Source organism: Nuphar pumila, chromosome 8 (assembly GCF_984573655.1).
Source record: "Nuphar pumila chromosome 8, dmNupPumi1.hap1.1, whole genome shotgun sequence".
In the NCBI taxonomy this organism is placed as follows: Eukaryota; Viridiplantae; Streptophyta; class Magnoliopsida; order Nymphaeales; family Nymphaeaceae; genus Nuphar; species Nuphar pumila.
In genome coordinates, this window is record NC_143256.1 from 18,994,733 (window position 1) to 19,066,821 (window position 72,089).

The following is a 72,089-nucleotide window of genomic DNA, read 5'->3' on the forward strand; positions in this document are numbered from 1 at the left end:
ACAATAGAATGAATGTCTACTACATTTTTCATAACAGGGATATTGCGCCGAATCAATTCATTCTAGGTCTTGATTGCTTTGTCACCTTCTCATGAAAATCCAGAACATGCAATTAATAGCAAAGTACACCATTATTATCAAAACTGGTATTTGTCTTATGCACCACAATTTGCTTTGTAATCCCATTGTTGCTTAAAGCTAAACTTATGGTCCCCAATAGTAATATTCCTGCTTATTGCTGATCTCCAATCTTTACTGGGCTCCTCCTTTTCCCAGTTCCTTCAACTTGCTTCATGTCAAATTTTTTGTGTTCTGTAATTTCAGACAGCTTGTAACATGCCCATTCTATCCCTGACAATGCTCATCTTTCTGTTTAATTAACTCTTAAGGACAAGATGTAAGGATACGTGGCATTTCTTCAATATGTGTTTTTATTTTTGCTTTACGTAACATGCATTAGTATTGTATCATTGTCATCAATGGCTCGGGTAATTGATTTGTAGTACCAGTTGGAGTCACACTATCTCAACCGGGCCATATTCAGGCAAACCTAGCTTGACTAATAAAAAAAAATTAACTCAATCCTAGTGAGGATTAATCTATTATGAGAGATCATCCCATGTGATTAATGAGTTGGGACATCAACCTGTTGTAGTTGGAATATTCATTTTCTCTTTCCTATTTCATTGAGTCAAATTGAAATGACAAAAATTGACACAGAATTAGAGCAGCCATGACGAAGTGATCTATTAATCTCATCTTCATGCTTTTTCCTCTAATCTTCTAACCGCTTTCTTCTCTATGGATTTAATATTTTTCAGAAGATTTCTTTGTTTTGAATGTTAAATTTTAAAACACTTACTGGAATCATAGGCAGATCTGACTGTTAGCTTTGAACAAATCTGGAATCTAACTTGTTTTTTGGTCCCATAGGCTTGGGTGAAGGGGATAAATGGATTGGTACGTGGAAATGGTAGCTCTATCTCAGCTGGTGGTGTGGTTGGCTGGAACCAAATAATCAAATTTTCAAGGGAGTACGACCTTGCAAAGGGGGGTGATTGAATTGGTAATTAAGTTTATGGTTCAAATCAAGCTTGCAAAGGGGTCAAGCTGAGGTTCCAGACTGACTTATGGTCCAGGGATGTAACTCTTGCTGAAAGATATCCACCGTTTTTTCACATAAACAGAGATAACAGCATACTCGTAAGTGAATGTTGGAAAGGAAGAGCTAGTTAGTTCACTGAATTCAGAAGGAATTTCAAGGAGCAAGAGGTAGAAGATTGGTTTTGGTTATGGCTATTGGATTTTTAGGCCCATGGAAAATTTCTGACAGCGAGAATTTCTTATATGGAAATGTGACAGATGTGTTATGTTCTCTATAGCTTCATTTAGCCATGCTTTTGGCTGTAAAGATGTAGACCACTTTCCAAATGACACCGTCCAGGGTTTCCATCCCTCTCCTACAGCCAAGATATTTGTGTGGCTCTTAGCACTTGATAAGGTTAATAACCAGTGCAAATTGAAAGACAAAAGTTTCCAGCTTGCAAGTACTTGCTACTTCTGTTTCGATGAGAACGAAACAATTGAGCATTTGTTTTGGTTTTATCCAGCATTTCAGTGGTTGTTCAAACAAGCTTTGGATTGTGCCAATAAAATGGCCAGATGGGGATTTAGCTTGGATTGGTCGGAATAGGACTGGTGGTTAAGAATCTTAATTTGATCTATTCTGTAAGCTTGTTGAAAGATTTCTTATCCCCTGGCTTAAATTATTTCTCTTAGACAAAAAAAAAGGATTTACATGGTTTGCAAAGTGTTATAATGTGCATCTCCCTCGCATACTGTCTGTAGACTCTGTACATACACCAATTCTTGTTTTCTTTTTGTTATGTGTGTGTGCTTGTGTTCAAGGATTGATACACACACACACACACACACACACATATATATATATATATAGAGAGAGAGAGAGAGAGAGAGAGAGAGAGATGGTACCTCTCGAGTGACATGGTCCCATACAACAGCTTCTCGATTGAGATCACCAGAAATAAACATAGAGGCATCTGGGGAGAAACGAATGACGTTAATAGCACCACGATGCTTCTCAAGGACTGACTCTTCAGTGAGAGTGTCCCCATTGACAGAATAGACGTGGAGTTTCCCATCTTGGCCACCAACAATGGCCTCACTTCCATCAGGTGAAATTGCAGATGCCGTCATAGCAAACCCAAGATTCAGAGTTGACAACACTTTGGATCCACGAAGCATGATTACTCCTGAATCAGTTGAAAGCAATGCCAGCTCGGGCTTATCAAGTGCAATATTTAAGTCCTTTGGTTGTGCACCAATATCAATTTGTTCTTCATCACCACACTGATCAGCATGCAGCGGAATTCTCCTTACCTGTAAAATTTTGGGAAAAGGATCATCTCTTGTAGCAAAAGCAAGTTGAACATATTGTACATAGCTACAGTTGTTGTATAGTCAGCAAAATATAAGCCCCACAGCAGGATATCATCAATTGGAATTTGGCAGGTAGATTAAGAAATTGTTCCTTATTAAAGGAATATGCTATTCATCAGACTTGGTGAGCAATACTACCGTGTATTGAACTTTTATAATTGGCTGCAAAGCTTTCCAGACAAGAATATATGGACTATCCCTGATATTTACTATCCGAACATCAAAGAAGAGGACCAAATATTTGGAGAACACCTGATAAAATCATCAAATTGGACTAGGACAATATAACTTAAAAACGAGGAGAAAATCTCCAACCGAATAGCCTTTGGAAATCTTTCACATGTTATTGCCATTAGACATACTAGCGAGCACAGACATGCTCCCAGTCTATGTCACAGGGACTCACCAAAGAGGCCTCTGCACCCACGTCGACGCGACGCGGGTGTGGCACCCAATTCGGTCAACCCGCACCCAAGGTTATCATTGTCCAAAATGGACTTGGTTAACTTTGTCCATTAAAAAAAGGGACAGGGCTCGATAATGGGTAAGGGTACCTCGAGCACCCCCCTCCCCCCCCAATTAAAAAAATAAGGGGGTACCTCGAGAAGGGGTAAAGAGGGATGGGGCTTGAGAATGGGGTACCACGAGAAAGGGTAAAGGGGTGGTGTTAAAATATATATATATATATATATATATATATATATATATATATATATATATATATATATATACCCTCCCGCACCCCCACACCCAAGTTCTTTTAAAGTGCCGCATCGCCGCCCCCGCATCTGCACCCGTACCTATGTGACATAGCTCCCAGTTTATCCAATACATATATGCACATGTATGAATACAAATTGTAGTTAGTTGCCTGTTTATAGAGAGCGTGAGAGAGGTTGACTATACCATGCACGTGCGAAAATCAAATTCCACTTGTACAACTTACATAATGAATAACAAATAGTGTCAACTGTCACATACAAATCAATTCCTTATGCTGTGAACATTGGATCAAGAGAATTTCCGCTCATGACATTTTATATGTCAAAATTACAACTGGCACGGTAACAATGTCAGAACAAAACAATATCCATAGTGCTATGATTAGGCCAATGAAGCACTGCTCGTCATATTATATCATTACATGGCAAGGTGTACCTTTCAAAAGGTATATGTGTAATTAGGTTAACCTAAAGTTAGACATAACATACAAGAGAGTTGACTGCGACATCACCCACCATATGAGGCACTTTACAGCCCTGTGGTACCTCCTGTTATCTCTTCTCTATTCTTCGTCTTCACCACATGAACATAAAGTTGAATTACTTGCTTAAAAGATGTAGTACTGCTCATTTCAAGCATGGGCGTGAACAAATCTCAATTCATTTTTTATTTCTTCTCAAGGAGTATTGAAAATGATATTACTTGCATATTTTGGTCAAACTATTTCAATGGAATATTATATAGAATTTCAAAGGCTATTTAAGTTTCTAATTCAAGAATTTGACATCAAGAAATTGGTCTCATTTACGTACCTCTTAGAGATTGAAGTTACAAGAACAACAAAGAGTATATTTATCTTTTAGAGAGAATATGTTGGAAGATACTGTTATTAGTCAGTTTGGAGCCTTGTGAATTAACTAACATATCTGTTATCCGATTAGCCTGATTAATCAATTCATACACAATGAAATGATACTGAGATGGGCCATGAATATTCAAAAAATTGAAGGCTACTCATCAAAAAGGAATCTTCTATGCCAATTCCTTTGAAGTACAAAATAGATGACCTGCATGTATGTGCATAAAAGAACCGCCTCTGGTTTTATTTTCTTTGAGAGTGAATTCCGTACCATTGAATAGAAAAGAGACAAATGATCATAAGCTTAAATGTTGAAGCCAAATTATAAAGCCATGTCTTTTGGGCCATTTGAAAAGAATTCATGTAAAAGCAATATTACAAAAGGCAGAGATTCAGGTGAAACTTCTAGGAAGCTTTATGGTGATAAATAATATCTATGAAAAGAAGCAACCATATATTGGTGACTTGCCACTTTAATAAGAAAGAGTTGCATTCAAGATGTTTAGCACTTCAAATTTTCTGAACAGAATTGCAAATTCTCCAAGAGAGTTCAAGGCTTGACTTCATAAATCAATTCGATAGATATCTTTGCAACACCTCAAGATGGAGCATTGTTGCCTATCTCAATTAGGGGTGGCAATCAGGTCGGGTTGGCAGGTCGACCCGACGGGTTGGCTGGTCAGCATACCTCAACCCGACCCGTTTATTAAACGGGTCGGCTGTGGCAAACACGAACCCGACCCGTTTATTAAACGGGTCGGCTGTGGCAAACACGAACCCGACCCGTTTATTAAACGGGTAACCCGACACGACCCGCCAACCCGTTTATAAACGGGTTGGGTCGGTTAAACGGATTGGCAGGTTGACCCGCCCGCCTAACACGTTTATTAAACGGGTCAGCTGGGTTGGCATACCCCTAACACGAACCCGACCCGTTTAATAAACGGGTTAGGCGTGAAAAGATACTGTCATTTAGTATAAAGTCTGGATCTCAGGATCCAGACCCAATTCCTTTCATTTTAAACACGCTCATTAATGTTTCATTAATGACATGCTATAATTTTATCATAACATGTAATGGGTATTTTCGTACCCTAGCTATTGTATCTGTGTGTATTTAATCAGAGAAGCAAAAATGAATACCCTGATTAGGGATTTTTGTTGCAGCCTCGTTCTCTCTCCCCATGCTGTGTTGTTGCTTGTAGATGAAGAAAGGAACCCATGATTTCTATCATGGTATCAGAGCAGCAGGTTCAATATTGAAGATCGGTTCCTTCTATGACTGATTTGTCTCCTTCTAAGGTACCTGTTTTCTCATTTTTCCTATTGATTTCTCTTGTATTTAAATCTGCAGTCCGGACTGAAATCTCTTCTTCGTACTCTCCTCTTTCTTTTTGCTCTTTTGAAATACATCATTAATCTGCTTATTGTCTTCTTCAAGTACCTCCTTTTGATTCCCCTTTTTTATTTAAGCCAACGTGTTTCTCTTATTTCCAAAATCCAAAACTGAAATTTGGTCACGTTGGCATATTTCCTCCTTCTTTCATTCCCTGTTGTTCTTCTGTCATATCTACTACTTCTTTCACATTGCTGCACGTGATCTTACCCATCCATAAGCAAAATAATCAAGCAAGATCATTTTCTTTTATCTATGTGTGATTACAAGAGTTGAAAAGGATCACTCCAAACTCATTTGCATATTGACGTCAGATCAGATTGTGATCTGCACGCCCAGATCTATCTTGATTAAAATAATTTCATCTTCGAATTCATTTTCATCTCTGTTTTGCCTGTTTTCTCATTATTCTAAAAGGAAAACACATTATTTTCAAAATAACGTACCTATTACTGATTGAATTTTATTCAGAACAGATTCTTTATTGTGCAGTCCTGTTTTTTTGCCTCGTGTTCATCAGTTAAAAAAAAAAAACTAGTCTGGTCTTTAGACTTCTCTGATATTAAAATTTATGTTCTGAATTATACTAGAATTCAATTGTGGTTGGGTCTTTGTCGTAAGGCCATTTCTTGTTTTTTATTCCTTCTCTTGGTTGGATCTTATTCCTTCTTGTTTTTGGCTTCAAAAGAATATGGACTCATTCCCTCATTCTCAGTCTGGTCTTTCCTCAAACTTTCTCAGCCAACTCGTGTCTGAGAAACTGAACAATTCCAATTTCCTAACTTGGAAGCAACAAATCATACCATTCATAAGAAGTCAGGACCTTTCTGGACATCTGGATGGTTCTGTTCCTGTTCCTCCAGAATTCATACCACAAGAAGAAAAGAATGGTGAGAAAGATCTTTCTATTACCTATGTTAGAAATCCTGAGTATGTATCCTGGATGAAGTGAGATCAGGCGTTGGTTGCCTATATCACTTCTACATTGTCACAAGAAGTGCTTGTGGCAATTCCAGATGACTGCTCTTTTAAAATGTAAAACTGTGCAAATGTTTCATATTTACTGACAAAAATGATAAACTTTCTCCTCGTGTGATTCCCTGTGCCTTTTTAGGATATGCTGAAAACCAGAAAGGTTATAGATGTTTTGACTTCAAAAATAATAAACTATATGTGTCTAGAAATGTTTCCTTTCTTGAAAAGGAGAGCTTCTTTGATTTTAGAAAATTAAAAGACGTCACTGAGTACTCCTTTTTGCTAGATCTAATATCAACATCTGATGAATATGACCTTGATTGTAACTTTGATGATGATCAAAGAATTATTGATCTTAATGTTGAAAATGAAGAAGTTCATAGAGATACTAGTATTCAATATTCCAGGCGACAAGAGTCTAATCCTCCATGTGCACTTGAAAAATATTCTAACATTCCAACTAGACAATCATCCCGAATCTCGAGGCCTCCAGGAAAGTTTATATCAGTGGCGGAGCCAGGGGTGGGCATGGGTGGGCGGCCGCCCACCCTAAATATTGAAACCGAGTCGACTCATGACTCGGAAAACCGAGTCGAATCGGGACTCGTGAAACCGAGTCGATCGAGACCCGGGCTCTCGATGAGTCTAGAGCCTGCCAAAAGAGGCGAGGGGTAAAACCCTAGCCAGTTTTCTAAAGCTCTGCCCCTCCGTTCCAGCGTTCCCCTTCAGTCACAGGCAAGACGGCAACCCCATTCGCCGGCAACCCTTGTGCTCTGTTGTGCCGCCGGCCTCCCTTCGGTGAACCCGCGGTGGCGGTGCCCCCCTCCGAGCTTCTCCCTATCGGCTGCAATCTCCGGCGACGCCAGGCACCGGTGTCGCAGTCAGTTGGACCTTTGCAAATCTCCGGCAACCATCGCTAGCAGTTTGAAGAAGACCCTCTTATCTCCTAAATTTGAGGGTGGGTTTTGTTCATGTTCAGTGGCTCTGGTGATACAGTATCCAGTTATCCATTCTACAGGAGCAATACAGGCCAATCCTTCAATTTGGTTCTTGATCCTTTCTTTTTGGGGCACAACTGAACGTGGGTCTAGTTTCTTTCCTCCTTTTTGGGCGCAACCTCATTGGAAGAGTCAATCTTGCTATCCTTTCTTGGTCATCGTGCGTGCATAGGACTCTCCTTTTGTGCCTGCTGCTAAAACAAGGTATGGATGTCTATCAATGTAACGAAGGCAACGGATAGCGTATCTTTATCTACCAGATAGTTGGTGAGTGAATTGCTTGTTCTCGATTGTCTAGGATTCTTGTAGTGAGTAACTGTGGCCATTGGCAGATTTTAATAATTGGGCGTCTGTATTTTTTGTCTAACAGGCATTTTTATACTCTTTTTGCTTGAATTCTGCATATGGTGCATGTTGGTCATCATCGGTGTCATAAAAAATGTATTCATTTTTTAGCTTAAAGCTTTTTCGGGGTTCTACGACCAATCTTGGTGGTCAGAGGCGGAGCTGGGGGGGGCGGGGGCAGGAATGGGCTGTAGCCCAGTCCTGCCTCTCGAAACAGTTAAATTTTTTTTTTTTTAAAAGCCCAGTCCTAGCCCAGCTCAGCCCTGACTGCAGCAAATAGTTTGATTTGTCCATATAAAATAGATTTTTATTAATAATTGTAGCCATTTTTTATTTTATCTCAATTTTTTTTTTCGGGGGCGCTGCCCCCGAGCCCCCGACTATCACGCCATTTTTTTGTTTGCTACACCCCTATTTGCCCATCCCCCACGTCAATCCTAGCTACGCCACTGGTTTGTATCATACGAGTCTTTCTCACCCACATATAGGGCAGTTATTGCATTAATTCACTCATATGAAGAACCATCCACATATTTTCAAGCAAAAACTGATATCAAATGGATAGAAGCCATGAAAACTGAATTAGATGCACTTGAAAAGGCTTCTACATGGAATATTCAAGATCTTCCTTCAGGGAAGAAAACTATAGGATGTCGATGGGTTTATAAAATTAAAACCAAGAGTGATGGTACTCTTGAAAGATATAAAGCCCGTTTAGTAGCCAAAGGTTATGCCCAAGAATATGGGATTGATTATGAAGAAACCTTTGCTCCGATGGCTCGTATGACTATTGTCCGAACCTTAATTGCCTTAGCTTCTATCAAAAAATGGTCTATTTTGCAAATGGATGTCAAAAATGTTTTTTTAAATGGAAAGCTAGTTGAAGAAGTATACATGGAACCCCCTCCTGGTCTAAGTATTCCTAAGGGTAAAGTCCTTCGCTTAGAAAAAACTCTTTACGGACTTAAACAAGCACCAAAAGCTTGGTATGATAGGTTTAGTCGTGTTATGATTGATATTGGTTTTCAATTCTGTTTAACTGACACTGCTTTGTTTATTAAGAATTCTGATGCAGGGATCATTGTGCTTCTTCTCTATGTGGATGATATGATCATCACCGGAAGCGATAAACAGGGAGTTGAAACAATCAAAACACTTCTTAAATCTCATTTTGAAATGACTGATTTGGGCTTGTTGAGATACTTTTTAGGCATTGAAGTTGCTTATTCTCCTAGAGGATATTTATTATCTCAGACTAAATTTGCTTTTGATATTGTTTTCAGGTCTGGTATTACTGATGATAAGAAAGTTGACACTCCAGAAGTTGTTAATGTTAAAATGAAGATTGATGATGGAGAACTTCTTGCAGACCCTACTCCTTATAGACAGCTTGTCGGGGCACTTTCCTATCTATCCATTACCAGACCAGATATAGCACATGTTGTTCATACAGCAAGTCAATTTCAACATGCTCCTACTTCTGTTCATATGGGAGCAGTCATGCGTATTATCATATACATCAAGTCCTCTCTTTCACAAGGACTTTTCTTATCTTCCTCCTCTTCTCTTGATTTAATTGCATATACTGATGCTGATTGGGGAGGTGATCCCAATAACAGACACTCAACCACTGGCTTTTGTGTCTTTTTAGGGGAATCATTGATCTCGTGGAGGTGTAAAAAGCAGCAGAAGGTATCTCTCTCATCCACCGAAGCTGAATACAGAGCCATGGCAACCACGACCATGGAAGTAGTTTGGCTCCGACGACTGCTTGCTGACATGGGAGCTGAAGCAACAAAGGCTTCACAAATGTGTTGTGACAACAAAAGTGCGATCTACATTGCCAGTAACAGAACATTCCACGAACGCACCAAACACATCGAAATGGATTGTCACTACGTCAGAGAGGAATATCTACACGGGATAATTGATCTGCCATATGTCACTCCAGAATATCAGTTAGCAGACTTCTTTACAAAGCCTCTCGCTGCTCCCCGATTTCACTTTCTCTTAGACAAACTTTCGCTCATTGTACCGTAAGTTTGAGGGGGAGTGTTAAAATGTAAAACTGTACACATATGTATATATAATAATATTATGTTATTATTATATATATATATAAATACATTTTTCATTTCTTTCTTTTCTGTATTTTTTTTCCTTTATTTTTATTTTTTGTCTTTATGTCATCTAGTTCAGTTTGAACTAGAATGACTGTTGCTAGTCAAGTCCTGTCCAGACTTGACTAGCAATAGAGCTGTTGGACTGACACATTCCAACAGCTCTTAATAGAGTTGTTGGACTATGTCCAACAGCTCTATTGAGTCCTCTTTCAGCTGTGTATATAAAGGGGTGCAGCCCCTCTTGTATTTCATTCCAATGCTTCTTAAGCAATTGGTTTTTCATATCAATAAATAATACATTTTTGTTTTTATTTTGTTTCCGGTTATACCCTTTTTAAGGGTTATGCTTTAGTGTCATTCTTGACACTTGCCCTTGTTAATCTAAGCTCGTGTTTCGAAGATCCCCATTTCATTTCATGCTCAACAATGCAATTATGGCATCGACTGGTTCAGACATATTCTCAAGTTTCTCAGGCCAGAGTATTATTTTTAAAGAAAGAGTTTCAAATGCTAAGAAAGGACTCCATGACTATTATGGAGTATTTGAACAAAATGAAGACTATTACAGATCAATTGGCCATTGTGGGATGCCCTGTTAGTGACAAAGATATGGTGCGACAAACTTTGAGTAGGCTGGGGTCGGACTATCATATGATGGTTACTTCCTTATTGTGTTTGCCAGATTTACCTACATTTGAAGATCTTCGTGTCAAGCTTTTACAGTATGAGATGACGTTGAAAGGATTTTCTGAAGATACTCATGCTCATGTTGGAGCACACAATGTTCTTGCCACAGGAGTTGCCTATGGGCGAGGACGTGGTAGGTATGATTTTCGAGACAAATGGGGTCAAGAAAGAAATGGACAAGGAAGTCGTGGAATACTACCTACACCCAATGTTCCTCCCAATGGGCAAAGGCAAAGGACAATACCTACCTGCTTTCTCTGGAACAAAAAGGGACACATAAAGGCAAATTGCTGGTTTAACCCGCAAAATAGAGGAAAGCAATTGGAGACAAGAAAGGGAACAGATACATTGAAAAATAGTGGAGAAGTCAAAGAGTTACTATTATTTGCCTTGGCTGAATTGAATATCAAACAGAATAATCAAGGTACTTGGTATGTTGATTCGGGTGCAGCCACTCATGTCACTGGTGATGCTGGTAAGCTCCTAAATCTTGTTTCTTATGTTGGTAGAAATAGTATAGTCACTGGAGATGGGTCTCACCACCATATTTCGCACATTGAAAATTTTGTAATCCCCATGTCCAACTATTCTCTTGCACTTTCAAATGTCATTCATGCTCCTAATATCAAGAAAAATATTGTTTCGGTCTCTAAACTTGTAGATGGCATTAATGCTTCAGTTGAGTTTACTCCTTTTTCTGTTTGTGTTAAGGACCTTCAAACGAGAGAAACATTCACTGAAGGAAAACGTCAAGGAAATATGTACGTGTTCCAAGAGAATCCTTCCTCTCGTGTTCAACCTATTGATTCCATCTTGAAGCTCACATCATCATCTTCAGTTTCTACTGAGAGTGTTTTTAATCTTTCTGAATGTATTGAGTCGAATCTTTGGCATGGTCGTCTGGGTCATTGTAGTAGTCGCTTTATTGATAAGCTTGTTTCAAGTAGTCTTATTCCCAAGTCAAGTCTAGACTTAAGTGTCGATAATAAAAAGTGTTCTAGTTGTCTTCAGTGTAAGAGTCATGTTCTTCATTTTCATTCCATTAATAAAAGAGCTTCAAGACCATTTGAAATTATATGTTCTGATGTTTGGGGCCCGGCTCCAGTTCCTTCCATGTATGGCACTAGATATTATCTCATATTTGTTGACAGTTATTCTCGATACACATGGATCTTCTTTATGAAAAGTAAATCTAAAACCTTCAAGTTATTTCAGAATTTTCATTCTTTTGTTCAAAACCAATTCTCTCAGAATATTATTTGTTTCCAATGTGATGGAGGGGGTGAATTCTCTTCAAATGACTTCATAAATTTCCTCCAAACAAATGGAATAAGTAGATATGTGTCTTACCCTCACACACCTCAACAGAATGGGATTACTCAACGGAAGCATTGTCATATTGTCAAGAGTGCAATGAGCATGATGCATGATAGTAACCTTCCAGTTACCTTCTGGGCAGAGGCTTTTCACACAACTGTCTATGTCATAAATTGATTGCCTATGAACATCTTAGAGAACAAATCACCCTATTTCTCTTTGCATGGTGTGCATCCAAATTATCATGATTTGCGTGTATTCGGGTGTATGTTATGTTCATGTTGACAGTTCAATGCGGCACAAGTTTCAGGATAAGGCCTTAAAGTGCAGATTTGTGGGGTATGCTGATGATTACAAAGGCTACAAATGCTATGATCCCGTGAGCAAGCGCATAAAAATATCCAGAAATGTTGTGTTTGACGAATCAAATTTTGGTCATAATGCTAGCACTCCTCCTGAAATTGAAGTTTATCACCCTTGGTTGAACTCAGATCTCTTTTCTAGTATTGATAATGTATGTTCTTCTTAATGTAATCAAAGAGACTAGGGAAACGTATCTACTGTTGCGCAAAGAACTCAAGAAAGTGTAACGTCTGAATCACTATTGGCCCCCGAAAGGTATAAAGGCATTGGTTATTCTCGACGTGAGAAGGAGATACCTCCCAGCTTTAATCAGGAGCATAATTCTCCTTATGTTTCCACTCAATCACTTGCTCACAGAAGGTCTACCCGACCTCGGCATCCTATTGATAGGTGGGTCAGTTATGAGAACTTCACGATGGATTTTCAACTTTTCTTAACCTCTTTGGGCAAGGAAGATCAACCGACAACATTTTATCAAGCAATAAATTCTAAGAGATGAATTGAAGCTATGAACAACGAAATGGCGGCTCTTCATGAGTCTGGCACTTGGGATATTGTTCCCAGACCACATAATCGGAATGTGGTTGGGTCAAAATGGGTCTATAAGATAAAGTATAAGCTAGATGGTGCTATCGAGCGATATAAGGCAAGGCTGGTTGCCAAAGGATTCACACAGGAGCAAGGACAAGACTATGATGAGACCTTTATTCTAGTTGTGAAAATGGGAACTATCCGCATCATAGTATCATTGGCTGTTGAGCACCAGTGGACTCTCAACCAATTGGATGTGAAGAATGTGTTTCTACATGGAACTCAGAAGGAAGAAGTATACATGGAGCAACCCACTGGGTATGCAAAAGGGAACTCTAAAGAATACGTGTGCAGGTTAAAGATAGCTATATATGGTCTAAAGCAGGCATCTCGATCTTGGTTTGAGAGTTTCGCTCTTGAAGTAGAAAAATATGGGTTTAGTCGGTCTCTTCTTGACCATTCTCTTTTCATATTTAAATGCAAAGATATAATTACCCTGTTATTGATATATGTTGATGACATTATCATTACAGGTAACTCTAATGAACATATTGAACAGGTTAAAGAACTTTTGAATCATAAATTCAAGATGAAGGATCTTGGTAAACTGCGATACTTTCTTGGAGTAGAAGTTGACAGGACTCCTTAAGGCATGACGCTTACTCAGCATAAGTATACCATTGATGTTCTTAGCAAGGCAGGTATGACAGATTGTAAGCCCCTCAGCACACCCAATGTACTTCATCAGAAACTCAGTTGCTAAGATGGAGATTTGTACGAGGATCCTACAGGATATCGCAGGATAGTAGGAATGCTTCAATATCTTACCTTCACTCGGCCTGACATTGTCTATTCTGTCAATCAGGTATCTCAGTTCATGCATGAACCACATATTGGGCATATGAAAACAGTTAAACGCATTCTTCGATATTTGAAGGGTACTATTGGAGATGGTCTTCTGTACAGAAAGAGTATGCCTGGTCATCACATGCATGAACTCCTTACTTACACAGATGTAGATTGGGCAGGAGATCCAGATGAACGTAGGTCTGTCTCAGGATACTGCGTTTTCATTGGGCTAAATCTTGTCTCCTGGAGCAGTAGAAAACAAAAAGCCATAGCCAGGTCGAGCACAGAAGATGAATATAGATCAATGTCAGCTACTACAGCCGAAGTAACATGGATCAGACACCTGTTGACAGAAGAGAATCGATTTCTAAAAGTATTCTCTTGTGTGACAATCAAAGTGTTATCAACATGTCATTCAATCCTATCTACCACAGTCGTGCCAAACATATTGAAATTGATCAACATTTTGTAAGACAAAAGGTTGAAGAGAAGGAAATTGAACCAGAATACGTGCGGACTGCTGATCAAGTTGTTGACTTGTTTACAAAAGGACTTATCAAGGACAGATTTTGGATGTTCATGGTCCAAAACCATGTACAACTGGAGGGGGGGTGAAAAGATACTGTCATTTAGTATAAGGTCTGGAACTCAGAATCCAGACCCAATTCCTTTCATTTTAAACACATGCTCATTAATGTTTCATTAATGGCATGTTGTAATTTTATCATAACATGTAATGGGCATACCCTAGCTATTGTATTTGTGTGTATTTAATCAGAGAAGCAAAAATGAATACCCTGATTAGGGATTTTTGCTGCAGCCACGTTCTCTCTCCCCATGTTGTGATGTTGCTTGTAGATGAAGAAAGGAACCCATGATTTCTATCAAGGCGGGTCGACCCGTTTATTAAACGGGTTAGTTTAAGCCCAACCTGAACCCGCCTAAAAGGCGGGTTGGCGGGTCGGGTTGGGAGGTCGTGTCAGGTTTTGCCACCCCTAATCTCAATATTTGTCATATTTTATGACAAAATCTTTGCAGTTTGTAGTTCTACTTTTAAAGGCAGTGACATTTTTTATTGATAAAAATATAATTTACAATCAAGCTCCTTTACCACCGGAGAAAATTATTAACACTATCACAGTTCACTATACATGGAGTTCACAAAACTATACTAGTCATCAATAACTTCACTTTTCATATTCTTTATATATTTTATATTTTTCACTCCATTGTTCTCTAAAATGCCAAAATTACTTCTGTAATATCACATAAGGGCATTTTGTGAAGCACATTCTTGTACCATTTCTATATTGAGGGATCTAACATTTCTCCATCAATGCAAGATTTCATTTTCTTGTTATTCAATTGCAATGAACATCTAGTCAGTCTTTTCCCTCAAGACATGTTTTATTTAGAACACAAGATCTTGTTGGCTTACTATGCCTGACTCAACATTGAGTAGTAATTTTAGCTAGTGTGTAAATTGCCTACCCCATCAAGGTGCAAGATTGAATTGAAATATATTCATTTCAGTGATCATATTGGATAATAGAAAGACACATCATCATGTTCTCCAGCCTAGTTGCAATCATAAGTCATCAAGAAAATCAGCTTCAAAAAGATGGTGCAAGCACACAAACCACAAGATATAAAAATAAAGGCAACTACTACATGTACATGAAGAAATGGTGCTACCTTGTTATCAAAGGCAAATGTGGTGAGCTCTCCTTCCACCACTGCAAAACATTTAATTTGAGAGTTCTCCCTTCTCTGTAACCTTCCTGCACATCCAACTTCTTGCATCCATCGGACAATCACCCCATCATAACTGCTAGATAGAATAATATTTTGGCTGCCTTCAGAGGTGACTGCCAAACCAGTGACGCTCTTCATGTGCCCAGAAAATGATACTGGCATCTTTTCTAGGTCATTGGCTGAATATATACTAATAGTGCCACCAAGGGAAACAGTGACAAGATGATTATTCTGCCACAGGCAACCAACTAGCATTCCATCCAGTCCAGAATCAGATGAAGTAAGTGTCTTCTTCACCTTACCGTTTTCATTTTCATCAATCTCCCACACTTTTGCAGTTTTATCTGCAGACACTGTTAGCACCTGAAACAGCAGGATAAGCTTTCGCAGTAAGATATGAGAGTTGGCTACTAGAGAAATAAATATATAAAACAAAGAATGAATAGGTATCTTTCTGTTGAGTCACACCAAAAGAAAAAATCATAATCAGCAAGTGCATTCTCTTTGAAGACCTAAAAATAAGAAAAAACAATGTATCAAATATTGCATTAACACTTTCCTTTAATCCACCTGTAAAATTGCAACAGGCAATTCAGTCAAAACCAGAAATCCAGCAGTAGCCGATGTGATTCGAAGCTAACAAGGAAAATGAAGGGCTTTTCACCATCTCTATTTCTCATAGTGACATAATCACTTCAACAGATTAAGTTTGCAAACTAAAGGCTATTAAGATACAGCATACAATGCAAACTACTTGTCTTAGATGTTCAAATGATATAACCCAAATATTGTTAAGATATATATATATACATATATATATATATACTTGTATATATATTATATACTTTAAAGTTAAGTCAACTGTGGTTGACTTAGACTAGTTGTTGGACTGCTGGTCCAACGGCTAGAAATCTAGCCATTGGACTAGGTCCAACAGCTAGTCAAACTAATGTGGACTCCCTTTTTCTCTCCTTTAATCTCTTTTCTTCCTTCGTTTCTCTGTAAATATGGGTTCCTTTGTAAGGTAAGAGAGTGATGGGTAGTTTTAAGCTTCTTGTGTGTTTTTGAGTGTATTGTAATGATGATTAAAATGTATTTTTCTTTGTATTTTTAATGTTCTTTATTAATGAAGTTATTCATTCACATTCTATTGTGTTTTATTTTAGTTATTATGTTTTTATCCAAATGCATTGTGTTTTTATTCTTGGAGTTCATTATAGAGTGCATTGAGGTCCATGCCATTTTGTGACATGGTATCAGAGCAAGGCATCATGGTCTTGAAAAAGATTCGTATTAATGAATAGCATGGATTCAAGGATTTTGCATTCCGGTATGTATCTTTAGCTTTTCTATCTTCATATGTATGGTAGGTGTTTTGAAAGGGTTATATTAAAAATGAATGTCTTCTTTTGAAATTAGAATATGTAGAAATTGTTAGAAGTCAAGCACCTTCGACCAGATCTTCATCCACAGCAGAAGAGAAAGGGATTTGCAAGAAGGAGAGGCGGCAATGACTGACACGATTCTCAATGAGAGGTTGTGCCCTATATTCAATGTTATATATATGATACAAGTTGGATTGGGTCTGTCAACCCAGACCCGATAATACCAACCATGTAAATACAATACAAAAGAATCATTTTGGGTCTAGAACTAGACCTGTACACTACATTCTCAATACCCTCCTTCAAGTTGTGCATGGTTTTGCAACATGGACAACTTGTTCTTCAAGAACCAAAAACGCATATTGGTACGGCCCTTAGTGAACAAATCTGCCACTTGGTCAGCCGTAGGAACATAAGTAGGTGCAACTTCTCTATCTTCAATCTTTTGCCGAATGAAGTATTGATCAATCTCTATATGCTTTGTGCGACTATGGTGAATAGGATTAAAAGCAATTTGTATGACACCTTGATTATCGCGCAAGAGAGTGGTGGGTAGCATAGATTCTCCAACTTCAGTCAAAAGATGTCTCAGCCATGTGGCCTTTATTGTAGCAGCCACCATAGATCGATACTCAGCTTCAATACTAGATTGTGCAAATGCACGTTGTTTCTTGTTACTCTACGCCATCAAGTTCCCATCAAGAAAAGCACAATATCCAGAAACCGACTGCCTGTCATCTGGAACTCCAGCCCAATCTGCATTTGTGTATACATCCAGTCGATGTTGCTCCCCTTTAGTCTTGGATTGATGATAAACTAGACCATCTCCAAGAGTTCTTTTTAAATATCGAAGGATTCTCTTGACAACATTCATATGCTTTGTTCGTGGGTCATGCATGAATTGTGAAACTTGATTCACTGCATACACAATGTCTGGTCTAGTGAAGGTGAGATATTGGAACATACCCACAAGACTCCGATATTTCTTGGAATCTTCATATGCTTCCCCATCCCGGGATCCGAGTTTATGATTAAGGACACTAGGGCCAATAGAGGTTTATAATCCTTCATGCCTGCCTTATCCAACAAATCCAAAGTATATTTGTGTTGGGTTAGTGAAGTGTTTCATCCTGTCGATCCACCTCAACCCCTAAGAAATAACGCAAAACCCCCAAATCTTTCATCTTAAACTGTCGACTCAATAAGATCTTGGTAGCTTCTATGTGTTCATCGGAGTTCCCAGTAATAATAATATCATCCACATATATAAGAATTAAGGTGCGTACCTGACAATCTCGAAAAATAAAAAGCGAATGATCAAGATGAGATCGAACCCATGTCTCTGAACTTCAATAGAGAAACTATCAAACCATGAGCGGGAGGCCTGCTTTAGCCCATAGATGGCTCTTTGTAGCTTGCAAACATGTGTGTTGGGGCTATGTTTGGTATAACTAGAGGGTTGCTCCATATACACCTCTTCCTTGAGAGTGCCATGCAAAAAATACATTTTTGACATCAAGTTGACTTAGAGTCCATCCATACTGAACTGACAAGGACAGAACTAATCGAATAGTTTCCATCTTGATCACAGAACTAAATGTTTCGGCATAATCTTGCCCGTATTCTTGAGTGAACCCTTTCGCTACTAGCCTCACCTTATAGCGTTCAATGGATTCATCGAGTTTATACTTGATTTTATAGACCTATTTAGATCCTACAACATTCTTGTTCGATGGTCTAGGAACAATCTTTCAAGTCCCACACTCATGTAAAGCTTTCATTTCCTCATTCATGACCTCAACCCATTTGATTGACATAGATGCTTGTGAGAAACTGATAGGTTCATCATGCTTTTCAATCTGAGAGATGAACAGTTGTAAGTCTGTAGAGAAGTTGTCATAACTTACCCATCTTTCAATAGGATGGTGAATCCTCTCAAGCCTCCTGGGTTGCACAATAGGTCGTTGAACTTTGTCTTTGTTTCACTGCACATAGGTAATCCCTTAAAACTTTGTAACATCTGAAATGACAGGCATAGTAATATCTTGTGTGTTTGTCGACATTTCCTTTTCTGGGTGTACAACTGTACTATTTTGTTCTGCAGATAGTGTATGACATGAGGGTACGTCATGCATCACCATTTGATCAAGCACCTCAGCAACAAGCCATGGCTGATAACTTTTAGCATCCTTACAGTGTCCCTCTGTACTTCCTGAATCATCAGTATGAGTCTCGTCAAACACGACATTCCATGAAACTCTGATGCGACTGGTAGTGGAGTCATAGCAGTGATATCCTCTATATTGATCAACATATCCAACAAACCTACACCTGCATGCCTTTTTCTGAAACTTATCACGTTAAGAACTGTCAATATGAACATAGCATATGCAGCCAAACACTCGCAACTCATTATAGTCAGGATGAACCCCAAATAGTGTAAATAGCGTAAAATAAGGGGATTGATCGGCTAACAATTTCATTGGCAGTCGATTTATGACATAGACAGCTGAATGAAAAACTTTCATCCACAAGTTTAAAGGAATGTGAGTGTTATGCAACATACTCAGCGCACTCTCTACAATGTGCCAGTATTTTCTTTCAGCCGCACCATTTTGTTGTGGTGTGTGTGGACAAGATATTCGATGACCTATTCCATTATCTTAGAGAAATTCAGTAAATTCCTTTGATAAGTACTCTCATCCACCGTCACAATGAAAATATTGAATTTTAGTTGAAAATTGATTACAAACTAAAGCACAGAATGAGCAAAAAAGCTTGAAAACTTCAGATTTATATTTGATAAAATAAATACAGGTGTATCTAGAGTAACTATCAATGAAAGTAATGTAATAATGATTGCCCAATAAAGAAGACTGCGGGGCATGTCTCCAGACATCAGAATAGACAATTTCAAAAAGCACAAAATCTCTTTGATTTATTGAATGAAATGGAAGAACATGACTTTTACATAATTGACAACGGAAACAAAGAAGAAAATCAGCCTCGACATTCAAACTAGACTGCGGAACAAGTCCACTAGACACAAGCTTCTCAATAAATGAATGATTACAATGACTAAGACGACGATGCCAAATCTCTGGCTTATTACATTGAGATAGACTAAAACAAACTTTGAATGACACTGGACGAACTGGTTGTGAATTTATTGATGCATCATGAACTAGAAGAGACTCCTTGAAGACATACATGTTTCCCTGTCGTTCTCCTTCAACGAGTGTCTTCTTCGTGAGAAGATCCTTGACACATACAGAAAGAGTAAATTCGACAAAAGAATTAGTATCATCGACAAGTTTAGAAACAGAAATAATGTTTTTAACAATACTAGGAGAATGGTAAACATCAGATAAAGGTAATGAGGAATTGGGGAGTAGAAGGAAAATATTTCCAACATGAGAGATAGGATGAAGAACACCATCTCCGGTTTTAATAAATCTTACCAATATCACATGTCACATGTGCAGCAGCCCGGAGTTAATGTACCAAGTCTCCTACTCAGTTTGCTTGAAGCTCAATTCTGAAAGAGCGAAAATCAAAAGATTCTTCACATTTTTCTTGTCATCTCCTTTACGGTCGTCTCCTGCTTGTCCCCTAGTAGAAGGCCCAGCACCATTAAACTTGCCTTTGTTTTGCGGATTATGCCAGCAATTTGCTTTAATGTGCTCCATTTGATTACACTGAAAACATGTCGGGATGTTTATAGGGTTCCCTGGATACAAGTTAGGTGACATGTAGGGTATGGGAAAAAGCCCACGGCCTCCTTGATTACCTCTTCTATGTCCACGCCCGCCTCAAAAGCCCCCACGTCCTCGCCCTAATACTACTCATGTGACAAGTACCTCATGGTTGTTGGAATTCAAGGTCATCTTCTCGCCCCTAATGGTAACTTCATATTGTAGTAGCTTAGTCCGTAGATCTTCAAAACTGGGCAATGAAGGGAGGCATAGAAGAGAGGTGACTAACATGTGGTAGTCAGAACCCAGACCATTCAGTGCCTGTTGAACCTTTTCTTTGTTAAGAATTACGCAACCCACCATGGCTAGTTGATATGTAATACTCTTGATTTTGTTCATGTATTATGTCACTGATAAACTCTATTTCTTCAAAAGCTGAAATTCTCTCTTTAAATGCAAAATCCTAGCTTATGAAATATGTGAATAAGTCTGCGCCAATATTTGCCACAACTCTCTGGCTGAACATTCATCTAGGATGGCCACTAATATCTCATGGGAAAGCATAGAGGTAATGTAAGCCACAACTGCCTGATCTTTTCTTCTTCATGTTACAAATTTTGAATTATGAATCAATTTGTTGGAAACCTCCCCTTTATCATCTCGCTCTTCTTGCAGGACGAATTCTAGTGGTGCATGGATCGTTCCATCAAGATATCCAGAGAGATCCAGACTCTTAATAAAAGGAAAACTTTGTCGCTTCCAGGTCAAGTAGTTATATGAGTTGTCCAAGGAAACTGGAAGGGAGAATCCATGTGAAAGGACAACAAAAGAACACTCTGACCAGCAGTTTGATTTACCAGCAATGTAAATCTGTTTTTTTTTTCTTTTTGCTACGAAAATAATATTGCAGGGAAACAAATAATCAGTAGAACACGACAAATTAATGATCTGAATTTTTTTTTTGTATGGACCGAAACTTTGATTTGGTTTTGGAGAATAAGATTTGACTTGAAAGACAAAAGAGAGATCTAAGTTTAAATGGAAACACAAATCTGATCTGATACGATCAGATTTGATTTAACGTTGCTGAAGGGAAGAATCAATATGCCATGGCCAGATCTAATTTAGTCTGGCTTGGAACGAAAACACTAGATCTGGAACGATCCGATCCAGCATCAAAGAGGAAAAAAAATAATCAAGATTTAAGAAAACAGATCTGGTTTGACGTGACCAGACTGTTTGACGTAAACAGATTCAGTTTTAAGAGATCGAAAACTTAGAGAGGAAGAAAGATGTTTAAAAATTTTAAGAAAGAGATTTTTAACCCAATATGATAAGATCAATTTTCAGGACAGAAGGAGAATAGAATCTGATCTGATAAGATCAGATCTTGGATCAAAGAAAGGAAGAAGAGAACTCGACCTAGTATTTACTTCTCAGCCTGCTCTGATACCATGTTAGAAGTCACGCACCTTCGACCAGATCTTCATCCACAGCAGAAGAGAAAGGGATTTGCAAGAAGGAGAGGCAGCAATGACTGGCACGATTCTCAATGAGAGGTTGTGCCCTATATTCAATGTAATATATATGATACAAGTTGGATCGGGTCTGTCAACCCAGATCCGATAACACCAACCATGTAAATACAATACAAAAGAATCATTTTGGGTCTAGAACCAAACCCGTACCCTACATTCTCAATAGAAATTATTGTCTTTTAATATATTTTTTAGATTATGGATATGTATATTGAAAAAATTATATTTTGCAAAAATATGTGGTTTCTTAAAATCTTATGTGTTTCATGTTTTGCAAAATATTAATTTTTTACATTTTTTTTTTGTGTCTCTTAATGTATGTATTTACATAGATTATCTTTGGGATTTTTAATATATAGTGATGTTTCTTTGGTGATTCTAACTATGTGACCATGCATGATTTTAATTATGTAGCCTTTGTGATTATTATTGGATGGCATAAGCATGATTTGTCATCATGAACTCGAATGCATATTTTAATTTCTCTATTATGCATTATATTTTTTAGTGGGTTCTTGTGTATGCTTCTTGAGCATTTTATGAATAAAACTTATATTTTTTAAAAGACTCTTGTATGATTGTTGCTTAGCCCATAGTAGTTTTATGTGCTTTTTGGTAGCTTAGTGACTTGAGTGTTTGTGCACTTTTGTAACCCTTAGTGGTTTCTTTCTTGTGCATTGATACTTCATTTCATGTTTCTTAAAGATTTTATATTTGTTACATTGTGATAAAATTCTTTGTATGATATATATGAGTTCATGGTTGTTGATAGTTATATAGCTCTTTGTGAATCTCTATATGTTTGTCATCAATTGTCTAATAGTAGACTAATGATTTAGATCTAGCTTCTTAGAAGCTTTTCTTTAATAAAATCATATACTTTTGTCTTTTTATTGAGATTTATTGGATCTTTTGTATATGATGTGCCTTAGTGCACTTGTTTCTTGATTGGTGGATTCATGATTCCATTATCTTTTGAAAGATACTCTAACATCATAATTTCATCACATCTATGTAGATTATTTATATTGGGCATGATTCTTGTCCATTATTTGCTTGTCAAAGTTTGTAAAATTTGTCATGAGACATCTTGTGTTGGAAGTGATTGCATCAATTGACATATTGTTGTGCATATGATTGAACTATATTCATTCTAAGTCTTCATCTACCTTTATTGGATTTGATTTAAAACTTTGTTTTTTCAAATCGGTACTTTTATATATGAACTCACTTATTTGAAAATCAATTTCCGTGAGTATTTTTTGCCTTCTTTTGGCATTGTTTTTTGTCCATCATAGATTTTTCTAGGATGCGCCATTTATTTTTGGCCTTGTTGTTGGGTCAGAGTTAGCCGTTGAGGTGAGTTATGTGTGCACCTCATGTCATCTTACTAGTCTAGATTCCCAAAGGTTATGAGTGATGTGTTGTCACTTGTCTTGGGTTTGATTGGTATCTACATCCATGTTGCTTTTGTTGAACAAGAGATGCTTGTTGGGGTGAGTTGTGTGCACCTTGGTTTTCTTATCAGTATAGATTGTCGCCTTATAGTTTGGCTCTAATTGACGGTTGTTTGATCTCTAGTTCTATGAGTGTGTTATATCACTCATTTGTTTATTTGGACAATGTTATTATGAATACTTATAATTATGTTTATCTGTGATGGTTATCTATTTTGAAAATATGGTGTTTGAAAGATTGTTAAAATTGATACATTTATCCTTCTTGATGACATTAGTTTGTTTTTATTACAAGCTCTCTTACTTCGTGTCTTCTCCTATTATGTCTCTTATTTAAAAGATATTTTTGTGGTGAGTTATATGCACCCATTGGTTATTCACATTTTGTGTGTTTGTATTATACTCTTATTCTAGTAGCTGATGCACTTGAATATTGAGGTTTGTCTCTTATTTAAGTGTCATTTTACGTAGACAAGAAAGATTTGTTTGCAATGAGTTAGGTGCACCCATTGGTTATTCATACTTTTTGTGTGTTTGTATTATGCTCTTTTTCTAGTAGCTGAAACATTGAGGTTTGTCTCTTATTTAAGTGTTATTTTATATAGATGAGATGTTCACACTTTTTGTGTGTTTGTTAAGCTCATAAGTGGCATTGTCATTGATCTCTTGTTCTAGCAGCTATTACACTTGAATTTTGAGGTTTGAAGGTCAAGTGAGGTAAATTGCTTATGGTGGTCAAACTATTGTGAAGGTTTGCAAAATATCATTTCTTGATATTTGTGGGATTTTCAAATCTCTCCACAAAATTTCTAAAAAAAAATCACTCATTTACCCTTGTCTGGGAAATGGTTATTGAAAATTCTTCATGCATTTTGCATTGAATATGTTTTAATTGCATGCTTAAAGATATTTTAAATGTGTTCCATGATTAGTTATCTTGGGTGATTTACATCATGATATGCATTGGTTGCATAGGATGCAATATTTTGAGTGTATTTATAGATATTGTTTTTATTGTTGAGATTTAAATTGTTATTAATATTTGTCATTATTACAAAATATCTCTTGTTATGATTTGTACGTGGGATTTTGAACTTCCCCATTATTTCTGTTGTACATTTAATATGGCTACTTGTTTTGAAAAACCCTGCTTTATGAATATTTTTTGTGTGGGTTAAACTCTTTTGTGAGTTATTTATTCATGGTATTGATGTTGTTTGAAAATTCATATTTCATGCATTAATGTGCTTTTCGAGATAGATGTATGTATTGACTTTCAATAATGCATGTTTTCATGAATGTTTAAAGTGATGAATGATTTATACGTTTATCTTTGAGATATTTTATGCATGCATCTCTTCTTTTGATAATATGCAATTGTGTTCTCTTATAAATCAAGAACTATGATTTCATAAAATTATCTATTGAGGTGAGACTCTCAATGAATATTGTGTATAAAAATTTAATGACTTTCAAAATTGATGTTGAAAAATTTTCTTACTATTAAAAGATTTTGAAAATTATTAAAATGTCTTATTAAATATGTATTGTATTTTTGGCATGTTTGGTCATTTATATATATATATATATATATATATATATATATATATATATATATATATATATATATATATATATATATAGAGAGAGAGAGAGAGAGAGAGAGAGAGAGAGATGGGTGTGTACGAAATGAAATATGCGAATGAAATGTGCTAAATGGGTTTTTCTGCTCTTTTGGTGTGGGTTCTTTTTTTTGCAGTTCTGACCCCATAAATGTGTTGGGCATGGTCAATTTACGAGGAATCCACACTTGGATCATGTGTTTTTGATGAAAAAAATGATATTTGGAGCCTAAAAATTAACAAAGATTTTGGAATGGTGATTTTTTAAACGTTATAAAAACCCGCTCATGTGTCAGAATCGAACACTTAAAGAGTTGAACCCTATAAAATCAAGTACATAGATCACATTTGTACTATTAGAATTTAAAAATAAAACAAAAAAACCCTGAAAAACTCATTTAGCATGTTTCATCTAGCATATTTTATTTAGCACGTACCCATTACTCTCTCTCTCTCTCTCTCTCTCTCTCTCTCTCTCTCTCTCTCTATATATATATATATATATATATATATATATATATATATATAGTTATTTTTAGTTGGATTGCTCCTTTTGCACTCTTTAAAATATTGGCATTATTGATGATTCTAGAGACCTTTCGAGCATATCAAGGAAGATCTAGAAGCTCCTTCAAGAATTTGTATTATAGAAGAACATGTTGATATCTTGTGTAATGGGATTCCTTTTGTAATTGCAAACTTATAGTGAGTCAATGTAAGTTTGAGCGGGGGCGTTAACATATATCATGGTTGCCAGTCGAGGAAGCAGGAGCAGGAAGCGTGGCACTTTCAAAATTTTAGGAAGCGAGAAACGTGAGACTACTTAAAAGCGAATCAAGAATCATCTTGGAAGCGACCTAGGAAGCGAACCGGAAGCGACCTACGAAGCGAGGGGGAAGCGAAAAAATAAAAATAAAAAAAAATGAAAAAAGGGAGGAAGCGCAGGAGAAGCGCGGGGTAAGCAACGGGAAAGCACGCTTCTCAAAAAAAATGGCGCTTCCCAACGCGTTTCGGAAGCACAACATTTCGTGCTTCCACTAGGCTAGGTGCTTTCGGTAACTCTGATATATATACTTTAAAGTTAAGTCAACTTTGGTTGACTTGGACTAGTTGTTTGACTTATGGTCCAATGGTTAGTGTGGTCTCCCTTTTTCTCTCCTTTAATCTCTCTCTTCTTCCTTCTTTTCTCTATAAATATGGGTGGGTGGGTGCCTTTGTAAGGTGAGGGAGTGATGAGTAGTTTTAGGCAGAGTTACTGGAAGCACCTAGCCTAGTGGGGAAGCATGTTTCAGAAGCGTAAAACGTCGCGCTTCCAAAACGCACTGAGAAGCGCCAATTTTTTTGAAAAGCGCATTTCCCATTTATGGGAAGCGCGTTTCTCTTTTATGGGAAACATGCTTCCCATTTATAGGAAACACACTTCCCATTTATGGGAAGCACGCTTCTCCTTCGCTTTCCCTGCATTTCCTCCCTTTTTTTGTATTTTTATTTTTATTTTATTTTTCGCTTCCCCCTCGCTTCCTAGGTCGCTTCCAGATTCGCTTTCGAGACGATTCTTGATTCGCTTTTAAGTCGTCCCATGCTTCCCGCTTCCTAAAATTTTGAAAGTGCCACGCTTCCCGCTTCCACTTCACATATCGCTTCCCGCTTCCTCGACTAGCAACCATGGTTTTAGGCTTCTTGTGTGTTTTTTAGTGTATTGTAATGAGGATTAAAATGTATTTTTTTTGTATTTTTACTGTTCTTTATTAATGAAGTTATTTACTCACATTCTATTGTGTTTCATTTTAGTTCTTATGTTTTTGTTCAAATGCATTATGTTTTGACCCTCGGAGTCCATTATGGAGGGTATTGGGATCCGTGCCATTTTGTGACAAATATAACCTCAACCAGGTTTATCCAACTGCACAGAAAATATGAAAGAATTTTCTATCAATACCAAAGTAAAGCAGACTAAAGCACACAATGAAACTTTGGATTAACACTTCCACTCACACCTGTAATACAGACAAGTACAGCCCCATCAGAACCAGTATGGTGCTGGAGACCATTAGAATATAGGTAAACCAGATTGTATAAAACTTTCATTCAACAGATAAATGAATGTGCTTCTTCGATCAACCAAAAAACAAAAAAGTAGAAGAAAAACTCTCCATTAGTCAGGCATTTGATTATATAAGTAACATTTAAATTTAATTGTGTTCCAATTAAAATGTTCATATTATCAATCTAAGAATCTGAAAAAGGAAAAAGTAGATATCATTCAATGTAGATATTTGCATCCTAAGTCCACCACTGGAAGTATAATTATTAATCAATAATGAAAATAGCATAGGAATATCATAAATACCGCTTTACTGTCAGGACTCCAACTAACAGCATAGATGTTACCATTGTGACCTTCAGCAGATAGCTCCCCAATCTTTTCTCCTGTCCTCCCATCATATAGTATACCTTTCTTATCTGAACTTACACTGATAAACTTGCTTCCATCAGGAGAAAACCTTACGCAATTGACAAAGTTGGAATGTTCCCTGCACTTCAAACAATAATTTTTCCTTTACATACTACCTTTGTTCGGTAAGACACAATCAAGAACATCTTCCTCAGCACATTATATTTTATTATGGCCACAAGCCTACATTGCTACAATGCCATGAATGAGTTTTTTATCATTGACATAAAATTAAAATAATGACTACATTTCTCCTACAAGAAATTTTGAAAAAAAAAAAAGAAAAAATACCAAGCACTCGATGTTAATTAATATGAACCCTAGAACATTTTTCCAGAAGTTTTGCATTGGACTCTGCAAATCAAGGACACGACTGTTGCTCCAAAATAAAGAGTATGCTTCAACAATTAATGGGGAAAGGCATCTTGTAAACAATGTAGCCAAATCACACCAATGCACAATATTTGATGAGCCAAACAAGCAATGCAAGGAAACTTGAATAAATGTTATGTTTCTGCGTTCTATCTTGAACCAAGAGGCTACCATGAATTAAAATCTTAGAAGGATGAAGACATCTAACACTCAATCCAATTGCATCGATCAGAAGATGGCAGGTTTAGTGAATACTTAAGGGAAGTTTTCCACTTTTTCACTTTTTCTGTTTTGGTTAGCTTAACTGGAGTGCAGACCAGTGAATTAATGAGGTAACAAAAATAAAGGGTTCATATACATCATGATGACCAGTTTAGAGGTTTATCCCAGGGTTACCGGAAGTACCATAGGACATGGGGAAGCATGCTTCTCCGAAGCGTATTTCGGAGGCGCGAAACGTGGCGCTTCCAAAATGTATCTTTTTTTCCTTTTTTTGTTTTTTCCTTTTTTTGTTTTTTCCTTTTTTCGCTTCCCCCTCACTTCCCGCTTCCGCTACCCGAATCGCTTCCCCAACTGGCAACTCTGGTTTATCCTTTGAAGTACAATATGTTATAAGGAAGCATTACATGAGAGTCAAAATTGATTGGCTAGTGAAGTCCTTTTTTGTATTCAAGACCCAATAGGTCAAAAGATATAGTTATGAAGGGCATTTTTGTAAACTGACTTAAATTACCTTTATAAGGGTCAATATGAGAGGGATAGGGCACGATTCCAGCCTCTATTCTCTTTCTCCCTTGTCTTTTCTCACTTCCTCTCTTTTCCTATATCTTCTTCTTCCTCCTCACTCACTCATTTCTCTCACCTTGTTTCACAGTTCGCACACACCACATATTCTTTCACACATCAAAGGAACATAATCATGTTACCATCAATCTGAAGATGGTATCAGACCAGATGAAGATATGAAGGGAAATTTTGAAGCATACATCAACCACAAAATGACAAGGGGATTCATGACCTGCCACATGGGAGCTCCAATCAGTTTTGGTTGCATTCATGCAGATAATATTTCAGAAGATTTTGGTTAGGGAGCTCCAAAATCCAAAATTCAGTTTTTAAACATTATAACAAAAAGTATTCTTAGGCATTTCCAAAAAATCTATGTAGTATAAACCTCCTTCTTTACAGCCTTCTCCAATCAGCTTCCCTGAGAGACGATCCCGCACTCATAAACCAATAGAAGAGAAAGAAACATTATACCAAAGGTCACATAATTAAGAGACAAATAAAAGATTTAGGCTTAACTTGGGAATATATCTAATTTTTTGAATAAAAAATCTCTTTAAAATATTTTCAAAATTTCTTATTCCCTTTATCTCAAGAGATATTCTATCAACAATAAAAAACATTTGACTCGCTTGAGTTATGACATCCAGATAAAATATCACAATTTAGTGTCATATGAAATGAGGCACATGAGCCAAGAAGCCAAAGAGACTTACTGGGATCAAAGATGCCAACAGAAGAGACCGTAGCTTCGGTTGGTGAAGCTCCTTTGAATAGAGGTTGAAGAGCTTCTACAATTTGAGTCAAGGACATGCTCTCAATAGTTGATTCTTGTGTAGCTTTGAATTCACTTGACTCTTGAGCAACGGAGGCTACCTTCTTCTCATAGGGTATCTTTAGTTTAGGACAATATATCTTGACATACCCCGGTTCACGACAATAATAGCAAATAATTTATTTATTTTTCAAACTCATTGTCTTGCTTTCCATAGCTATCATTGTTTGGTCTCTTATAATGTGACAGTTATAATGTAGTAGTTGGTAAGCATGGACATGGTTTCTCAGCCTAGACACGGCTATGACCGAATTATCATCATCTTTAAATGTCTTTTTTTTAGTCTATTTTCTTTCATACTTAGCTCTTCAATAGAGAGAACTTCTCCTTTATGAAGAAAAGCCGATTTAGTAGACTCAAACTCCGGTCTTAGACCATTGATGAATTGATAGAAATGTTTCACATCAATTTGTCTTTGACGGAGTTCTATGTCTTTGGGATAATGTCATTGTGACTCAAGAAGAGCAAACTCATTCCAAAGGTCGAACAACTTACTAAAATATTCTCTAATACATTTTTCTCCTTGAATCATAGTGTGTACCTTGTCTTACAAGTTGCAAATGTGGGTAATATCTTTAAGACTATGTCACATGGACTCTTCAACTAGGTGCCGCACTCACATCGCACCCGCACCCGATGCGATCAACCTGACCCTGGGTGCAGTCAATGCACCCAGGGTCATTTATGTCCAACTTTTTGCCGCATCCCCGCACCCAAGTTTTTTTAAAGTGTCGCACCCCTGCCCCTGCACCTGCACCCATGTGACATAGATTTAAGAGAATACATTTTCTTAAGATAGTCTCATGCAAATATTTATTTGCATGTTCAAATTTAGCTAGACTCAAGCACTTCTTGATATCAAGACTACTAATGACCCAAGACATAATCTTGGCATGCCCCATTCTCCATTCTTTCCATTTTTTCTCATATGTGGCCATAGCCATAAAGATTCAAATAGAGATACATGTTTAAATTACTTTGAATAGAAAGCTAATCTAGTTTGATCTAATTTCAAATCTAACAAATATGTTAATCAAATCCTCAAACTGTATGAATCCATATGTATATATGAAACTTAAACCTTTATGAATGTGCAATTAGATTTTCTAGAGAAGCATCATTTGTTAGTAGCCTTTTCCCTTATCGGTTAACTTACTCTTTTATCATTTATATATCCATAACCTATGTTAACTGTTAAGAAAAAGAAAGTTTGCCAAGCCCCTCATGTTCTTGTCATATTTTCTGCTTTTTGCCATTTTTATAACCTTCCAGCCTTAAACACAGAGGGAGAGAGACCTAAATTAGTAAGTGTTCCTGATGTGCTCAGACTAGATTCATAACTATATCGCTCTCATGAAGGGGGCTTGGCAGTTATAATGTATTTTAAAGCAATATTATCAAGATATGAACTGTGATCTGGAAACCAGCAGGGCCCATCCTCTAGGACAGAAAAGCTCTCTAGTTATGGCTTGAAAAATCTGTTTAGATTTTTGGTAGAAAAAGTGGTAGTCCTGTCCCTACAAGAACAAAGATCAATTATATTAAAACATTTACCTAGACGGTGCAGTTAATTTAAACCTGTGTTGGCCATTTTAGGAATAATAGTTTAAATGTTATCTTCAATACCCTGATATATTCCCCTTGGATGTTATTAGTTAATTCTCTTACTAGTTTTAAACAGACTACACATCAGATAAAGGGCATGTATACATCTCCCTCACTAGAGCACATAATTCCTTACAATTTGGAGAAAATATTATTTACATCATGTGCATTGCTTTTGGAAAATGTCATTCAAGCATGAAGATACTAGGAACACTTATTTATACCATGATTTTATATTCCATTGCAAGTTAAACGTTATAGTAATGTTTCAAGCCAGAGTGCACTCCTAAAGTTTGAGAATGGTCATTATTTACTTAAAAGCTAACACATCATATACTGAATAGCTATTAGAATTTCATTTGCTTCGACAGGCTAACATGTCACGCTTCAGTTCCTGCATTGGATCCTCATACCTTTACCAAAAAAGAAAGACAATGTACCAAAGGATTCTTCATACAAAACAATTATGTTAAAACAGCTGAACCTTTAGCAAATTTGCACTATCATTGACCTAATATAGTATAAATCAATCTCTTAATACCATAAACAAGACTAACCTTTGTGACAGTTTGAACCTAAATGGTGGTCCCTCATAGAAATTCACCAAGTAATCTTCTCCACATGTAACAATACGAAAAGGTCTTGTAGGCTTGAATGCACAACTTAAGACACGTCTTGAATGACCGTCAAACTCACCAACAGTTGATCCTGAATCCCACCTACAAACAAAAACAAAAAATACAACAAAGAGAAGGAGATCACCATGACAAAGATGGATTAAACTATAAATTGTGCAAAGCACAAAATACAACCGAAACAAATTTAAATGTAAAATATCAAGGCAATCTCAATCAAACTTCACATATGGTAAATAATGCTAGAAAAAAAAAAGATATTATCTCTATCATAAACAGAATGTCAATGATAGAAAGACAAAAAAATCACCCTTTCCTTACTCTTTGAGGTATCAAAAGAAAATGGAATTAGCAACATTATGCATGCTTGCTTTGTCATTTTTTAATTGTGTGCAAATGATTCAATTATAAATAATAAAAAAACTACATGTGACGTGCACTAAATGGAATTAGCAACATTAAACTGTTTAAGAGAAAAAAGTTTGTTTGGTTCTGAGTGCCAAACGTGTAAGCCTGTTAGGTTATTAGTGGACAGGGTCACACGCATTTACTTTTTTTTTCCCTTTTTTTCGACAGTACCATTGGGATTCGAACTTACAACCAACACAAGTGACGTGCACTAACTGCTCTTGCCAGATAAGCGGATCTCCCGTTGGTATCTATTTTTTTTCTATTATATTTTTTTATAATCCAAAGAAGAATAAAAAATCATCACCGACGGCAGATTGTCGGTCCCTCATATTTTGCTTGCACTCTGAGACTAGGCCATGGGTTAGATTTAGATGGTGCATTCATTTATGTGAATCCATTGGCATTCATAAACGATAGGACGAACTCGGTCTGGATTCAAGTGGGTCCGGCGTCCTACTCTGTCCTTGAGGGACCTTTTACCAGACTGGCTTTTGAGAAAGCTACGATTCCGAGTCGACCAGACGTTTGCTGCATGGATTGTCAAAGTTGGGCCGCATTTAAAAAATGTGACGTCTCTTTTTCTAGTCTTTTGGCTACGATGAAACAAACATTTAGCGGCGTTTTCTTGTCAAGGAATAGGGTTCTGCGGCACTTCTTTAGTGGATTCCTCTGCGGCGGAAACTAAATGGGACCCACATGAGAACAGTTTTTCGAGAAAAATGAGAGTTAAGTGTGTAAAATGACACACCCGTCGAGGCATTTTTCCATATGCCATGTTTGTTTTGGCATTGTAAGTTCTGCAGAAACGCACGCCCATCGATGCATTTTTTGCGAAAAAACTTGAATTTTCCATGACACACAAACACCCCCTTAAACATCACAGTTAAAATTGTCATGTTGGCATCGGTGAGTCTCAGTTTTTTTTTTGTTACCTTTTCTTTCTTATTTTTAATAAGCAAGATGGGGTTAGGCCGACTCCACCCGTTACACTACATACCATTGGGTTTTGAACTTGCAACGTTCCATCACATGGTGACTTGCACTAACAGCTCCTACCAAACAAGCAGAGCCCCCGTTGGTTACCTTTTATTAATCCTTTCATACTTCTCTCAATTAAATTGAACTGGCAAGAGCTTTTAAAAATCGATGCCTATTTTTGTATGATAGATCATTCCCATCCATGAAAATGGAACAAACAGGTCTTTGAAATATAAAAAACATTATTTTTTGACAAAATATTATTATGTAATATATACAAATTGGGGTCTCAGGTTCATGGCGTTATCCCTCAACTTGCTCATCAAACAGCAAAAAAAAATAAAAAGAAAAAGACAATTCTCCCTCAATCAACACAGCTTATTTGTCTCTTCTGGTTCATTTTTTATGTTTGTAAATGTAGCTATGAGAAACTCAAAGTTAACCAAGCAATGGGTCAAGTCAAGCTAGATGATGGGTTCAGGGCTAGTCAAACTCTTCCTATTTATTTCTTGTCCTAAGTAAGATTATGTTAAGACGTTGCCAAAATACATATTTGCTCCTAATTAAGTGAGTCATTAGTAGCCAAAGCTGTGTTGTTGGTAGGAGCTGTCAGTGCATGTCTCCTTGTAGTGGGAAGTTGCAGGTTCAAAACCCAATGGTAGGTTGAATAACTGATGGGGTCTGCCAAACCCCACCTTGCCTTTCAAAAAAAAGAAGTGAGAGCCATTAGTCTCTTAGCCTAGTTGATCATGTCTCATTAATTTATAACCTTAGGGAGACTGGTCATGCCCTTCAACGGACAAGATGGCGTGGATGCCAATTCCTTGGGTGGTAAGTCATGGATACAAATATAGTAAGTAGCAAGTCATGGAGACGTGGATTGGTAGCCCCAAAGGGTTTTGTGTAATGGAAGGGCCCTTGGCTGCTAGGCGGGTGGTTAGAGTTTCTCACAAATGTCAGCCCCTTGCATTATGAAGGGTAAGGGTATCATGCCTTTAGCTCGTGCCGAAGCAAGACGACTCCCTAAAGACAAGGTGTGTCTCAGGGGGTTTACACCGTGGTATCAACGGCTGAATGTGCGATATGCATAACCAGCGCAGGGTCTGATTTCGCAGGTGGTTTCAACATTCCTCATAAAAAAAAGACTTCTTGATGTTTAATAGAGTCTTCCTTTTATATATATATATATAGTTAGTTAGTTAGTTAGTTAGTGGAGATGTGCATACAATATATACATAGTTAGTTAGTGGGGATGTGCATACAATATTAATGAGTTGAAATGAGCAATATCTCATAGCTCGTGTTATTTTATGTGAATCTTTATAGATATGATCTACATGGTCTATTTGGTTGGGATCAAATTTTTTGTTTCATGGGAATCCAGTTTATGCAAGTGTTTTTTTTTGGTGATTCAAAAATCAATGGTCACAAATGCTCAATTTTTTCATAGCTTAAAAAAAGTTTCTTTTGTTGAAAAAATGTGATCGATATAAAACTCGGTTGTTAGAAAAAGAACACCGTGGATTATCATGGGTTGTAGATTTTGGACCTTCTTTTAGTTGGACGGTCCCTCTTCCTATATATAGAGCACCTACTCCCATCTAGTAAAAGGTTTGGGTTTTCCAAATCTTGTAGTTTTTTTTTTTGTTGATAAGACCTTATAAATGTGATCTATATGCATTTTTAAACAGAAAACAAGTTTTAGATCATGCGATTGTAATCATTGTATAGGTTTTTTAAGACCTTAAAAAAATCAACGGCCTAAAATGTAGCAAAGTTTCATGATTTAAAAAATCTTATTTTATGTCCAAAAACATGATCCGGACATGATTCTTATCAAATAACTATGTTGAACACGGAGTCCGATTGAGAAGATACTACATCTATGATTTTACTATGTGTGTAGGTAATCCCGAAGCAGCTTAGCATTACTTTATATATATATAGCATACATCAACGAACCTACTGCCGAAGCATAGGGAATTTTCTGCATCTTTGTTCCTTCTTCATCATTTGTAGGACATTGTCTTGAGCTAAGTTTGAAATGGCCTGCAAGTGGACAATTAACAGGCTTTGCTTTGTCCATGTTGAACCTCTCAAGAACCTTTCTGATATACTTTTCTTAAGATAACCATATCATCTCATGTGATCTGTCATGAACGATTCTCATCCCAAGAATCTGCTTTGCTGGACCTAAATCCTTCATGGCAAATGTCTCACTTAGCTCCAACTTTAACTTGCTAATCTTGCTGATGTCTTGGCTCACAATCAGTATATCATCCATATAAAGCAAGAGAATGATAAAATTACCATCTGGAAATTTCTTCACAAACACACAATGGTCTGTGGAGGTTCTTGAGTATCCATGCTCATTCATAAAGAAATCAAATTTCTTATACCACTGCCTTGGTCTTGCTTCAATCCATACAAGCTCTTCTTCAACTTGCAAACTAGGTGCTTTTTACCCTTGTCAATGAAACTCTCAGGTTGCTCCATATAAATTTCTTCTTCCAAGTCACCATATAGAAATGCAGTCTTCACATCAAGCTGCTCAACTTCCAAATTCATGCTTGCAGCTATATCGAGCACAGTTCAGATGGAGGGCATCTTCACAAGTGGTGAGAAGATCTCATCAAAGTCAACTCTTTTCTTCTGAGCAAAACCTTTCACAACAAGATGTGCCTTGTATCTAGGTTGAGAGTTGTTTTCATCAGTCTTCTACTTGAAGACCCATTTGTTCTTTAACACCTTCTTCCCTTTAGTTGTCTTTACCAGATCAAAGGTGTGATTCGCATGCAATGAATCCATTTCTTCTTTCATTGCCTTAAACCACTCAGACTTGTTTTCATCCTCCAAAACTTCTTCAAAAGTTTCTGGCTCACCTTGATCTGTAATCATCACATACTCATTTGATGAGTATTTTCTGGATGACTATTTTTCTCTAGTGGATCTCCTTATCGGAGTCTGAGGAAGTGACTCTTGGGGTGTTGGCTCCCCCTCAATTTCTGACTCAACACTTCCTTCCTTTGCATCATTGCGAGGAGGTGGAATCTCCTCCACGAAATCATGAACAGTCGGCGCATCTAGGGGATCTAAATCAATAAGATCACCTGTACTGGACTCTGATGGCTCAGACTCACCAATGTCTTCAATGGTCTAATCTTCCAATAAGACAACATCTTGACTTCTGACCACCTTTTTATCAATAGGGTCATACAGTCTGTAGCCAAATTCTTCATGTCCATAGCCAATGAATATGCATTGCTTGACTTTTGGATCAAGCTTGGACCTCTCTTCCTTCAGAATGTGAATAAATGCTCTAGAGCCGAACACTCTTAAGTGTCCATAGAAAGGTTCTTTTCCTATCCAAACTTTCTCTGGAACATCTCCCTTCAAGGGAATAAAAGGAGACAAGTTGATAAGATCAATTGTTGTCCTCATTGTCTCACCCCAGAAAGATCTTGGCAATTTAGAGTGTGACAGCAAACATCTGACTCTCTTAAGAATGATGTGCTTCATCCTCTCAGCAACCCCATTCTGTTGAGGTGTCATCCTTATAGTTCTTTCATGCTTGATGCCATGATTGGTGCAATACTGATTAAATGGCCCAATGTATTTGCCACCATTATCCGAGCGAACACACTTCAACTGCCTGCTAGTTTCTTATTTAGCCATAGCCTGAAAGTGCTTAAATACATCTAGAACTTGGTCTTTAGTCCTCAGTGTATAAGCCCAGACTTTCCTAGAGTGATCATCAATGAAAGTCATAAAGTACAATGCACCACCAAGTGTCTTGACCTTTAAAGGTCCACACACATCAGAATGTACAAGATTTAGAACATGAGATTTTCTAGATGCAATGCATCTATGGAAAGAAACTCTATTTTGTTTACCATGGAAGCAATGAACACAAGGTTCCAAAGATGTACCTGCTGCACTTGTCAGGAACTCTTTCTTAACTACGACTTGCAGCCCCTTCTTGCTCATATGCCCAAGCCTTCTATGCCATAATTTTGTGGACGAGCCAGTCTCAACAACATTCACAACACTCTTCCAGATCTTCGCTTACAAAGTGTAAAGGGAACGAGCCTTTGTTCCTCTGGCTATCACCAATGAGCCTTTGGTTAGCTTCCACCTTCCATCACTTTAGGTGTTGTTATAGCTCTCATCATCTAACTTTCCAGCAGAGATCAGATTCAGTTGGATGTCTGGTACATGCCTCACATTTTTCAGCAACAACTTACAGCCAACACTTGTTTCCAAGCAAATGTCGTCCATGTCAACAATCTTTGACACATCTTCATTTCCCATTGAGACATTACCGAAATCACCTTGCGAGTAGGAAGTGAAGAAATCAACCCGTGAGGTAACATGAAATGAAGCTCCAGAGTCAATCACCCAATCGGTCTCCTGATCGATCAAATTTATGCTAGTGCCATCACAGACAACCATGAGCTCTCCATCTGTGACTGTGGCACCTTATTTTTCTTCTGAGCTCTTCTCTCTGTTCTACTCCTTAAGCTTGAGCTTCCTGCACTGTCGCTTCATATGCCCCTTCTTGTGGCAATAATAATACTCGACGTCTTTCTTTGAGCTCGAGTGTGAGTGGCCTCTGGATTTGCCATGGTAGTGCAAAGCCCTGCTCTTACTTCTGCTTCTCCCCCTGTTTTCAATCACAAGCGCCTTTGAGGTAGAAGGACCTAATGACTTTCTCCTGGACTCTTCATTCAACAGACTGCTGGTAATTTGGCTCATCGTTACCATTCCATCAGGTGCAGAGTTACTGACTGTGACCACCAAGGTTTCCCAACTCTCAGGAAGGGAAATAAGAGCAACAAAGTTTGTAACTCATCATCAAAAGTGATTTTCATTGTGGCCAACTGATTTACAATGCTTTTGATCTCATTCAAATGCTCTGCAATAGAGCCGCCCTCTTTATACTTGAGGTTCACAAGCTTTCGAAATAGAAAGGCCTTATTCACTGCTGCCTTTCTATCATAAAGGCTTTCTAGTTTGGTTCAAAGACCATGCGTCAAAGTTTCTATGGATACATGATGAAAGACACTATCATCTATCCATTGTCGAATGAAACTGATCGCCTTTCGGTCTAGTTTTTTTTATTCGACATCTTTCATCTCTTCTTGTTTGCCTCTCACACCGTCTATGGGTTCATCCAAATCTTTATAACCCAAGAGGTCTTCTATTTTAGTTTTCTATGTCATCCAGTTTGTGCCATTCAAACTGATCATACGCCCAATGTTATTCTCCATGACTTCACACACAAATATACTAACCAAATCTCTGATACCATATGTTGGGGTTAAAATGGACGTACCGGGTCTCCCCACAAGTGTGAATTGATGAAAACAATACGATGATGATAGTGGTAGAAAAATAAACCAAAACAAACTAGCTGCGAAAATAAAAATAGCACACAACGATTTACGTGGTTCCCTCTCAACTGAGGTATGTCCACGACGACCAATAGGTCAACAACTTCCACTATCTTCAAACAAAGATTACAAAGTGGCCAAAAGGCATAAGCCTTACAAACACACAAGGTGTAACGAAATGAACATGAGGATATGCCTCACTGAGGAACAAAGAACGAATGATTTGAAGAACTAGCTTGACGAAGCTGTCTTGAAAGAAGTGTCGCAACACTTCTTGTTTTTTTTTTCCTCCGCACCCTTTCGGTGCCCTAAAAGTGTTTCTCACACTCTCTCCCTAATATTCTGCCTTTTTTGCTCTCTCCCATTGCTTTTGCTCTCTCATCCATCCCTTAAATAGAAGACAAGACTCACATTAAATGCGGAAGACTAAATATCTCGCATAACTTACGATGCGCCTTATCACAAATCGCTATCCAGCGATACCACAAATCGCTATCCAACGATAACCACAAATCGTCATCCGACTGAAACACATAACGCTAACCACAAATCGCTATGCAACTGAAGGCACTCACCACAAATCGTCATCGACAACTCGCTGAACCTCAAACTCTGAACAGTTGAATAGTCATTTAGCTGAGAGGACTTCTACAAATCGCTATCCAGCAAATACTCCAAATCATCTTCGAAAAGATCAAGCATCGTGCTTGAAATTCTGCAGTGATACTGAATGTGCATCGAACCAATGGATCCCACAAAGGAGGGAAACCCAACATATATCTCATCAAAGGGTGTTATTCTATAATATCTGCCCAACAGGTCTCCCGCTAACTCGAGTGAGCATTCAAATATTTGTCCCACATTCGTTCGTGAAGGTACTCTTAATGGATTGAATGCCATATCAACTGGTGTCCCATTTTGCAAATAAGACATATCCGGTCTAGGCAATTTTTTTGAAATGAAACCTTTTTTCCTATGACTTTCGACTACTTTATCGCCCACTTTGATTTTACGGGAGATTTACCACTTCCACATGTGCATTTGTTTGGAATGCAACTAAAAAGTTGGAAATAATACTGAAAGAACGTTAGGAAGGTTGTTGAAGCAGTCACCTGTGTGAGATCTGGTGTAGTATTTGGTAACTACCACCTCATGTAAGTGGGATGTAAAATGTGGAATTGGACGTGTCAAATACCATCTCACTTGCATCATTTCTTACAACTCCATCCATCACCAACAATTCTGGTGTTGGTATTCCCACTCTGGCTACTTCTGACTAGTTTCCAAACATCGCCTAAATCTATGAAACCCATCCATTTGGATGGGCAAAATTTCATGTTTATGCATCCGCACAAATATACGTGTGGTGTTGTAGTTTCAGTTTGGGTTACAAACTCTGTAGTGCATGTACAAGAGAGAGAGAGAGAGAGAACATTCACCATTCAACATTACCAAAATACATCCAACAGAATATTGGATGGGAGAGACAAAAGAGAAACATAAGAGCAAAACAGCCACAATATAGATGGCGATTGTACATAGTTCAGAGTACAAGCCGATCAGCCCCTCCCCCCTACTATGTAATTTAAGAGACAGATACACATCAGACATGACCCATTGTCGAAGCCTTCCGAAATCGAATTTGATGCCCCTGAAGAAGATGTCGTTTCTTTCAGTCCATATGACCCACCATGCTGAAAGCAACCAAACCCGCCACAGTAATCTCCATTTTTTTTGTGTCGTACAATCCTAGGACCAAGCAAGAGGTCCCGAATAACGGAGCACGGACGAGTTTGAACAAGTGGCGCACCCCAAGTTTGAAAAAATAAGTCTAGAATGACCGGGCAGAGCCAAAATAGGTGAGTCGTGTCCTCTACAACCTTCTCGTAAAGAACACACATGCTTGGAAATTGAATCCCCCGTTTCCTGACATTAATTTGGGTTTGAACACGATCCAGAGCCACAAGTCACGCCAAAGCTTTTGCCCTTGGAGCTGGCCCCTTACCCCACATACAATCACTGGGAAACCAGTTCATCCCGGATGGCAACAAGGAATGGTAAACTTGCTTAATGGAGAACCTATCTCCGCTCGCCATGGCCCAGTGAACCCATGTCATGCCATGGACAGGCCTAAAATCTCTGCCACTGAAGGATCGAAGTGTCTTCCGCCACTCTAGCCAGAGGGACGAATGACACACTGAACTGGGCGTGGAAAGAAGGGATTCATGTAGACTACCATATTTTTGCCTAACAATCATAGCCCAAGAAGATTGAGATGTGGAAGCTTCCCAAGCCCACTTCAAGACTAAAACGATGCTCCTCTTTCTCATAGTTGGAATCTCTAAGCCACCTTGGTGCCTCGGAAGCACGATCTGTTGACAAGAAACAAGCAGGTACTTTTTGTGCGACACATTCCCAGACCAAAGGAAGTGCGAAAGCAAACGATTGATCGTCTGCTCTACTGTCGTCAGTATAATAGACATGCTCATTCGAAACTCTGGTAATCGGGCTAAAACATGGCGAATGAGCATCACTCGTCCCGCAAAAGATAAATATTGAGCCTTCCAAGCCTGCAATCTTCCTTGCACCCGCTCTATGGTAGACATCCAAGTAGAAGTTCCCGCTGATTGTAGAGAGTGCAACGATGGACCCAAGAAATTGACAGGAAGTCGGATATTGGGCAGTTGAAGATCCTTGCAGCAGCCGATTGGAGAAGAGGGTCAGCATTGAGTAAGACCAGAGCGCACTTACTCTCGTTCAGGCGAAGGTCTGAAATTGCAGCAAAGACTTTAATAATAAAGTACAACCTAGACATTTGATTAACATTCGCATGTCCAAATATTAAAGTATCGTCTGCATATTGAATTGTGTGACCAACAAAACCAGGAATGCCCAAGGATTCCAAGAAGCCTGTTTCTTCTGCCCTTTTCATGAGAATAGGTAAACCATCTACCGCGATATTAAAAATGATAGGTGCTAGAGGACAACCCTGTCGTACACCTCTAGCCAACTTGAATTCTTCCCCTCTCATTCCATTGATGCAAACTGATGATACGGATTTTGTGACCAACTCCTTAATCCATGCTATAAATCGGCTGCCAAGCCCCATATTTGTTAGAGATTCAATCAGAAAATCCCATGCCATTCTGTCATAAGTCTTGTGAAAATCCAATTTTAGCATGAAGTGCGGTGATCCAGTCGACTGTAAAGAGTGAAGAAGCTCAGTTGCACAAATAAAGGATCCTTGCAAACTTCGACCTGGAATAAAAGCACCCTGGTTCGGACAAAACAAGTTGATCAATGATAGCGCGCAACCGATTAGCCAACACCTTAGATATAATGCGATACAGAGCACCCATCACCGAAATCGGCCTAAAGTTGGATATGTCTGATGCCCCTTGCCTCTTAGAAATCAAAGAGATGACTGCCACATGATATGGTTTAGGCAGCCTCGCATTACGATAAAATTCATCGAACAAGTGGAGCAGGTCAGTTTTTACAGTTGACCAAAATGCTTTAAAGAAGTCAATGTGAAAACCATTAAGGCCTGGTGCCTTCCATCCCGATAGTTCGCTAATAGCATTCGAAATCTCCACTTCAGTGAATCTAACCTGCAAAGAAACAAATTGGTTTGCCGCCAACTGCTTATAGCCCATATCGCCGATGACCCCCCTGATGCCTAAGTCGGCCGAATACAACCTGGAGAAATAAGAAGTAATAGCTGGCAGGCAATTGTGCGGACCAAACTGGCATCCATCGATCTCGATCGAGAGTATACAGTTCTTACTGTATTTATTTGATGCGTTCATATGAAAAAATTGTGTATTATCATCGCTATTAGTCAACCATGCAACTCTAGCCCTCAACTTCCATCTAAGCTCATCTCGTGCTCTCCATTCTGCAATGAGAGTAGAGAGTACGACGATACGCTCCTGCAATTGAAGCACTTGACCCTTCGGTACACCAACAAGATCGACCTGACGTTGGGCCAAATCGGAGAGCTCAGCTTCCCACTGGCCGATGAACCTAAACTTGTTCAGGTTATTAAAACTTAGCCATTCCTTAATACGTTTCCGAAGACGAAGAAGCTTAACATGGATGCGGATGGCCACCCAAGATCCCGTAGCAGGTTGAGCCCACGATTGACCTACCAACTGCTGAAAGTCTGGCACCCGAAGCCACCATTCCTCAAAGAAGAACCTACGACATGCCTTGATTTTGTCACTTTCAAGTTTGAACTGAAAAGTTTACTTCAACGATAGGGTCGCGAGATCGAAACTCAGAGGAATTGACAGAGGCCTGCACAAGATTTGAATTGCTTATCCGGTTCGGGCGTCAGGTGTACGGGGGACATAAAAACAATGAAAATATCAGATACAATATAATTGCACCAACATTAAGCACCTGATCACCCTCCATCTTGAGGACAGCCTGTCAGTTGTGGGGCCCAGGGCCTGATGGAGGGCAGTCAAGTGCATAATGCACAAATTTTGTGCCATGTGATTGCACCCGATCAGAATCCACAAAATAGGGTGGTTGTGTCTTAATCTTTAAGGGTCTTATATCGCAGTGGGCCGAGCCCATTAAGCGACCTGGTCTTCGATACGGGTTTTCTTGTCATTAAAAAATAAAGTTTAGATTAAAATATTGTTAAATTGTAAAATAGATGCCGTCATTATCCTAAAGAATTAAACATTAAAATTTTTTAAATATTTTCTAAATAGTCACTTTTTGAGCGCACAATGGTGAAATTTGTACTTAGCGACCTGTTCCAGCACACAGAGACAAGGTCCTACCCCAGAACTACCCAACAATTAAGCGCACACTCTATCCTACTGAGAAAGTGGAAACTCACTATGACACTTTAGTGATTGGATGTCATCCAAGAAAGTTTGCTCACAAAAAAACCAGGACCGTTTTATGGGTCAATATTTGCTACCCCTCGTGGGTAAGGAACCCCTCAGTGAAAAACTGTAATATTTTTATTATTTTTTGCACATTTGACACGATCTACATGTTTAGTTTAGTAGAAAAGGACCTTTGAAACATGTTATTATAACATGCATGTGAGATTTTTTCAGGGTTAAAAAATCAACGGCCTACAATGTACCAAACTTTCAACCTTCAAAAAATAATATTTTTACATAAAAAATATGATCTAAGTGTTCATTCTTACGAATTCGACCATGTTGAATACATTTGCTCAAACCAACCTTCTCCTGTGAGTTCCAATTAGAGGGTCAAATGCTTTCCCCATCTTATATTGCCCTTCGTAATGATGCATCTACTCATTCAGGAATCATGTCAGCCTTTTACATTAATGTTAGATCGTGGTTGTTTTTACTTTAAGCTTACGACATTGTATGTAAGGGTGTCAATAGGTCGGCTTTGGTTCGACCTAGGTGGAACCAAACTTGGATCAGATTTTTGGGTAGGATACCGGGTCTAGACCCAGGTCTAATCGAGCCTACTATAAGATAAATCATACCTAGATCCAATAAGAACTACATGAACCAAACCCAGATCATACCTGATAAAATAATAATTTTTTATCATTTTTACATTGAAAATTTATGGTCTTAATCAAAGCTTGAGTCAAGCTTGGGTCTGGTATAAAATTTCACAAACTATACTCGGGTCCATATATTAATCGGTTCTTCAAGTCGGGACATGAGTCTTAATCGGGTATTCTTTTTTGTCACCAAACCCGAACCCTATAGGGTTTGGTCGAAGTAAACCCAACCCGTTGACACCCCTAATTATATAGAGTCAAACATATTACTTTTCCCTAACAATTATGAGGGTGTGCTTGAGTGCCGAGATCTTGTAATATCGTGTATTAAATTTAGAGATATTTGAGGTTTTGGCTAAGTGCCATAAAAAAATCGATAAATCCTCGATTTTAGGTAGCGTCAATTGAGTTTGGGTTTGACCCATGGGTCATTGATAAGACCTAAATGAGCCAAACAAGATATGATAAAAACTTTTATTTTTGACCTTTAAAATCAAGCAAAATTTGAGCGAAATTCAGGTTAAATTCAAGTTATACATCATTAGATGTACCTGAAAATGTTGAATTCAACTATATTTTATTTTTCTGAACTCAGGCTATGGTCTGCTCGAAAATCATATTTTTTAAAAAAAGGTCTGTCTCGATGGGACCGAGTCCAGATTGGATCAAACTGAATCCAATCTGTATGATCCAAGTTAATATGGATCTGAACTCAATCCAAAACCCATATTAATTAGGATCTGATCCAGTTCAAGATCCATATAAATATTGGATATGAATTTGCATCTTGGATCTGGACCCAGATCTAAAATCTAGGTCCAACGAAATTAAAGCTTTCAATTCGGTATAAAGGTTTAATTTAAGGAAATTTAAGGTTAAAAAGACTCCAAGATGGATAAGGCACTCTATGAAATTTTCTAGATATTTATTAATTATTAATTAATTAATTAATTCCAAATTTTAGTTATATATGGTAGTTACCAAATAGTGAGGTCTCTAAAAGAGTCCCTTTGATTGCTTTAAAAAAAAATTACTTTTCAATAGGGATGAGTTGGGGTCACTACAGGTTTGGTATCAGAGTCGACCATAAAATATTATATTTTAATCATTTTTGTGTACCAGAATTTTCTTTTGATAATCAAGTCATGTCCAAATTTTATCAGAAAGTCATGACTTGTATTCTAGAGCAGTCTCCATCACTAGTAAGGGCTACCTGGTATTTTTTTTTACTAATATCAATTTATTTAAATTTCATATGATAGACTGTGAAAATGGCTTAATTTAATTCTTTTTTATGTGAATTAGGAATTTGATGTGAATATGCAATTATGATTGTGCAGAGGATCAATCCTAAGGGGGTAGGTTTGATAAGGGTGCAAATTTTTTAACTATTTTTCATGTTTTAGATGTATACCCGCTCCCGAGCTTTGACTTCTGGTGCTCCCGCTGATTGACAGGAGCAAAGGGACTTCATGTTGAATGCCCTGAACACCTTGACAACGATAGTGACCACATACGTCCAGGCACAGGTGGCGCAACAGATCATGTGTGTCTATCTTGCCGAGGTCACTCCAAACCCCACCGTGGTGATGTTCAAGAAGTTTCTTAGGTTGAATCTCCAACCTTCTCAGTGAAGGCCGACCCAGAGGCAGCTGAGAGTTGGGTTGAGGAGACTAAAAGGGCGTTTTGTATCCTGCCTGTGCCTGAGGATAGGCAGACTAATTTTGGCATGTTCCAATTGAAGGGTGATGCCAAGAAATTGTGGGACACCCTGTGATGAGTGAAATACGACAGAGTGGAGGTAATTCCTTGAGTGACTTTCAATGAGAATTTCTTAGATGCTTAGTTCCCTGCTTATGCACGAGAACGTATGTAGCAATATTTTTTTGGGTTTGTTCAGGGGAACATGAGTTTGGTGAACTATACCACCAAATTCAGGAGTTTGGAGCGCTACTACTTGAACCTTTTTACTAATGATAAGGCAAGGGCAACGAAGTATGTTCGTGGGCTGAAAGACGGACTCCAGGTTCGTGTGATGACGAGTTGTCCTACTATATTCAGTGATGTGATCAAGTCTGCATCCATCTTGAATGAGGAGTGGAAGAGGTTCAAGGATGAATCACAGAAGAGTGGGGGGTAACCAGGGCATCACCAGTGGCGAAGCGAGGAAGAACCCACCTGTGGGTGGCAGGGGGTAAGGTAAAGAGGCAAAGGACACAACAAGGGCATCAGAAGGGTCGACCCCAACAGAGGAAGCAATAGGGGAAGACTTTGTTCATGTGTCAAAGGTGCAACAAGAGTCATCATTAGGGCTCTTGTCCACTCTTTAAGGGAGTCTGCTACTAGTGCCAACAGCCCGAACATATCGTTATCTATTGTCCGAACAAGCCAACGACTCATGGAGGACAACAATAGTAGCAACATAGGCCTCAACAATAGGCGCAACAGAGGACCAACAGGAGAGTGTACGCTGCAACAACTACCACACAGGGTAATCAAAATGACCTGCTCGAAGGCATTTTCGTAGTCTTTGAACACTATGCTCGTGTGATGTTTGATTTGGGTGCTACCCATTCTTTATATCCTCCTCCTTTGCGAGTTTGCTTGATCTTGTTACATCTAGCCTCGAGAAGGCTTTTTACGTGATGTCTCCGATGGGTACATCTTCTTCTTGCGAGAAATATTTTCCTACAGTCTGAGTGATCATCGAGGGGCATGAGTTGTTTGCTGACCTGATCATACTGAACATGACTTTCTATGATGTCATTTTGGGTATAGACTGGTTGTCTAAATACAATGCTACTCTTTAGTGTTGGAGAAATGAGGTTCCGTTAGAGCGCCCTGATTTGTCTGTATTGGTGTTTTAGGCGATTTGATCAACGAGCGAGGTGAAGATTGTCTCAACATTGAAGATCTCCAAGTACCATAAGCAAGGTTGTATGGTGTTCTTGGCCAGTGTGTCTGCGACAGACAGTTAGGTGACACATTTGGAGCAGTTGGACGCGGTTCATGAGTTTTTGAACGTCTTTCCCAAGGACTTGCCAGGTTTGCTACCTCACAGGAAGATCAAGTTCTCAATCGAACTAATGCCTGGCATGACACCAGTTTCCTGAATACCGTATCACATGGCACTTGCAGAGCTGGTTGAGTTGAAGAAGGAGCTGGTTCTGTAAGATAGATCTTTGTTTCGGGTACCATCAGTTGTGAATCAGGGCAGAGGATGTTCTAAAGACCACATTCTGGTCCAGATACGGGGACTATAAGTTTTTGGTGATGTCTTTTAGACTTACCAATGCCCCTGCAACATTCATGGACCTGATGAATCGGGTCTTCAGTTTATGGTTGGATTCTTTTGTCATTATATTCACCGATGACATTCTTATCTACTCTGAGAGCGTGGAGGAGCACTGAGAGCATCTGTGGATTGTGTTGCAGACACTGAGAGAACATCAACTTTATGTTAAGTTCTTGAAGTGTGAGTTTTGGCTCCACAAGGTGATGTTTCTCAGCCACGTGATCTCTAAGAAGGGCATTGAGGTCGATCCAGCCAAGGTGGAGGCAATGTTGTCTTGGAAGCAACCGAAGACAATTTTAGAGATCAAGAGTTTCTTGGGATTGGTGAGCTACTACTGTCAATTCATTGAGAACTTCTCTCGTATAGCGGCTCCAATGACTCGACTTTTATAGAAGAAGATAAAGTTGGTTTGGTCACCTCGATGTGAGGAGAGCTTTCAGAAGCTGAAGAGGAGGTTGACCACGGCCCCAATATTAACTTTACCTTTTGGGACAGGTAGATTCATTGTGTACAATGATGCTTCAGGGACAGGACTGGACTGTGTCTTGATGCAGCACAGAAAGGTGATCGCGTACGCTTCTCGACAACTAAAGGTGCATGAGAAGAATTACCCCACGTATGACTTGGAGTTAGCGGCAATTGTCTTTGCACTGAAGATCTTGTGTCACTACATGTATGCGAAATAGTTTGAGGTCCTCTCTGATCATAAGAGCCTCAAGTACATATTCACACAATGTGATTTTAATTTGAGGCAACACAAGTGTTTGGAGTTCCTGAAGGACTACAAGTTCTCCATCACCTACCACCCTGGTAAGGCAAATGTAGTGGCAGACACGCTTAGCAGAAGGCTTTAGTCATGATACTTAGCTTAATAGGGCATATTTGGGATATGATCAAAGAGTTTGTGAGATGACAACCATTTGCAGATGATTCTGGATGCATCCTTTATGCGGGGATGCAGGCGTAACCTAAGATTATAGACCACATTGAGGAGCTTCAGTCAATCGATCTAGAGTTTGAGAGGTTGTGCATGAGTGCCCAGAAGCATGATGCATAGTTTTGTCGTGAGGAGGATGAAACCATCATGTTCAAAGACAGATGGTGGGTTCCAAAGGCACTGCAGGAGGAGCTGATGAGTGAGGCATACCGGTCGAGGTATTTTGTTCACCCAAGTTCTACTAAGATGTTCAAGGACCTCCAACGGATGTATTGGTGGAACAAGATAAAGCAGGACGTAGCAGAGTTTGTGTCTCGGTGTCTACCTACCAGTAGGTAAAGATCAAGCATTAGAGACCTGGTGGACTTCCTCAGTCATTAAACATTCCAGAGTGAAAGTGGGATGACAACTTAATGGACTTCATCATAGGGTTGCCGTGGACCCATTGTCAACACGATGCCATCTAGGTGATAGTGAACATGTTAACGAAGAGTGCCCACTTTCTACCGATCAGGATCAGTCAAAGCTTGGAGAGTCTAGCAGACCTCTATGTGGATGAGATAGTCTGGCTTCACGGGGTGCCACATTCGATCATGTCAGATCGATACCCTCATTTTATGTCTCATTTTTGGCACCAGTTGTAGAAGGCCCTTGGTGCCACATTGAAGTTCAACACGACTTTTCACCCACAAACTGATGGTCAGACAAAGCGCATGATATAAACACTAGAGGATATGCTTAGAGCATGCGCGTTAGATTGGGCAGGAGAGTGAGATAGGCTGTAAAGCTTGTAGAGTTTTCATACAACAATAGTTACCCTGCCAGCATTGGTATGGCCTCATACGAAGCTCTGTATGGCAGACCATATAGATCCCCAGTGTGCTGAAATAAGGTTGGAGTGAGAGCAGTGGAGTCACCGGAGGCCATCAAGCACTACTCAGACCAGGTACGGTTGATCCGACAGAGGTTGGTCGAGCACAAAGCAGGCAGAAGAGCTATGCCAATCAGCGGCGTAGGAAGCTCAACTTTGCCATGGGTGACCACGTGTTTGTACAGATCTCGCCCACGAAGAGTGTCTTCCGGTTCGGGAAGAAGGGGAAGTTGAGTCCTCAATATGTTGGACCCTTAGAGATCCTTGAGAGTGTTGGGTAGACCGCATACCGTGTGACACTTCTCCCTTAGTTTTCTTAGATTCATAATGTCTTTCACGTCTCGATCTTGAAGAAGTATGTGACTGACCCCTCACATGTGATCCACTATGAGGCGGTTGATGTACAACCTGACTTGATGACATAGGAGAAGCTGATGAAAATTGTGGATCGCCAGGAGAGGACACTGCACAGTAGGACGATTCTATTCGTGAAGGTGTGTTGGCAACATCACAGATTGGACGAGTGCACTTGGGAGCCCAAGGTCGATATGCGTGAGCACTACCCACACCTATTCAGTACGTTCTAATTTTGTGAATGAAATTCTTTTAAGAAGGTAGGGATGTAATATCGTGTGTTTTTACACAGTCAAATTCAAAGATTTTGGTTGTGTTGCAGAAAAATTGATAAATCCTCAATTTTAGGTGGTGTCAATTGAGTTTGGGTTTGGCTCAAGTCTCATTGACAAGACCTGAATGAGCTAAACAAGATATGATAAAAACTTTTATTTTTTACCTTTAAAATCAAGTAAAATTTAAGCAAAATTTGAGTTAAATTCATGTGAAAATCGGAGGCAAAATTCAAGTTATACATCATTGGATGCACCTTGAAATATTGAATTCAATGATATTTTATTTTCCTAAATTCGAACTATAGTTCGCCCAAAAATTACATTTTTTTAAAAAGTGCCCATCTCGATAGGATCGGGTTCGGGTTGGATCAGACTAGATCCGATCCGCATGATCCAAGTTAATATAGATCTAGACTCAGTCGAAGACCTATATTAATTAGGATCTGATTCAATTCAAGATCCATATGAATATTGAATATGGATTTGGATCTTGGATCCAAATTCAGATCCAAAATCTAGGTCCAACGAAATCAAAGCTTTAAATTTAGTATAAAGGTTTAATTTAAGAAAATTTAAGGTTAAAAAGACTCCTAGAGGGATAAGACACCCTCTAGATTTTTTGAATAATTATTAATTATTAATTATTAATTAATTAATTAATTATTAAAAATTAATTAATTTGAAATTCAGTTAGATATGGTAGTTACCAAATAGTGGGGTCTCTATAAGAGCCCCTTTGGTTGCTTTAAAAAAAAAGTAAGTAATTAGAAAGAGGAAGGAGTTGGAAAAGTCAACAAAAAAAATCTAGAAAGATTAGGAAAGGAGGTTGGAGATAGAATCCCATATGGAAAATTCTATCTCCTGTCCATGTGAGGAAGCCCTAGAGGGGCGTCACCCTCTAGAGGCCCCCTCTGATATAAAACTTGAAAAAGAAAGAAAGAAGAAACAAAGAGAGAGAGAGAGAGAAACCGTGGGAGAGAAAGAAAGAGAAGAAAAAATAAGAAGAAAAGAAGGAGAAGAAGGCTCTTTTTCTCTCCGATCATTCGATCTTTCTCCTGGTCTCTTTTGAGCTTCAAAAAAAGGTACAGGCTTCCTTCTTGATTCAAATGCAGAGAAATAGCACAGATGAGGTTTATGTAATGTTTTTGGTGGAATGAAAAAAGAAGAAAAAAATGAGAATATGATTTTACTAGGTATATATATAGAGAGAGATTGATAGATAACATTACATTAGTTTTTTTATATATATATATATATATATATATATATATATATATATATATATATATGGTTATAATATATATATATATATATTATAACCATCCATAAATTTTATTCTTTTAGCCTATGCATGCTGTTTCGATTTTCGGTGCATATAGTTAGATTTGTTCCACTATTCACAAGGATAAATCTGTCCTACCATGTGTATGGACAAATGTGGATAGATCTGCCTATTGTAATGGTGGACAGATCTGACAAGCCTCATAAACGTGCAAATTTGGTCCGGATCTACGGATGTCAATGATTGTTTTTTTTTTTTTGGCCTGTTATGCGATAGATTTTCAGCATGTTACATAACTAGATTTTTGGTCTGTTACATGATTAAGATATTGGTCTATTATATGGCTGGTTCTTGGTCTGTACATGATCAGTTCTCGGCCTGTGGCAGGATAAGTGTTCAGACTGGTCATATAACATACTAATATAATTGTTTAATGCATTATATAAGACTGTTCATGTTTTACATTATGTCACCAAAACCCAAATTTCGTAAATTATGGTTTTAGGATTGATTTTCAAATTTATTTCATTTTTTTTATGAACTGTGAACAACCTAGCTGACAAAAGTCGGATGAGCAGTTTCTCTAGTACACAGGCCCATCCAAGTGTTGTTAGCTGAGCAGGGTTCAAAAAATAATACGAGACACTAATATGCCCAACCAACTGCAGTCGACTAAGTATAATTCAAACACTTCTGTGCCCAACCAACTACAGTTGGCTGATCATATTTTATAATCTGTCATGCCCAGCCAACTGTAGTCGGCTGAGCAGTTTCTAAGCCTGTCAAGCCCAACTGACTGTAGTCAGCTGAGCAGATCTCATGTGTTACACTCCAGCTGATTGCAGTCAGCTGGGATAGACTCAAACAAAAAAAATGATGAAATGGAGCTGATGTCAGTGGGTTTTAGCCCAGTCGATTATCATCGTCTAGGACCCATATCCAACTTTGTTTGATGCTGCCATTTAGGCCAGCATCAAAACAACCTTTAAAGTTTCATCTTGAACTCTAAGTTAAGATCAGGTATGCTGCCACTGTTAGATTGAATATGGCTTGTTTTGTTGCTGCCACATGAACTGTAGTAAGTCTGATTTTTTTTGGCCTATTATATAGTTGATTTTTTTCATGTACATTACCGAATTCTTGGCCTGATATATGACATATTTTCAGCCTGTCATATAGCCAATTTATGGCCTGTTACATAATAAAAATTTCAACCTATTATATAGTCAGTTTATGGCCTGTTTCATAACAAAAAATTCAGCCTGTCATATAGTTGATTTTCAGCTGGTTACATGACAAATTATCGGACTGGTTAAATACATAATCATGTGACTGTTCATGTATGTCATGATAAGACTGTTCATGCTTTATAAAACGTTACATAATGTGTGCTTCTATATGACTGTTATGCACACTTTTACAGGATTGTCATGCCTTATGAATATTACTAAAAATATGTTATGTGACTGATTATGCATGCTTTTATGTGACTGTTCTTGTATCAAAAAATGTCACAAAATTTTTATATGGTTGTGTCGTAAAGAGACACCACATACGTGGAGAAATTAATATGAGACTGCATATGGTTATCGGTTGAGGTTGTGATGGTTTTGCCTAAGCCTAACCGATTGCCAATGAGGTCTTAGTGTTATGCCGTGTATGATTAACATACCTTCGGGCTCAGTATATTTTGATTGGTAACCCGAGCATACTCGAATTTGGTAAAGATGTGGTTGTTTACATATGCTCATGAACTTGAGTTTTGTGTTGGCTTAAATATGCATATAGTGAACATGTGAATTCTGAAATTACATTGTTGTTGCATCAGCATGATCATGTGTACGTCTGTATATTATGCATGAGATGAATCATGAAAATAAAAATTTATATTGAAAGCATGTGTTCATATGCATATGTAAATTGTTTATTCATGCACATTCGTATTGTGTGTGAATGAATGTGCATTTGTGAACATGTTTGGATAATTATGTGATCACATGTTCACTTTGCATAAGATGCACCAGTGGTCAGATGTGATCCACTGTAGGCCATGTGGACCATGAGCAGGTGTTGCTCTAAGTTTATTCTATGCATTGCAAAAATCCATTTGAAACTATTGATTTCTGAATTAATTGCACTGTTAAATTTTGTAACGGGCCAAGGTCACATGTATTTTGCATGTTGATTTGTAAAATAAATCTTTTGAAAAGAATGTCTTTTGATAAAAGATAAAAAAGATAAAATAGTGTAATTAATGTTTCTTCTTGAATGTTCCTTTTACATTATGGGAATCCTAGATGGCGGTTTTGGAGAACCGTAAGGATACTAAAACTCTGTGTGCGATTGTGCTCCTAAATATGATATGGTGGTTCACCTCTCAGCCACGATTTAGGGAGTTTCTGTCACTTTGCCTGAGGGTGGTGTGCAGACATAGTTATTATTGGTATACCAAAAAAGTGATATCAGTAGATGTTGATTTTCCTGGTGTTCCGACATTAAATGTTGATTTCTAATGTTCTGATGTATGACATTGATTTTTGATATCGGTCGAGGGCCAAATCTGAAACCCATTAATAAAACACAAATTATGTGTTAAGCTATAACTAGGATATCTTGAACTTCGGGAATTGTTGTGCCCATTTTTTCATATCCGTAGGTTTTAATGAAAAGTGAAACTAAAATTGTGTACATTTAATAGCGACATGCATACAAAAGAAAACTCTGACAAGAATTTAATAAGCTATTCATGCATGTGCATTGATATCATGCATATTTACTATTCTGAAATTAGTTTATGCACCTTTACCTATTTTCATTTCATGTGAGATATTGTTGTTGCATGCTAATTGTTATTAAATGCATGATTGGTTGTTTGGATTATGAGATAGTTGTAGTCATGTTCCTCTAAAAATGTTATATGAATTGATTTATACTTCTCTTGCCTATTTGTATCTTTAGAAAAATTCGTACACAGGATCTTTAATTTTGACCCTGTGCTCTTTATGTTTTTCATAGGTCCTGAAGCCCAATGATGAGGACATCTACTATATGGGGCTTATGAGGCTTCATGACTACTTTCTGATATTTTGTTTGGGACAGTGTGACTCTATAATTAAGGACATTTATTTGATTATGTTCTTAAACTTTAATTATTGATGAATAAAGTTAATTAGTCGATTGTTGGGTTAATGTAAGATCCCTTGTGGTTTGGATTGTGTTATTTCTGTAAGGCTCCGGATCTCTGGGTAGAGTTTCCACAATTATAAAAAAAAAATCCACTTTTCAATAGGGATGATTTGTTACAGATCTCTGGATTGAAGTCAAATTCGACAGATGCCAAATCCTTTTTTTTAGAAAGGCAAGATGGGGTTAGGCATAACCCCACCAGTTATTGTTCAATGTACCACTAGGGTTTTTTAACCTGCAACATCCCACCACAAGGAGACGTACAATGATAGCTCTTACCAACCACGCAGAGCCCCATTGGTAACTCATGCCAAATCCTCCAATTACTAAAATGAGAGATCTCAAATCCGTGGATCTAAAATCTTCAAAACTGCCAAAAATGCAAGGCTTTTTGGCAAGGGGGTCAAGCTAAAAATCCTTTGAGGATCCCAATTTCATAAGATGTTAGAGCAGTATTTCAAAGAATGGCTAAGTGCCATGGCTATTTGACACAGGCAAACACATGACAACATTTCACGTGGGGTCTAAACTTTGTAGTTGTGGGCCCCATGCAATGCTGTTGTGTGATTGGCTAGTGTCATATAGTCATGGTTGTTAGCAGCTCCTTTAATCTCAAACTCAAAGAGACTTGTGCACACTTACATATTTTTATTAGTTTTTTTACACCTAATGGTGGGTTTGACCGATTAGATTGTGCCTTGCTGGTGACTAATTAGATCTTGGTACTAGCCCTTGTGTGTGGATGTAGAATTATTATGGACCAGCAACTCGAAAAATGATTTTGTGGATGTGCAATCATGTTAAGGGGGTGTTTGATTCACCGAAGAATCTCTTGGAGGGACACCACACTCCCTGCTGAGGTGTTGTCCCGCATTTGATTCACCTATCATGTGTGTTCTGTGCTCAATTTAATTGAGGGGATGCAAAAGTCCAAAACATTTGTCTCTCACTCAAGATTCTTATATCCAGAACATTTGTCGCTTTGCTTGTTCGACCGACAAATGTTCTACATGGCAAACACTTTTTAAGAGTGCATTGATGCCAATATGTTTTAAGAGGGGCAGAAAGGGAGATAATAAAAGTATGAAAAATTATCATAAGTATTGTACGACAAAAATGATGCATTTCACGAAAAACCTTATAATTTTCAAAAATTTGTTTGATGTCCAAAATTGCAAATATTTGTCATTAAAAAGACCATTTTAACCTTTGCATGAGTGGTTTTCTTTCAGATATGCAAATTTTCCCCCAAATATGTTCCCAAGTATTGCATCAAAGATTTATGACAGACCTTATCACTGATTTTTTACCTAAAAAATAAATGATTTCAAAAACACACACAAAAGAACAAAGAAATTAGACATAAGTACCATTTCAACGATACCTAATTCGCTGAAAAATTGTGAACAAATGTTGAGATACAACCCTTACAACATTTCTAAACAGGAGATGAAAAGGCACGACTGTGGTTATCCTTATTATTCTATGCTAATGACCACCTGCAGTAGAAATCTGAAAAAACAACAAAAGGGACAAAGACAAATCGAGGCATTAACTTTCCAATACCATAAAGATCACCTTAATCTAATGAGTGGTTGGGGAGAAATATCCTTTGAAAGATAGACTGTTTGGTTATTCTAGTCTGCAGAGCATGTTTTTGTTTCAGTTTTAGAACTCAAAAACGAGAATCCTAAAGGGGTTTTTAGTTGTTACACAAAACAAGAAAGTTACATGCATGTATCTCATTTTCAACAACTATAAAAATGTAAATTTTCAACATCATATCAGAGAGATACATATCAGAGAACAAAGACTGTCATGCAAAAAATATGCAAATTTTCTTTAAAATATGTGAATTTTCTCCGAAATATATGAATTTCCTCCTAAATATGTGATTTTCTCCTACATATGTGATTTTTTTTCTAAATATGTGTCAAAGTATTGCATTTAAGATATGTGTTAGAATTTGCCATTAATTTTTTACTTAGAAAATGAAGGATTTTTGAAAAATACATAAAAAAAACAAAGAAACTTGACAAAACACATTTTCAACGATTCCTAATTCGCTAAAAAACAATGAACAAGCATTGAGAAACAACCCTGACATGATTCCTAAAATAAGAGATGAATAAGTGTGATTGTGTTTATCCAGATTATTCTATATTATTTTCTGCCCACCTGCATCAAAAATCCAAAAAAATAATAAAAAGAAAAGAGACAGATTGAGGCCTTAGCTTTCCAACACCACCAAGATCACCTTAATCTGATGAAAGGTTGGAGAAAAATATCCACTAGAAGATAGATTATTTGGTTGTTTCAGTCTGCAGAATATATTTTTGTTCTGATTTTGAAACTGAGAAAGGGAAACCCTAAAGGGCTTTTCGGTTCTGACTTAAAACAGAAAAGTTACAGTCTTGTGTTTCCGCTTTCCAACTATTATAAAAATATAGGTTTTCAACTTCGGATATGAGAAATAAAGATTTGAGAACAAAAATTATTCTGCAAAAAATATGTGAATATGTGAATTTCATCCTAAATATGTAAATTTCCTTCTAAACATATGAATTTCCTCTTATATATATGATATTTTTCTCTTAAATATACAAATTTCCTTCTAAATATATAAATTTTCTTCCAAATATATGCATTTTTTCTCAAATATACAAATTTTTTTCCAAATATGTGAATTTTCTCTTAAATATGTGATTTCTCCTAAATATTTGAGAAGAAAATCATATATTTAAGCAAAAAATCGCATATTTGAAAGAAACCCACATATTTATGAAGAAATTCACATATTTAGGAGGAAAATCATATATTTGAGAGGACATTCACATATTTGGTAGGAAATTTGCATATTTAGGAAGAAATTCATATATTTGAGAGAAAAAATATATATTTAGGAGAAAATTTATATATTTGGAAAAAAAATTGCATATATAAGAGAAAATTCACATATTTAAGAGAAATTTCTCATATTTAAGAAGAAATTCACATATTTAGGAGAATATTTTCATATTTGAGAGAAAAAAATACATATATAGGAGAAAATTCACATGTTTAAGAGAAATTTGCATATTCACGTATTTTCTGCAAAACCATTTTTTTTTCATATCTGTATCTCTCTGATCTAATAATGAAAACCTATATTTTTATAGTCGTTAGAAGAAGATATAGGCCTGTAACTTTCCTGTTTTTAGTAAGAACTGAAAACCCTTCTAAGGTTTATGTTTTTGAGTTTAAAAAATAGAACAGAAATATGCCCTACAAACTAGAATAATTGAACAATCTATCTTTCAAAGAATGTTTCTTCCCCACCACTAATCTGATCAAGCTGATCTTAGTGGCATTAAAAAGCGAACATCATGATCTCTCTGCACTTTTTATTATTTTTTTAGATTTTTGGCACGTGGCTAGAAAATAGCATAGAATAATCAGGATAGGCACAATCACATTTGTTCATCTTTTATTTTAAAAATGTTATCAGGGTTGTATCCCTGCATCCGTTTATCATTTTCTAGCAAATCAAGTATCGTTGGTAATGTATTTATGCCTAGTTTGTTTGTTCTTCTTTATATTTTTTCATAATCTTTCATTTTTTGGGTAAAAAATAAGTGGTAAAGTCTGTAGCAAATCTTGGATGCAATACTTAGACACATATTTAAGAGAAAATTTAAATATTTGAGAGAAAAATCACATATTCAGGAGGAATTTTGTATATTTAAGAGGAAGATCGTGTATTTAGGAGAAAATTCGCATATTCGCATATTTACAAATTTTTGTTGAACATTCATTGTTCTCAGATATGTATCTCTCTGATTCAACGTTGAAAACATATATTTTTAAGTTGTTGGAAAGTTAAGATACATGTCAATAAGTTTTCTATTTTGAGTTAGAACTGAAAACCCCTCTAAGGTTCTCGTTGGAGTTACAAAATTGGAAACGAAACATGCTTTGTAGACTGGAACAACCAAATAGTCTAACTTTTAAAGGATGTTTCTCTCCAACCACTCATTAGATCATGGTAACCTTGGTGGCATTGAAAATATAACACCTCGATATGCCTCTATTCTTTTTATTATGTTTTTGGGTTTCTAGTATAAATGGCTAAAAAATAGTATAGAATAATTGGGATAGGAATAACCATGCTTGTTCAGCTCTTGTTTTAAGAATGTTGTCAGGGTTGTATCTCGTTCGTAGTTTTTCTGCAAATCAGGTATCGTTGAAAAGGTATTTTTGTGTAGTTTCTTTATCCTTTTATTTAGTTTTATGGAATATGGTGCACACCGACAATAAGTCAGTTCGTGATCAAGACATCGAAATAAAATTCTATTGCAAAAGCAGTCAAAATGAAATTTTATGGAATATGACAATGACTGATACTACTAGAATTTGACTTAGTAGGTCACTAAATTTGAAAAAACTGATTAACAGAGAAAACACAGAAAACAAAAATATCTTTCCAACGAATCAATAATTGTAATTTTTTGATATCGGGGTGCCATGATATGGTATGAATAACCGGTCTGAATGATGCACCAGAAATACAGTCACTCAAATGACTGTACTCTTTGTTCAGATCTATTTTTGGTGACTGCAAATACAAAATCTGTCAGCGGACCGAACACTGGAAATATAAGAGAGTTCATTAGATTTTCAACAAATCTAAGTAAGCACAAAATAGACCTATATCTACGAAGATACACTCTGATTATCAGGACTGGGTCAGACAAACCAAAATGCATAAACACACATCAAGCACAAATGCACAAGTTTTGATTTTCGATTTTAATTTTTTGGTGGTTAAAATTTGACCTGCACAAAAAATATACTTCCAATGGTGATTTATCAAATTTTCAACTGCCCTTTCTCTGAAACCCAACTCCGGTTAGACAATGCTCAACTCAAACACGAAAGATAATCAACCACACAAGCTTTCAAGAAAATAACTTAACAAATCTGTATTCATTCAAAAGACATGCATGTTTCAAATATGGTGCAACACAATCCAACTCTAACAATGAGATGACAGATTTAAGAAGCAATAACAACATCCACAACACAAATTTAATAGAGCAATTGGGTTTTAGCCAAACTGATGGAGACAAAAATTGGCCAGTTCAAGCCACAAACATGTTTCTTCAATCCTAGTGGTCACAAGATAAGAAGTGTAATCTAAAATTGCCACCAAGGAACACATGCAACATTATGGGTCACGAACAGTAGCAGAGATGCACTTAAAACAACAATGGTGGATGCCCTTCATGTCCATCACGATACCATGAGGATGGAAGGCATCCTACTCGGTTCCTCCAAGCTCGAATACTCCAAGTTTGGCTCAAAACACAAAAATTGCCATTCTTTCTCCAAGTTTCTTCTCAAAACTTTTGCAAAATTCTTCAAATTGTTGTACATATATTGTATTTGAATCGTTATACCAGATAATGTCCTTAAGTGATTTACACAATGACATCTATGTCGGAGACAACGATTTACCTTTGCTACAAATAACAGTCCAACTTATTGACGTGTTTAGTAAAATTAATTTTTATTTCAACCTAGAGAGATTTACATAATTTGTCTGTTATATGTTCAAACCACAAACTCATCATTTATAAAGGAAATGTCACTTCGTCTATTCTTTACTGACGAAGCAAAGCGAAGCGACACCCTCCTAAACTTGTGCGACCTGTCATTCATTTATAAAGGAAACATCGTTTCACATACCGCTCATTTTAAAAAAGCGCACACAAATAAATTGCATTGCACATTAATTAAAAAACATCATTTCATTTGCCTTTTGCAAAAATGAATTATAATTGATTGCAAGTCAATCAATATCAAGCAACAATATGCCTTTGTTTGTCTTTCTCAATGAAATCGATTTATATTTATGAAGTTACCTCGATTTGTATCGCTGAAGTTACCTCAATTTATACTTTACTAAGTCTAAACATTGTGTCGATTTGTTTGTTGTTTTTCTTTTCTGCCTTTTATGAATTAGTCATTTTGTAAATCGCGATAGGACATATCATTCATATAGACAAAGCTCGTAAAGGCAAATCGTAATAGGATATTCAAATGGATTTGGTGGGATGAGATGTATTTGATTGTCAGATGGGTTTAGGTAGGGGAGTGATTGGATTGGGTTGGATGTGAGACCTATTTAGCTCTCATCAAATTTAAACCCAATCTAAACTATTATATATAGAGAGAGATACAAATTTACATATATATATTTTAATTAAATTTATTTGGGTCTCAAATGAACCCAAAAGTTATTATATTTAAGTATGATCCATTTGGAATTTAGATAGATCAAAAACTTATTATATTTTAGTAAAATTCACAGTACACTAAAATGATTCATTTAGATCATAAGTGAATCCAATTCTTTTTTTCTTAAGTAGGAGTTATTTGGACCTCGAATTGAATTCATATTTAAACAAATTCATTTTACCTTCATGAGAACCATTTAGGTCTCAGGTAGATCCAAAAGCCTTATTTACTTACTGGAATCCAATTGGATCTCCAAATGGGTCTAAATGTTAATATACATAATGAGATCAAATTGAGTCTTTAAGTAGATTCGATATCTTATTTTCTTAGTAGGATCCAATTTGGTCTATAAATGGATCTAAAATACTTTTACATTAGATTAGATTTATTTGGGTCTTAAACGGATCCAAATCTCTTATAGGTCCAGTCCAAACCCTGATCTGAGTCTAAACTATTTCCATATCCATGATGGTCATGTATTGTATCTAAGCCAAACCATTGATTATGCTGTATTATAACTAAATACTCATATTTTTTGTAAATGAATGTGGTTGTAAATCACATCGATTTGTAGTTATGAAGTTACCGCGACAATGATATGTCTTTGTGAACGAAATCAATTTGTATTTATAAAGTTACATTGATTTGTATCATTGAAGTTAACTCGATTTGTTCTTTACTAAGTCTAAACATCGTCTCGATTTGTTTATTGTTTTTCTTTTTTTACCTTTTATGAATCAGTCATTGTGTAAATCGCGATATGACGTGTCGTTCACTTAGACAAAGCTCGTAAAGGCAAACCCAATCTAAACTATTATATATATATATATATACACATTTACATATATATTTTTTAATTAAATTTATTTGGGTATCAAATAAACCCAAATTTTTTTTATTTAAGATGATCCATTTGAAATATAGATAGATCCAAAACTTAAACCCTAAACCCCAAACCCCAAACCCCAAACCCCAAACCCTAAAGCCTAAACTACAAACCCTAAAACCTAAAACCCTAAACCCTAAAACACTAAACACCAAACCCTAAACCCTAGACCCTAAACCCTAAACCTTAAATTCTAAAACCCTAAACCCTTAAAACACAAAAACCTAAACCCTAATCGTGATAGGGCATATCATTCTTATAGACAAAGCTCGTAAACACAAATCACGATAGGACAAATCATTTTTGCTTTATGTTCATGGGTGTACAGATCGTGATAGAACACTTCTTCTATAAAAAAACAAATTGTGATCTCTTATAGAACTGATTGCAAGCCAATCGGTATCAAGAATTATATATTAAAAAAAGAATTATATATTTATAGAATGTCACATTACAAAAAAGAATTATAGAATTACAACAAAGAATTATAGAATTACAATAAATAATTATCGGGATACAAAAATCACATAATGTTTATTCAGTAGCACTTGACGAATCAGATGGACTATGATATACAAATCGTCTCTTTCTTTTCCTTGGTGGACTCTCTTTTCTCGGTGGCCTCTTGGTTTCCTCGAACTTATTCAAACCACTGGTAATCATCTCTACCAGTGTACCATATTGTGATCGCATTTATCTCTCCAAATTCTGCACCTACTTCCGTAACTCCTTATTCTCTCTCTCCAACATCTCTAACCTTGTGACAGAGACTACCTTCTTTTTTGTGAGTTGTGTTTGCTCCTCACCGTGTACTACAACTGAGGGAATCGTTGTTGTAGGCAGAGGGACACGATGAACATTTTTTCTATGCTGGGAGATGACATGTTGGGGGACGGGAGGGATGCATGGGTTCCCAATATTTTCACGTTGCTTCTTCTCAATCTCCAGATTTTGATGCATGGGTTCCTAATATTTTTTAAAATAGTTGAGGTCATATTGTCGTTCTTTATAATCATATGCTATGTTACAAACACCTCATTTGTTCCAGCTATCCAATTGTTTCCTAAATCGTTCGTGCTAATTCTCGTTCCTGACCCCACCACTATTCATCTTCCTTCTCACTTCCACAAGCTGCTTTGGGGTAGACTGTCCCAAGCCAGCTTACAGGAGAACTTGACTACCATGCTGCAACTTGGCTTCAGATTTGCTAAATAGCCAAATATTGCAGCCAGACAGTCTCGCAGCCTCAGCAATAACCTCTTGGTCCTCGTCCTCCCCATCTTCATACAGTCTCCACACAACCTGTACATTGGAGATTATGGTTTAGGTATAGGCATAATTATTCATGCTAATGAATGCTAAATATTAAAATGATTTATAATAACGAGTGCTAAATATATTACAACGATTGTTGCTAATGAATGTTTTGTATTAAAATGATTTACACTAATGAATGCTACATATTACAACAATTTACAATAATGAATGCTAAAACGATACCGCTTTGTACTAACGAAGACAAAATCATTCAACGATCATTACTTAAGAATGTTAAAGATTATAACGATTTACACTAATAAAAGTTAAATGCTAAAGCGATAACGATTTATACTAAGGAATACAAAATCCTGCAACGATCATTACTTAATAATGTTAAACATTAGAACGATTTATACTAATGAATGCTAAATGCTAATACGATAATGATTTGTACTAACGAAGACAAAATCCTACAGCGATGATTACTTAAAAATGCTAAACATTTCAAAGATTTACACTAATAAAAGTTAAATGCTAAATCAATAACGATTTGTACTAAGGAATACAAAATCTTATAAGCAATCATTACTTTAGAATGTTAAACATTAGAACGATTTATACTAATGAATGCTAAATGCTAATGCGATAATGATTTGTACTAACGAAGACAAATTCTTGCAGCGATGATTACTTAAGAATGTTAAACATTTCAACAATTTATACTAATGAATGATAAATGCTGAAACGATTATAAACGATTTTAAACCATTTACCTCATTTAATTGCAGACCATCTAAAATGAACTTAGCATTATCTTCCTTGACATTTATTGTAGCCTATCGGTCGATCTTGGAAAAACCATAAATCGCAGGGCCACACTGAGGACAAAAGGCGACAATATGCTCTCATGCTCAGGCCTACAAAAATAATATATTAGTAAGACTATAACCTTCAACGACATTAGTCTATAACTACCAAATATGTAATAAATAATTACCTTAACAAATGGCTAAAACCCTTCGACGGTTTTTGTACCCTTACTCACACGGTAAAGTTGACTGCATAAGAATGCAAGAATAGTAGCACCCCATGCATAGTTGTCTACTTCATCGAAGTCTTTCAAGAACTGCAGCCATAGGTAACTTAACCTTGAACCAGACAAATCCGAAAATAGAGTAAGTCCAAAAAAATAAAGAAGGAAGCTGCGCAACTCTTGGTCAGCTCTTTCAGATGCATACAAAATAGATGGCAGAAAATAATTTCACAACTTTGCCACGGATATCATTAGAGCTGCCTCTAAACTGACACACTCAATTCTACTGCATCACGCTCTTGATTTTTAGCCAAACAAGGATGGCAGTGGACCAGGGAAAATAGGGCCTCATCCCGCCCCACCTTGCCTCATTTGAATTGGGGATGAAAGATATGAAATAGAGATAGAAATGGAAATCGAGGTTAAAATCAAAATCCATGCAAAAATAAGGCGGGGATGAAAGGCAGAATTTTGAGACGAGATGGGGTGAAGATCTTGTCCGCTTATCCACCCTGATTCACTGCCATCTCTAGTAGAGATGGCATTGGACCGGGAGAAAGCGGGGGCCCGCCCTGCCTCATCCAGTTTGGACCGGGGATGAAGGGTATGAAACGTGGATGGAGGCGGGGCTGAAGGTTAAAATCCATCCCTGTTCGGGGATGAAGGCGGGGATGGACTTACACTTGTTTCCACCACACCTAGCCCCCGCCCCACCTCATCTCCGTTTGAACCGGGGATGGAGGACATGAAATGGGGATGAAGGCGGGGGTGGAGGTTAAAATCCATTGAGATACACCAACACATTTACATTTTGAGAGAGATGGTCCCAGTCTCCGATTTCTTGGGATCTGAATTTAAATTTTGTTTTGTTGTTGTGATGCGACTCAAGATTAAATAAACCCACCATCAAAGCATTATCCCCGGTCTCGAAGAAAGGGATTGATGATGGGCTCGTCTCGTAATCGATGGTGAACTGGTGGGGTCTGTTTTAGAAGTAAGAGGTGTGGAGTTTAAACTGTTTAAGAGAAAAAAGTTTGTTCGGTTCTGAGTGCCAAACGTGTAAGCCTGTTAGGTTATTAGTGGACAGGGTCACACGCATTTACTTTTTTTTCCCCTTTTTTTCGACAGTACCATTGGGATTCGAACTTACAACCAACACAAGTGACGTGCACTAACTGCTCTTGCCAGATAAGCGGATCTCCCGTTGGTATCTATTTTTTTTAAATTTTTTTTCTATTATATTTTTTTATAATCCAAAGAAGAATAAAAAATCATCACCGACGGCAGATTGTCGGTCCCTCATATTTTGCTTGCACTCTGAGACTAGGCCATGGGTTAGATTTAGATGGTGCATTCATTTATGTGAATCCATTGGCATTCATAAACGATAGGACGAACTCGGTCTGGATTCAAGTGGGTCCGGCGTCCTACTCTGTCCTTGAGGGACCTTTTACCAGACTGGCTTTTGAGAAAGCTACGATTCCGAGTCGACCAGACGTTGGCTGCATGGATTGTCAAAGTTGGGCCGCATTTAAAAAATGTGACGTCTCTTTTTCTAGTCTTTTGGCTACGATGAAACAAACATTTAGCGGCGTTTTCTTGTCAAGGAATAGGGTTCTGTGGCACTTCTTTAGTGGATTCCTCTGCAGCGGAAACTAAATGGGACCCACATGAGAACAGTTTTTCGAGAAAAATGAGAGTTAAGTGTGTAAAATGACACACCCGTCGAGGCATTTTTCCATACGCCATGTTTGTTTTGGCATTGTAAGTTCTGCAGAAACGCACGCCCATCGATGCATTTTTTGCGAAAAAACTTGAATTTTCCATGACACACAAACACCCCCTTAAACATCACAGTTAAAATTGTCATGTTGGCATCGGTGAGTCTCAGTTTTTTTTTTGTTACCTTTTCTTTCTTATTTTTAATAAGCAAGATGGGGTTAGGCCGGCTCCACCCGTTACACTACATACCATTGGGTTTTGAACTTGCAACGTTCCATCACATGGTGAATTGCACTAACAGCTCCTACCAAACAAGCAGAGCCCCGGTTGGTTACCTTTTATTAATCCTTTCATACTTCTCTCAATTAAATTGAACTGGCAAGAGCTTTTAAAAATCGATGCCTATTTTTGTATGATAGATCATTCCCATCCATGAAAATGGAACAAACAGGTCTTTGAAATATAAAAAACATTATTTTTTGACAAAATATTATTATGTAATATATACAAATTGGGGTCTCAGGTTCATGGCGTTATCCCTCAACTTGCTCATCAAACAGCAAAAAAAAATAAAAAGAAAAAGACAATTCTCCCTCAATCAACACAGCTTATTTGTCTCTTCTGGTTCATTTTTTATGTTTGTAAATGTAGCTATGAGAAACTCAAAGTTAACCAAGCAATGGGTCAAATCAAGCTAGATGATGGGTTCAGGGCTAGTCAAACTCTTCCTATTTATTTCTTGTCCTAAGTAAGATTATGTTAAGACGTTGCCAAAATACATATTTGCTCCTAATTAAGTGAGTCATTAGTAGCCAAAGCTGTGTTGTTGGTAGGAGCTGTCAGTGCATGTCTCCTTGTAGTGGGAAGTTGCAGGTTCAAAACCCAATGGTAGGTTGAATAACTGATGGGGTCTGCCAAACCCCACCTTGCCTTTCAAAAAAAAGAAGTGAGAGCCATTAGTCTCTTAGCCTAGTTGATCATGTCTCATTAATTTATAACCTTAGGGAGACTGGTCATGCCCTTCAACGGACAAGATGGCGTGGATGCCAATTCCTTGGGTGGTAAGTCATGGATACAAATATAGTAAGTAGCAAGTCATGGAGACGTGGATTGGTAGCCCCAAAGGGTTTTGTGTAATGGAAGGGCCCTTGGCTGCTAGGCGGGTGGTTAGAGTTTCTCACAAATGTCAGCCCCTTGCATTATGAAGGGTAAGGGTATCATGCCTTTAGCTCGTGCCGAAGCAAGACGACTCCCTAAAGACAAGGTGTGTCTCAGGGGGTTTACACCGTGGTATCAACGGCTGAATGTGCGATATGCATAACCAGCGCAGGGTCTGATTTCGCAGGTGGTTTCAACATTCCTCATAAAAAAAAGACTTCTTGATGTTTAATAGAGTCTTCCTTTTATATATATATATATAGTTAGTTAGTTAGTTAGTTAGTGGAGATGTGCATACAATATATACATAGTTAGTTAGTGGGGATGTGCATACAATATTAATGAGTTGAAATGAGCAATATCTCATAGCTCGTGTTATTTTATGTGAATCTTTATAGATATGATCTACATGGTCTATTTGGTTGGGATCAAATTTTTTGTTTCATGGGAATCCAGTTTATGCAAGTGTTTTTTTTTGGTGATTCAAAAATCAATGGTCACAAATGCTCAATTTTTTCATAGCTTAAAAAAAGTTTCTTTTGTTGAAAAAATGTGATCGATATAAAACTCGGTTGTTAGAAAAAGAACACCGTGGATTATCATGGGTTGTAGATTTTGGACCTTCTTTTAGTTGGACGGTCCCTCTTCCTATATATAGAGCACCTACTCCCATCTAGTAAAAGGTTTGGGTTTTCCAAATCTTGTAGTTTTTTTTTTTGTTGATAAGACCTTATAAATGTGATCTATATGCATTTTTAAACAGAAAACAAGTTTTAGATCATGCGATTGTAATCATTGTATAGGTTTTTTAAGACCTTAAAAAAATCAACGGCCTAAAATGTAGCAAAGTTTCATGATTTAAAAAATCTTATTTTATGTCCAAAAACATGATCCGGACATGATTCTTATCAAATAACTATGTTGAACACGGAGTCCGATTGAGAAGATACTACATCTATGATTTTACTATGTGTGTAGGTAATCCCGAAGCAGCTTAGCATTACTTTATATATATATATATATATATATATATATATATATATATATATATATAGGAAGATGGGTCCGTGCTAAACCCATTTGGTGCTAAACCGCATGCTAAATGGGTTTTTGGGCTTCTTCGGTGCTTTTTATGCAGTTTTAGCTCTATAAATGTGTTGGGCATGGTGGATTTACTAAGGATCCACACCTGGCTCTTGTGTTTTCAATAATGTTTGGAGCCTAAAAATTTTACAAAGATTTTGGACCGTTGTTTTTTTGAACCTTATAAAAACCCACCCATATATTGGAATCAAATGCTTCAAGAGCTGATCCCTATAAATCAAGTACATAGATCACATTACGGTCAGAATTTAAAAGTAAAATGAAAAAACGGACAAAAAAACCCATTTAGCATGTGGTTTAGCATCAAATGAGTTTAGCACAAACTCATTAATATATATATATATATAACCTTGGTTCCATTCGCAAGTAGATCATAGATCAACCACCAATGGGGTAAAATTCTGAGGTCAAGACTTTCGCCCTCGCGCCTATGCTGGGCTTTGGCTTAAGTAATTCTTGTTTGATTAAATTTCACAATTTATCCCCTACTGTTTGGTGCACTGAAATCTATTGTCAAACAACCGAGGCATAGAAAGTACGGTCGTAGCTCTAGATCATAGGGTTTTATTGTTGTTGTAACTTGCAATTAATGGGAAAAAATCACACACATTAAAAACGGTTGAAGGCATACATGTATACATTATGTTTACACTTTAAAGTGATAATTTCTTACTAAAATTCTAATATATGATACAAAAGGGCAGCCTTTAATTTTGCTCCCAATACATCACTAAGTCATGCCTGCGTATGTCAAATCGACCTCTTTCACTTTCTTACTAATATTATATTTCCATGCCTCTCTCTCTATTTGGTAGATTTTTTTTTCTATAAACTTGAGTAAGGCCCTGTTTGGAAGCTGTCAGTATGTGGCAGGAATGGAAATTTTTGTGTGTATATTGTTGGGGTTAAAACGGATGTACTGGGTCTCCCCATGAGTGTGAATTGATGGAAACAATACGACGATGACACTGGTAGAAAAATAAACCAAAACAAACCAGTAGCGAAAATAAAAACAGCACACAACGATTTACGTGGTTCTCTCTCAACTGAGGTACGTCCACAGCGACCAATAGGTCAACAACTTTTACTATCTTCAAACAAAGATTACAGAGTGGCCAAAAGGCATAAGCCTTACAAATACACAAGGTGTAACGAAATGAACAAGAGGATATACCTCACTGAGGAACAAAGAACGAATGATCTGAAGAATCAGCTTGACAAAGTTGTCTTGAAAGAAGTATCGTAGCACTTCTTGCTTTTTGTTCCCTCCGCACCTTTTCGGTGCCCTAAAAGTGTTTCTCACACTCTCTCCCTAATGTTCTGCCTTTTTTGCTCTCTTCCGCTGCTTTTGTTCTCTCATCCATCCCCTAAATAGAGGACGAGACTCGCATTAAATGTGGAAGACTAAACGTCCTGCATAACTTACGATGTGCCTGAAGCGCCTTATCACAAATCGCTATCCAGTGATAACCACAATTCGTCATCCAGCTGAAGCACATAACGTTAACCACAAATCGCTATGCAGCTGAAGGCACTCACCACAAATTGCCATCGACAACTCGCTGAACCTCAAACTCTGAACAACTAAAGCATCATTCAGCTGAGAGGACTTCTACAAATCACTATCCAACGAATACTCCAAATCGTCCTCGAAAAGATCAAGCATCGTGCTTAGAATTCTGCAGCGATACTGAATGTGCATCGAACCAATGGATCCCACAAAGGAGGAAACCCCAACAATTCTCCCCCTTCCCGACTTATATGGAAGCTTCTTCCATTCCTGCTAGGAATCGACACTTCTCATGCTTGTCCTTGGTCAGCATATCTGATGTATTTTTTATCTCTCCTTTTTCTAGCGAGGTTATCTTGGGTTCTGGTTCGGGAATCAAGCCTTGGACATAGCCCCAAAGTCTTTTTCCTTTGATGTGAGCTTCCATATTTCTGGCCCAAACATGATAGTTGGACCCATTGAGTTTGAACCCAAGAGAGAAATGAGAGTCTTTTTCACCTATTAGAGAGGAAAGATGATGAAAAACAATACGTACCTTAAGGGTTTCTCAAGTCTTTCTTGATAAAAGAGGCTTCTAAAATATTGCCCGAAGAAGATGATCCACTCCAAAAAACAATAGCTTGAAGGCACGTTTTTTGAGGCACTAAAAAATGAACAAACGCACAATCCTTCTTCAAACGAGGCTCTGATACCATGTGAAAGTATCTTCAACAAGATACTATGATCAAGACCTTAATATTCTTGATAACAAATATGTGCACACATGTACAATAATTCCATTATTAATATTATTAGTGTTTATGCTCCTCAAGTAGGTTTAGATGATTCCATTAAGCGTCAATTTTGGGAAGATTCAGATGGAGTAGTACAAGGGATATCTTATGGAGAAAGGCTTTTTATCGGCGGTGACCTTAATGGGCATGTAGGCATTAGTAGGGATGGTTTTGAGAGTATCCATGGAGGCTATGGTATAGGAGAAATAAACGAAAGTGGAGAAAGGATTTTAGATTTTGGTTTGTCCTATGATATGATCTTAGCAAACACTTGGTTTAGGAAGAGGGAGTCTCACTTAGTAACATTTAAAAGTGGGGTTAATATGAGTTAGATAGAGTTTTTCCTACTTAGAAAGAGAGATAGGGGTTGTTGCATCGATTGTAAGGTTATACCGGGAGAAAGTGTAGCTACACAACATAGTCTTAATTTTAGATCTTAGAATTAGATAATGCCGTAAAAGGGATAGACATAGGATAGATCCTAGAATTAAGTGGTGGGCACTGAAAGGAGCTAAACAAGGAATGTTTGTAGAGCAGGTAGTTAAGGAAGCTGATTGGTATCTCGGGGAGGATTCAGAATCAATATGGAATAAGATAGCGGGTGGCATGAGAAATGTGGCTAAGGAGGTATTGAGTGAGTCTAAAGGCGGTGCACCGCTAGGTAAGGATACATCGTGGTGGAACGAGGATGTCAAATTAGCTATTAAAGTCAAAAGAGAGTGTTATAGAAATCTAAGAGTCGTGATAAAGAGAATTTGGAGAAGTATATGATAGCAAAGAAGGAAGCTAAAAAAGTAGTTCGGAACGCGAGGGATAAGATATATAAGGAGGTTTATGATAAGTTGGATACCAAAGAAGGCGAGAAGGATATTTATAGGCTTGCAAAGATGAGAGATGCTTGGGAGAGAAAGGTTTAGAATGATTGACAAATCTTTTTAACAAGATTTGGCGGACAAATAAGATGCTTAATGAGTGGAGGAAGAGTACTTTGGTGCCTCTATATAAAAATAAGGGTGATATACAAGATTGCACAAACTATCGTGGTATAAAACTCATGAGTCATACTATGAAACTTTGGGAGAGGGTGATTGAGTCTAGGTTGAAGAAGGTTGTCATGATATCGGAGAATCAATTTGGTTTTATGCCTGGAAGATTAACTATGGAAGCTATACATCTTCTTAGACAACTTATCGAGAGAAATAGATAGAGGAACAAAGATTTGCATATGGTTTTTATTGATTTAGAGAAGGCATACGATAGAGTACCTAGGGACGTTCTTTGGTGGACAATGATGAAGAAAGGTGTTTCTCTCAAGTACATTAAAATAATTAAAGATATGTATGAAGGAGTAGTAACCAATGTCCGCACTTGTGGAGGGGTGACAACCAATTTTCCTATAACGGTTGGGTTCCATCAAGGATCTGCTTTAAGCCCTTTCCTATTTGCTATAGTGATGGATGAGCTTACGAGATCAATTCAAGAAAATGTGTCGTGGTGTATGTTGTTTGCTGATGATATTGTTTTGATTGATGAGTCTAGAGCTGGGGTTAATGCTAAGTTAGAATTATGGAGACAGACATTGGAAGCAAGAGGTTTTAAGTTGAGTAAGAGTAAGACAGAATACATGGAATGTCGGTTTAGTAAGCAACAAAGTAATGATGGGAGTGTAGTGAAGCTTGGTGAGCAAGAAATATCGGTGGATGATTGTTTCAAATATTTGGGATCTATCATTCAAAAGTATGGAGAAATTGATGGAGATGTAGATCATAGGATAAAGATTGGGTGAATGAAATGGAAAAGTGCAACTGGAGTGTTGTGCGATCGTAGAATGTCATTGCGGTTCAAGGGAAAGTTTTATAGGACGACTATTAGGCCCGCTTTACTATATGGTACGGAATGTTGGGCTGCCAAGAGACATCATATTCAAAAAATGAGTGTAGCTGAGATGCGTATGCAGAGATGGATGTGTGGAAATACAATAAAAGATAAGATTCGGAACGAGGAGACACGTAAGAAGGTAGGTGTTGCACCCATTGAAAATAAGATGAGAGAGAATCGTTTATGGTGGTTTGGACATATTCGGCGAAGGCCTAATGATGCTCCA

At 37.5% G+C, this 72,089-nt stretch overlaps 1 protein-coding gene across 1 annotated transcript; it reads right to left on the bottom strand.

The window, feature by feature from the left end:
* Positions 1–15,162: 15,162 nt before the first annotated feature.
* LOC149829718 (actin-interacting protein 1-2-like) lies at positions 15,163–43,805 on the bottom strand. Its single transcript, XM_090015277.1, has 5 exons — positions 43,762–43,805; positions 31,689–31,850; positions 27,429–27,612; positions 15,322–15,744; positions 15,163–15,204 (listed from the first exon to the last, which is right to left on the bottom strand). Exons 1-5 carry the CDS (start codon positions 43,803–43,805, stop codon positions 15,163–15,165), a joined length of 855 nt encoding a protein of 284 aa, XP_089871403.1.
* Positions 43,806–72,089: the final 28,284 nt, after the last annotated feature.

Coding starts and splice junctions, on each gene's coding strand:
- LOC149829718 (XM_090015277.1), bottom strand. CDS start 43,805: ATGGGGAAAGCATTTGACCCTCTAATTGGAACTCACAGGAGAAG. Junction 31,851..43,761: donor ATTGGAACTCACAGGAGAAG/GTTGGTTTGAGC, acceptor TTTTGTTTGTAG/GTGGGATTCAGGATCAACTG. Junction 15,205..15,321: donor CATTTGCCTTTGATAACAAG/GTAGCACCATTT, acceptor GATTGCAACTAG/GCTGGAGAACATGATGATGT.